Source organism: Malus sylvestris, chromosome 6, assembly GCF_916048215.2.
Source record: "Malus sylvestris chromosome 6, drMalSylv7.2, whole genome shotgun sequence".
In the NCBI taxonomy this organism is placed as follows: Eukaryota; Viridiplantae; Streptophyta; class Magnoliopsida; order Rosales; family Rosaceae; genus Malus; species Malus sylvestris.
Window position 1 is genome coordinate 18,613,863 of NC_062265.1, and position 71,389 is coordinate 18,685,251.

Consider the following 71,389-nt stretch of genomic DNA (forward strand, 5'->3'; position numbering starts at 1 on the left):
ACTTCCATCCCAGACCAGCGTACTAAGTCAAGTACGTTCTACGACACCATGTGTCTAAGCAGGTTCGAATGAGACATCCTGACTAGGAAATCCTCAAGAGTAATTTTATTCCAAAGTAGTTCCGATAAATGGAGATGTCTTCGCCAATCAGTTAAGTGTAGTCCGATTAGAAACGCTCAGGTCCGATGCATAGGGTATGGCAAGAGGATTCTAAAAGTGTTTCCTACCACATGTGAACGACCACATCCCTAATGAACTTTTGTCTAATATTCACTAGGGATGAACACGCAATTCAAACTAGGAAGGAAACTCCTTGGTGACATGTTACGACTATCAAAATCCTCATACCCGGAAGGCGGTAAGGTGAGCGAACATATAAGCAGCATTTTACTTGAACAGAGAGACATATCAAAGTTGAAGTATCAAAGGCCATTTCGAAAAAAAAGCCGTTTTTCAAAAGTTGGGTAAGCAAAAAAAGCCGTTTTTCAAAGTTGAGTTTTGCAACTTTGTGTTTTTGGCTTTTTTCACCCAAAACTATGAAAAAACGCTGAAGTTGAATGTTTACCAAACATAAAAAAGCTCCCAACTTTTTTTTATACCCACTTTTTCAGAATCACCTCAATACCAAACCAGGGCATACTCATACAAGTAACGTCAGTTGATGAATATCTTGGCTAGCAGAACGTAAAGATGACAATTTTTCTAACCGGGTTTGCGTCTTCATGGGGCTTGCCCCTAATTAATGGTAGCGGGGGTAGCAACAACAACGGTATCGGCGATGGTTACTTGGATTGATTAAGGTGTCTCTTTTTACAACGATAATGCTAAGGAGACTAAATTTATAAACAAAGTTTTGTAAACTTAATAATATGAAAGTTGGTGATTGGATTATGACTTAAGACGTTGATAAGCGTGCTCATTTATACTGGTGCATTATTTAGTTTGCAAATTTTATCTACAAATTTAGTCTCCCTAGCATTACCCCTTCTACAATGTTGATTGAGAAATGTTAAAGAGACTCAAAAGTGAACTCTTCATGGACTCTCTGACACCTCATGTTTTTTGCAAAATGTTTTACAATGTCAGTACAAAAATTATGCCAAAAACATGAGATGGTAAGGAGTCCATGAAGAGCCTCACCTTAAGAATTTCTCTAACATTTCTCTTCCTAGTAATTCATTCTTAGTCGGCCTTTATGCATGTAAACATGTTACAAGTACAAAAGATTTTATAATGTATATCTATTATCACGGTCATGTGTGCTTACCACGTAGACATATCTCCGGTTATACCTAAGAATCTCCCTGCAATTACCAATCCTAAGGCTCACACACCAGCCTAGGAACTAAATAGTTTTATTCTTGATAAGAGTAAACTTCTGCTAGATTTATGTATAGGGTTAAAACTGTCATTGCAATCGTTTTTACATACAAGAGTATAGGAAGGAAGAAAATGCAGCTTTACATTATAATTCAAATGTTAACAATACAGACCTCACACCAGTTCTATACCAGGCGTTCACCTAAGACAATTTTCAAGTGAAATAACAACTTGAACTGGGTGAACCTGTTTTAGCGACGTTAAACGAGAATACGATGAAGATCCTTGACTTCTTGTCATTCTGTTCCCGCCGCTCAATCACCAGGTTGCTTTTCCGTGTTCCAAATTACGCCCTACTTTCGTATTCTTATGCCAGGTATGTCTTTCAAACCCATCTTCAAGGCTGTCTTTCTAAAGAGAGTAGGAGGTTTTTAAAAACCAATTGACTCACAAAATTTGTTGGCTTGCTCAACAAGTGTGGTCTTATCCCTGCCAGTCTCCCTGATCGAGTTATAATACCCAAGCCAAGCATGAAATGCTGATTCTTTGATGCTAGTGTCAATCTTGGTCATCGAGTTGTCAATCTAAGAGAATAAGCAAGTTCCAAGCATTACAAATAATTCAAACAAGGTACTGAAAACCTACGAGCTACAAGCAGATACCAAGCTATCGATACCACAAATATGGGAATTGTTTGATAAATACCCGATCATCACTGGGATTAAGATACTGCTATTTCCAGAAAACTGAAACCGAACTAAGGATACAAATTGAACCAATAAATTATTTTAATTAATCGTTGGACCATGAAAAGAGAACACTGCTTTAAGAACTTCAATTTCAGAACCGTGAGCTCTTCTGAACTAAATAATGTGATTCAGGTGCAGCATGAACTAACATAAAGCAAAGAAAACAATTGAAGGAGGTGATGCAAGTACCTTAAACATAAACGATGACATTATACACAACGTAGGTACCATACTGTAAAAATTGGGCCCAAGGTTGCCATGTAAATCTAATAAATTAATTTGAACCCACCTGAGCGACCTCCTATGTTTTGTGGTTAGGACATATGAATGTTAGAAATATTAACAGTTCACATGTCAGTTCTATTATTAAGGTTCAACCTATAAGCAAAACATGAAGTAATATTTCTCTTGAGCTGCAAATATCTGAATGACCAAGGTCACATCAGGATAGGTCATTCCACATGCCGATACATCAGAGGTAACAAGAATCAGTCGTTTCAATACCCTGAATTCCTCAGAGACGACTTTGATAGAGTTGAGGCCTCATGCACAGAAAACAATAACCTGAAATGTTTAATGTTAGACCTCATGCACAGAAAATACAACCAAACATTTGAATCCAGAAAGCCATAACACCAAACCTTATAATCAGGTGACTCTGAGATATGTTCCATCAGAAGCTGGTGCACTATTTGGAAATGTAATTCATGTGGCGCAACAAAACATGATTGCTTAACCTGCATTCACAAGACAAGATAGGATCATGACATCATGACACCCGTTGTCAGATTTTATGATTCAGGTACTATCAGAACTATTTCAATCATCAATAATAGAGTAATTGAAATGGTACCAGTACTCTCCACGTTATAAGGCTGAACAGAGATGTAAAAGTTTTAGCATAATTCCCATCATGAAAACTAGCCAACTGGTGACTGTTATATACACCTTAGCATGAGTTTCAACAGAACCTAAACCCACTGTGTCAACGAAAATATGGTCCTTTTGCAAAACAAGCTGTGATACTCGGCGAACCTGCACATTTGTAATCAAGAAAAATCTGGCTTGTGGTGGTTTCACTCAGTAAAACATACCAAGTGTTTACAGTAACAAATAAAAAGCTACTTTAGGCTTCGGTGTTGAAGTATAAAGGATAGCCAAACCTCTTTTGGAAGTGTTGCAGTAAAGAGCAAGGACTGCCTTTGACGAGGCAAACACTCAACAATTTTCTCTATATCCTTTCGAAATCCTAGGTCTAGTAAGTGGCCCGCTTCATCGAGTGTACAAACCTGGCATGGATTTGATTCCAGACGTTTCTGGTCTTCTTTGAATCACGTGCCTCCAACTAGTGTTTGCATGCCTATGCCATCATGGTACCGCAACAAAACTTTTGTCTCTGCAGCTATCTGACTTGCGAGTTCTCTTGTGGGACAGAGGATAAGAACAAAAACCCTTGTCATTTTAACATACCCGGCAGAAGTGAGTGCCTTGACTGTCAATGGAGATATACCACACTCATCAAATCTGCCAAACGCCGATAACCAAACGAATTACCAATCAGAAGACAAACATTTAACTCATCAAAGACGAACTTTTCAGCATGTTAACACAAATGTTCCACATGCAACCAACCAAAGCACATTACTTGCATACCTCTTCTCGCTAAGAATTGACTCCTCCTTTTCGCTCTCCTCTCTTTCGATGTCAACGGCTTTTTTCTTATTGAGCTCGCTTCGGATCACCTCCACCTGCTGTTGGAAATCATTTTCGTCATCCAGTGAATTAAGGGGCACTCTCCTCTTAATGATCTTCATATCATACTTTCCCAATCAAGCACTACTCCCAAATCTCATCACATTTCTCCCAAATTTCGAATTCTATTTCGAAAACGGCTGTACGGACTCACCGTCCGAATCAAATTCGAGTCGTCGGAAGAACTATCATTTCTCCGAAATCGCCCTCGACTCTGCGACGAGTAGTTCCTGCTCCCAACATAATTGCCACCCCTGTTCGGGGCAGGAATTTCCGTAGGGGACGTTTCCTGGCCAACGAGCACACAGCTCCCTTGGAGGTTCGGCACCGGTTGAGGGCTGCTGTCTGGCTTTTGCTTTCCTGTCGGGCTTTGTCGGGCAAGTCTCGTCGGGCAAGAACTCTTCGGGCAAGTCTCTTCGGGCAAGGCTGAAAGAGAAGGACAGCGTTAACTTTGAGAGGTGCCTTTGTGGGGCCTTAGGTGTAGGCCTTAAGGCTCACAATCAAGGTTAACATTGTAGTGCTCAGGCGTGTCACTGCCATCTTTAGCATGGCAGATGTCGAATGGATGTCAAGTTTTAGTTGTGAATATGCATATGCCCGAGGAACCGTGTTAGATATAACAGGCGCCTTTGTGAGGCCTTAGGTGTAGGCCTTGAGGCTTCCTGTCAAACTAAATCAGCACTTGAGCATATTATATTCGGTCTTTATGGTTGTCGGGGTCTGATAACTATTATATTTCTGATTATCCGAGTCTGCGAGGTAGAGCGAACCCAAATAGGTGCCTCTGTGAGGCCTTAGGTGTAGGCCTTGAGGCATCCTATTAGAGTCCGTTCTTATACTCAAACCATTTAGACCGCAGAATAGAATGAATCCAGATAAGTGCCTTTGTGGGGCCTTAGGTGTAGGCCTTGAGGCTTCCTATCAGACTCCATTCCATACTTAAGCGTTCTATAATAATCATGATATAATAGAAATAAAACTAGGAGGTAGGTCGATTACTTGCGCCCCAAGTAACTTCGGACTTCTCGTTTATCAAGGATTGTCGTGGATGGGTTAAGTCCACATAAAGTTCCTTTTTATGCCTTGAGGCCAAGGACTTTTAAACTAATCAGATTTACATGCCTGCGGGCTTAGGACTTGGATCTGATTTAAACACTGAAGATACATTTAAATCGGATCCAAGTACTGAGAAAGCTTTGTCATCATGATTTTGCTAGAAACAACTTGCATATAACTAGAAATATACAACATATTGCTAGACTTTAAAGAAAGAGAAGACAACGACAGAACAAAGCAGGTCGGGCAAGATTAAACCTTATCAATTAAGGCCGATCGTCTTGCAGGTCCCTATCTTTGTAGTTCTGTCAAGGGTCTGAAAGCTTAAAGGGGGAGAGGGGAAGGGAGAATACAAAAGGTGAATCGATACTACAACAAGTTTGAACAAGGTAGCAAAGCTATTACAAAGGTTAGGAGAAAAGACTATCCCGCGGGGGATGAAGGCTTGGGCTAACTGCAGCTTTGTTTTAAAAGGCAAATCTGGCTTTTTGAGCAGAGTTTGTGCTTTTGTTTGTTTGATTGAGTGTCCTTGTCTTTGTCTTCTCTTCCTCTTTTTATAGACGACTTGGTTTGGCTCCTGTAGCAACAGCTTTGCCCGAATGCGGTCTGAGGGTGATGACTCATCAGTTTTATTACATGTAATGCCCCCATAAAGTACTTTATGGGCTGTGCAGTCTGATCAGTCTACACCACTTGGTCCTTGGGTATGTAGGCAAGTGGCCTTTGTGAATTGTATCAAGTCAGAAAAGACCCTTTCTTGCTTTCCCAAGTTTCGGCCGGGCTTTGATCTTCTATTCCTCCAGGCCTCCTTTTGGGCCGACTCCATCCTTGGGCCAAAAATCAAGTTTTGATCCAAACAATGCCCCCTTCAATTGATGTGAAGGTTGGAATCCCAAGCGTCGACATTGATTGAATACCCGCATGCATGCATATCCGTCCTTGGGAATTGGTGCTTCAGGTGCCCCTTGCTTTTCTCACGACCCTTGAACTGCCCTTTGAGCCCTATAAAATCTAGCTCGGGACTTCTCCTATCAAACTACCAAATTCCCTTTGGCTCTGGTCTTCAACTTCCATCCATTTTGAGCGTTTTTTGTCTTCTCTTAGCAACTGAGAAATGGGTTCCTCAGGTTTTGAGTGGAGTTTCCTAAAACTCCCCTTTCGTGAGAAAATGAGGTTTTATCCGATGACTGCTATTTCCAACACCCTTGGTCAGCCGCCCCTCTATCTCCAACACCCTTGGTCAGGCGGCTTCCTCTTGATGGTTTATCTTCCCGCAAGCTGCGGCGATAAGTTGGGCTTCACCATCACATATGGTGACAGCCCCGTCGGAGGATCCTCTACCAGGCCCATGTTGGTCGCACAACCCGATCACCCGATTGAGTTCCATCCATGAAGACATCGGGAAACCAGCTGAAGACACCACCATATTCAGAGAGAATCAAATGTAATACATAGGATTGGAACTCTGTAAATTTCATCAATTTGTCGACATGAAATAAATACTATTTTAGCAATTTCTGTCTTTCTGCCTTCTTTGAATGTTTGATGACCAAAAAACACTGCATATGAGATTCCCAAAGCTCGCTTCACTCTGCCCCCTCTTCAATGTAACAATCCCTAACATCCCATAATGTAGGACAATATTTCTTTAAGAATCTAACATTGATGGGATGTTTCTGCCCATTTCCTTCGAGGTCCGCTAAGTAGTATCCTCCTTTATTTAAGACTCGGCTCATAATGAAAGGACCTTCCCATGTCGGGCTCCACTTTCCAAAACCCCGAAGCTGAGCTCCCAGCGGGAGGACTGTTTTCCATACTAAATCTCCTTCTTTGAAAGACTTTACCTTCACCTTCTTGTTATAAGCTCGGGCAACAGCCATCTTTCCTTCTTGAATCTGGTTCAAGGCTTCAATTCGGGCTGCATCCAGGTCTTCAATACCTTGACACATGGCTTCGATATATTCTGCACTATGTAACCCAAATTGGTTTTGAATTCTTACGGAACTGACGTTGATCTCCATGGGGAGCACTGCATCTTGCCCGAACGTCAAGGCATAAGGAGTTGTGCATGTCCCCGCTCTTTTGGAAGTCCTGTATGCCCACAACGTGTTCCCCAACATCTCATGCCACTTTTCTGGACTATCTATCACCATTCTTTTAATAATGTTGACCAGGATCTTGTTACTAGCTTCAGCATGCCCATTTGACTGAGGGTAGTACAGACTGGATTGGATCATCTTTATCTTGTACTTGCTTGCAAACTCCTCGACTTCTTTTGAAATAAAAGATGGCCCACGGTCCGTCACTATAGTCTCGGGTACCCCATATCTGTGCAAGATCTTGGTCTCGATAAAATTCTTGACTACGGTGGAAGTTATGGATTTTACTGCTGATGCTTCCACCCACTTAGTGAAGTAATCTGTTGCTACAATTATAAAAGTATGCCCTTTACTGGAAGCTGGATAAATTTGCCCGATGAAGTCCATCGCCCATCCTCGGAACGGCCAAGGCTTGACCACTGGATTCAAAGGTACTGAAGGCACGTGTTGGAGAGGTCCATGCCTTTGACATTCTTCACAACCGCGAGCATAAGACTTGCAGTCTTTTTCCATGTCGGGCCAGAAATAACCGTACCTTCTGAGTAGCCATCTCATCTTTGTCCCTGCTTGATGTGCTCCACATATTCCCTCATGTACTTCAGCCATCACTCTCATGGATTCTTCCTAGCCTAAGCATTTTAACAGTAATCCATCTGGGGTTTTTCTTAGCAGGTTCTTCGCCCATAAGACATATTTGGTTGCTTACTGCCTATTCTTCTTACTTGTAGGTGAAGAGGGATCCTTCAAATGATGAATAATGGGTGCCCTCCAATCTTCCATCTTGGTTTCTAGAACCATTACATCCAAACTAAATCCCCTATCTAAAATGGAAGGAAGGTTTCTTGTTTGGATCTCAACTTCCACGCCATACTTTCTTTCCTGTATTGGCACTCCTGAGGCTAGTTGCGCCATTTCATTGGCTGCTAAGTTAGATCCCCTAGGAATATGATTGACCGATATCTCAGATTCCCAGAAACTCAACAATTGTGTTGCTGCCATATAGTACCCCGCCATAGTGATATGTCTACACTTGAACTCGCCATTTAGCTGGTTTATTACCAACTCTGAATCACCAAAGACTTCTACTTCTGCTGCCCCCAAATCCAACAGGATTTCTAGACCAATAATCAATGCCTCATACTCTGCCCGATTATTAGTATTTTCCTGGTAATCGAGCAGGAATGAGTAATAATGATAAACCCCCTGAGGATTTATAATCGCAATCCTAGCCCCTGCAGCCTTCTGAGTGTGGGATCCATCGAAATACAGCTTCCAAGGAGTAATCCAGAGGCCCGTTACTCTTCTTATCTCTTGCTGGATCCAATCTTCTTTGCCCGAAACATCACCTCTTGGTGGGATCCAAACGCTAGTAACCTCCAAACTTCCTGGGATATTGATTACCTCACTTTGAGGTTCCTGATGCTCGGTCAAAAAATCAGCAATTGCCTGGCCTTTGACTGCCCTTTGGGGTACATATTGAAAGCTGAATTCTGACAGTGCTAGAATCCACTTCTCAATCCTTCCTGCTAGCATAGGTTTTGACAACATGTACTTTATCACATTTGTTTTGGCAATGATGTGCACGTGACAAGGTAACATATAATGCCTTAGCTTGCTAGCAGTGAAATATAGAGCCAAACACAATCTCTCTACCGGAGAATATCTTGTTTCTACCTCGGTCAAAATTCTGCTGAGCTAGTATACGGCCTGCTCCTTTCCACCTTCATTATTTTGAGCTAGCAAACTCCCAATTGATTTTTTCGAAGCAGAAATATACAGCTTCAAGGGTTTTCCCCTTTGAGGTGGTACCAGCATTGGTGGAGAAGTTAGATAGGCCTTAATGCTGTCAAATGCCTACTGGTGGGTCGGTCCCCACTCGAAATTCTCTTTATCTTTCAATCTTAGCAGATGAGTTAGCGGCTGGATTTTGCCCGCTAAATTGGCAATGAATCTCCTCAAGAAGTTAATCTTGCCTAGTAGTCTTTGAAGCTGCACTTTGTTAGTGGGTGGAGGTGACTCCAATATTGCCCGAGCCTTGTTTTTGTCCACTTCCACACCTCTCTAATGCACCAAGAATCCCAAGAAGTTGCCCGCTCTTACTCCAAATGCGCACTTCTTTGGATTCATCTTCAATTTGTGGATCCGCATCATTGTCAATGCTTGCCTAAGATCTATTAGATGCTGCTCTTCTGTTTTAGATTTCACCACGATGTCGTCGATATATACCTCCATGTTCTGGCCAATTAGATCATGAAAAATAGCATTCATTGCCCTTTGATATGTTGCGCCAGCATTCTTGAGCCTGAATGGCATGACCAGATACTCATATGCCCCCACATGACCAGGACACCTAAAAGCTGTTTTATGAATATCATCTGGAGCCATCTTTATCTGATTATATCCGGCATTTCCATCCATAAAAGATAAAACTTTATGCTTTGCTACTGCATCTATGGATAAATCAGCCATGGGCATGGGGTACTCATCCTTTGGCGTAGCGCCATTAATATTTCTGTAATCGACACAACATTGTACTGCTTTTGTTACAGCTTTCAAAACGGGTACAATGTTGGCCAACCATTCCACATATTTGGCTGGTCTGATAAAGCCAGCTTTCACTAGCCTTTCAATCTCTTCTTTGACCTTCTCTTCTATCTCCTTTGACATCCTCCGTGGTGCTTGCTTGACCGGTTTATATCCTTCCTTGATGGGCATTCTATGTTCCACCAAGGTTGGATCTAACCCTGGCATCTCGGTATAATGCCAAGCAAAACAGTCTTTGAATTCTTGCAAAAGACAAATAATCCTGGCCCGATCTTCGGCTCCTAATAAACCACTGATCTGTATTGGTCTTGGATCCTCCTCTGTGCCTAGATCAATAACTTCCAAAGGATCCTGAACTTCGAGTGATGGCTTATTAGGTTCTGCACATAAAAATTCGACCAACTCTGGGCTCTCGGGCAAGTCGTCTGGCCCATCTAGATCATATATGCACTCGGCCATTTGAATGGCCCTATCCAGTTCTTCACTGCAAGATTCCTCTCTATTTCCATGCTGGCTGGTTGAAGCTTCTTCCTGCCATTCTTGCTCTTCCTGCTCCCTTTCTTGTCTTCTTCCCTTCCCATATACCAACAGTCTTTTAATCAGGGATCTGACTGCCATGACCTGATCTTTCTTCTTTTGTTCAGTCATTGATGGTGTAGGGAATTTGGTATGAGACAGGGTCTATCCCACTCCTCCTTAGTAAGGAGCATTCCTTGTTCCAAAAGCTTTTAGGCCGTCACCTTGGTAGGGCGGCCGTTCTTATCAGCTTTTGAACATTTTAAGATTCCTACGTTGGGATTGTAGAAACTTGCTTCCGCAACATTGGCCGAGGGGAGGAACGGCCGTGTTTCGGCCTCTATTATCTCCCAAAAGCCTGGTCCTTCAATACCCGCCTCATGATATACAGCCACTTGTTGATGAAGAGTGGAAGGTATGGCTAAACTTTGATGGATCCAATCTCTTCCGAGTAAAGCTCCGTAAGTGGAGGTGCAGTCCACCACAAAGAATGCCAGCATTATCTTTTTGGATCCTAAGTCCACCTCCAAAGGTAATATCCCATAAGTCCTAGTGATAGCACCTGAGAAGCTAGAGACCGTAAGGTCCGTGGGAATAAGATCTTCCGTACCTTTCCCCATCTTTCTCATCTGCTTGGCCGGTAACACGTTAACAGCTGCTCCTCCATCAATTAAAATTCTTTTGAAGGGTACACCTTCCAAGTGAGCTGAAACATATATAGGCTTCAGATGGTTGGCCAACGAAATACTCGGGCGGCTGAACACCATCTCGTCTGTGTAAATCCTCATAGGATCACCTTTGGATGCTTCTGAGGGCTCAGCCTTGCCCGAGTCTTCTTCTTCTTCTTCTGCTATCTCCACATTGACTTGTGCCATCATTGGCTCCGTTGTTAAGTAATCACCCTCCATAGTAGCAGGCTGATCAGGTCTGGCACCAAACGTGGCGGATAACACATACGCCATGTTGATGTGGAAATTACTGGGCTCGGGCAGATCCTCTTTATTGCTCCCAATCTGTTCCATAAATTCATCCAACCAGGTCATCGCATCAGCTGGAAGTAATGGTTCTGGTGCCCCCTCCCGTTGTGGTTGATCCATGCCCTCGTACAACGTTTGTTTTGGAACTTCTCCAAAGGGATCCAGCAATGGCAGAGAAAGTGGTCTTGCAACAGTTCCCATGTGAATAGGTTCTGGCTTCCATCCAGGAGTTGGTATCATGATCAGATCTTCTTGAGCTCTTCTCAAGATCCTATACTTCCCAGGATGTTGGACCTGCGGCACATGATCCCCTACCCCCTCTGCTTTGCTATTGGCCTTCTCTACCTCCTTCTTATTTCGCCAACGGAGCTGGCCATTACCTCCAGATGTTGCTCTTTCCAACTTTTGATTTTTTGAGGCTTCGGAGGTAGTGGGGGTCTTCAAAGAGTTCATGTAGGCCTTATGCTGCCTTTGAACCCTCCTGATCATAGAGGATCCCATTGGTTTGGTAGGCTGTCCGTTCTTCCCGACTACATACCATTTTCGCCTGAGGTGGGCAGGATTCCCTTTTCTGCCGGGATTAGCTATCCTATCAGTTCTCTTGTCTTCCCTCCCCATCTGGCCATTCTGAGGATGACCTGCACCTCTTTGGATTGTGGCCTCCATTTTTTCTGCCTCGTCAGAAGCTTCATGGTTTCGAAACACTTCTGACAAAGCCTTGGGTTGGGAATCACCTCCTAAGCGTTGAAAAACGCTTCGTGAGGTGTCCTTCCTTGTTGCCTGCTTATTTTTCTCGCGGGCTTCTCTTCTTGCATCTTCTTCCTTCCTCTTGACTAACTCGTGATCAATGAGGACTCCAGCCGAGGGAATCTCGAGCTCACACTCACACTGGCATTTACTGCACATAACCATCCCCTTGATTATGGCAGCCTTTGGATACTTGGGTAGTTTGTTTATTCTCTCTGTAGGTTTTTTGGCCAGTCTTTCTTCTTCTTCCCTTGTAATCTTCCCTTTTCCTTTCTCCGCCCATGTCATATTGATCATATTTATAGGGGCCTCTGAAAAGGGAAATGCAGGGCTGATTACGTCCATCCGGTCTGGCTGGCTGTTCCTACGTCTTTCTCCTTTAGGATGAACCACATCCATATCACTTCTAGAGCCCGTGGAGGCTTTCTCCAAGCGTTGCAGCATTTGAAATAACGTGGTCTGCAAGTCTTCTGGCATATCTGTTTTTCTATCTTCTGATTTAGTAGATCCCACCGGGCGTGCCAAAACTATGTTCGGGGCAGGAATTTCCATAGGGGACGTGTCCTGGCCAACGAGCACACAGCTCCCCTGGAGGTTCGGCGCCGGTTGAGGGCTGCTGTCAGGCTTCTGCTTTCCTGTCGGGCTTTGTCGGGCAAGTCTCGTCGGGCAAGAACTCTTCGGGCAAGTCTCTTCGGGCAAGGCTGAAAGAGAAGGACAGCGTTAACTTTGAGAGGTGCCTTTGTGGGGCCTTAGGTGTAGGCCTTAAGGCTCACAATCAAGGTTAACATTGAAGTGCTTAGGCGTGCCACTGCCATCTTTAGCATGGCAGATGTCGAATGGATGTCAAGTTTTAGTTGTGAATATGCATATGCCCGAGGAACCATGTTAGATATAACAGGCGCCTTTGTGAGGCCTTAGGTGTAGGCCTTGAGGCTTCCTGTCAAACTAAATCAGCACTTGAGCATATTATATTCGGTCTTTATGGTTGTCGGGGTCTGATAACTATTATATTTCTGATTATCCGAGTCTGCGAGGTAGAGCGAACCCAAATAGGTGCCTCTGTGGGGCCTTAGGTGTAGGCCTTGAGGCTTCCTATTAGAGTCTGTTCTTATACTCAAACCATTTAGACCGCAGAATAGAATGAATCCAGATAAGTGCCTTTGTGGGGCCTTAGGTGTAGGCCTTGAGGCTTCCTATCAGACTCCATTCCATACTTAAGCGTTCTATAATAATCATGATATAATAGAAATAAAACCAGGAGGTAGGTCGATTACTTGCGCCCCAAGTAACTTCGGACTTCTCGTTTATCAAGGATTGTCGTGGATGGGTTAAGTCCACATAAAGTTCGTTTTTATGCTTTGAGGCCAAGGACTTTTAAACTAATCAGATTTACATGTATGCGGGCTTAGGACTTGGATCTGATTTAAACACTGAAGATACATTTAAATCGGATCCAAGTACTGAGAAAGCTTTGTCATCATGATTTTGCTAGAAACAACTTGCATATAACTAGAAATATACAACATATTGCTAAACTTTAAAGAAAGAGAAGACAAAGACAGAACAAAGCAGGTCGGGCAAGATTAAACCTTATCAATTAAGGTCGATCGTCTTGCAGGTCCCTATCTTTGTAGTTCTGTCAAGGGTCTGAAAGCTTAAAGGGGGAGAGGGGAAGGGAGAATACAAAAGGTGAATCGATACTACAACAAGTTTGAACAAGGTAGCAGAGCTATTACAAAGGTTAGGAGAAAAGACTATCCCGCGGGGGATGAAGGCTTGGGCTGACTACAGCTTTGTTTTGAAAGGCAAATCTGGCTTTTTTAGCAGAGTTTGTGCTTTTGTTTGTTTGATTGAGTGTCCTTGTCTTTGTCTTCTCTTCCTCTTTTATAGACGACTTGGTTTGGCTCCTGTAGCAACAGCTTTGCCCGAATGCGGTCTGAGGGTGATGACTCATCAGTTTTATTACATGTAATGCCCCCATAAAGTACTTTATGGGCTGTGCAGTCTGATCAGTCTACACCACTTGGTCCTTGGGTAGGTAGGCAAGTGGCCTTTGTGAATTGTATCAAGTCAGAAAAGGCCCTTTCCTGCTTTCCCAAGTTTTGGCCGGGCTTTGATCTTCTATTCCTCCAGGCCTCCTTTTGGGCCGACTCCATCCTTGGGCCAAAAATCAAGTTTTGATCCAAACAACCCCAATTACTCAAATTTACACTGTCCCTCTTTCCCGCCAAATCACGACCTTTCGATATCAGCTTCCTCAGGTCCAGCGGCGGCGCCGCAATCGATCTCGTCGTTCCGTCCGGTTGAACCGACGGGAGCGGTTCAACAATCGGCCCGTCCTTTTCGTTCCACAAATCTTCTGCGCCTTCCTTCATGAACCGATCGACAAGTGCCTTCAGGTGCTGGTTCGGGTTCATCGGGTTGTGCCCGGTTCCAGTACTCGAAAACGGGTCGGGCTTGCTGTCCATAGGTCGGGTCAGAATGAGCCTGCAGAGAAGCTTGGAGAACTGTCTCGGACACTCCATAAGCATCGAGGCGGACATAGTTTGCGGTCCAGCAGGGTCGGATCCACCAATGGAAAGGGTTTTACTGGTTTAGGGTTTAAGGAAGACGTTTGGGATGCTCCTACTTTCCGGTGTTGTTGCCCAAACTGGCATCTGGGTCGTGCGCATGACCCGGTTTGATCGAATCTGAGCCTTTCGTTTTGATACCTGAAAATCAGCGGCTGTGATGAATATTTATAGAACAAGCAAATGAAGCTAAAAATATTTTCTTTAAAAACGTTTTTGGTTATTTTAAAAGTATATTCAAACGAATTCTAAAGTATTCGATCCAGCTCTATCGCTTTTAACCAACGGCGGAGCCAAGTACGAGGCTACCTTGGGCTATAGCCTAGGTAGCTCATGTGGAACAAACCAATTATTCCCTGTATTTCATTTATTTTTATATTCATCTCACTATTAGCCCATGTATGTTTTTTATTTATTTACTTCATTGACCAATACTATTTATTTCCTAACAAAATCTATTTTACACTTCATATACAATCCATTTATGGTTAATCGTGACAATAATTACTTACTCTAATAGCGCTTTTAATTCAGTTTTTGAATTATTTTATGCATGACTTTTATCTATTTAAAAAGTTTTACAGTGTGTTCATTTTTTTTCTGTTTAGAGTACTAGTAATTATTCCCTTAACTTATAGTTCTTAAATTGAAATTTTTTAGAGTACTATTCCTTTTTTTGTTTACGGGATGAAATTTTTAGAGTATTAGTAACTATTCCCTTACCTTATAGTTCTTAGATCGAAAATAATGCATCCGACCCCTTAACCCTAATTTCTTAACCACAAATTCTCCCCAGTTTCGCCAAATCCAATTTGTCTCTCTCATTTGAAAAATATTTTTAAAAAATAGTTTTGAACAAAAAAAAAGGAAAATAAATACATAAATAATGCTACCTTGTACTTGTCCAATCCCATGGAAAACCTACATGCTTGGGTCTTCATTAATTTCTTGAAATTTGAATGAATCTGGCCCTCTTTCGAGGATTTTGCATCTTACATATATATCTTCGTCAAACATCTTCGTGCAACTCATCCGCATCATGCAAACAAACAAAGAAAGAGGGAACGAAAATCGTGTTGAAGACCACTTACAAATGAAATTATAATGTCATGTCGATGTAAAACAATTATCAGCCCACTAATTACTGTTTTAAAAAATTAATAACAATGCATATCAAGTTTTTCTTTAAACACACGACTAAACTGAATTGACATGTCAATGACGAATAATAAATTACCAACTAGTTCGTTAGCTTGTAAATATGAAAGCAGAACGATATTTTTCTTCTAAAGTTGTAACAGATTCTGAGTTCAAATTTTTTTTGTCCTCCAAAATAATACATGTTCAACTCAAAAAGTAATTGAAAGTGTTTGAAATGTATATATTCATTATTAAGAATTAGATTAATTAGAACAGTAAAAGTGGAAATATCATATTATGTCATGGCATACGTGACCGGTACCGACTCATTGATTGGACCAACTTTGACAAATCAATAGCCGATTGACTATAAATACAGACCAAGAACACCGAGCAGTGAAGCACATACAATTGAAGTCCTTGTAAACCATCTGAAATTTATCATCCACATCCAAGTCGACGACAAAAATGGCAGAAATCAGTTTCGGGTCTAAGAGGTACATCAATCTTTCGTTTATTCGTTCTTGAGACAAGTGAATGAATGATTATTTTGGAGTGTTAACTGCTGAGAACAGTTCCGGATTAGTCATGATTTGAGTAATGTTATGTTAATTTTGGTTTTTTTTTCCATAGGATTGCGGTTGTTACTGGAGGCAACAAAGGGATTGGATTTGAGATTAGCAGGCAATTAGCAGCTAATGGAGTTGGGGTGGTGTTAACTGCAAGAGATGTGAGGAGGGGAACAGAAGCCGTTGAGAAATTGAAGGCTTCTTATGGCCTCTCTGATGTGGTATTTCATCAGCTTGATGTAACTGACCCATCTAGCATTGCCTCTCTGGCTGAATTTCTCAAAACTCAACTTGGAAAACTTGACATTTTGGTAATTTCTCTAGCTTATTTCTATGCATTTCTAAATGGCTTGTAGGCTTGTAGCTCAAGTAATTAAGAGTGGCGGACGTCCTGTTAAAAATATATATAATCTGTTGGTTATAGTATATAAATATTTTCTTCATATTGTAGGTAAATAATGCAGCAGTTATCGGATCCGTATTCCTCACAGATGACAAAGAGAAGTTAGCAATTGGGCCTGATGATGTAAGTTGTTGAAAACTCTAACAATGTCCGTCAACAATCTAGTACCCTCTCTCGTGTAGGATGAATCTACACACGGAAAGGCATACAAATTCAGACAACCATATACATAATAAATAATATGCAAACCAAGGACCTCGACCGTGAAAATAAGATGTTAGAAAATAGATCGAAATACGTAGATCAACTTTAGTGAACATTACTCTATAATACACATCATATTCACAAGAGCAAATGATCATGCAGCTTATAGGTCCCAAAGCAGGAAATAAGAATCAAGTCCTAAAACAAACCTATGAGACAGCAGGGGATTGCTTAAAAACAAACTACTATGGAATTAAGCAACTCACGGAAGCACTCATTCCACTCCTTCAACAATCCGACTCGGCAAGGATCGTCAATGTCTCCTCCCAATTGGGACAACTAAGGGTACACGTCCGAAACCCTTGTCTCAAATCTCCCATTCATATTGTTAGAATGACAACATAACATAAGATGCAAGATAACATCACATTATCGAATTAATTTTTCAATTTTTTTAGGTTATTCCAAACGAGAAAGCGAAGAAGGAGCTAGTAGATGGTGATAGCCTCACAGAAGAGAAAGTGGACAACCTTGTTGAGGGATTTTTGGAGGATGTGAAGCAGAATTTGGTTGAAGCCAAAAGCTGGCCAACCAATTTCTCTGCCTACACTGTATCCAAAGCCGCTCTGAATGCTTATACAAGAGTTTTGGCTAAGAAGTATTCCAACAAAATTGCTATCAACGCCGTGTGTCCGGGTTTTACTGACACGGACATAAACAATCACACTGGAGTCTTCACAACTGAAGAAGCTGCAAAAGGTCCTGTGAAGCTGGCTTTGCTGCCTGATAATGGAGTTTCTGGCCTTTTCTTCGAACAGACTGAATTGTCAACCTTCGAATGAAAATTTGAAATTGTGAAATAATTGGTCTATTTTTCGTCTCTTAATATATTTGTATGCACATGTGACATGTACTCCTAAGCACAATGTGTTCTTAATAAAAATATATGTCAAGTTTTAATGAAGTTTCAATTATAAATCTCTTGTTTTAGGTGACAACTCAACCAACATTTGCTACGTCTTCAGTCATTTGGGTGTTTTAGTTGAATTTCTTCTTTGCCACGTCTTCAGTTTCTTTGTGGATTTGGCTAAAATAATTACATGTATTTAATACATAGCCAACATGCAAGTAGAGGCCTTAAACAAGACTATCCTGCGATGCTTAAAGAATAGACTTGTAAAGAAAAGCAAGTGGACATATGAGTTGCCTGGATTTCTATAGGCACTATCGCACAACTGTTCGAAAAGCAACTAGGGAAACCCCATTCTCCATGGCCTATGGGACAAAAGCCATCATTCCCAGTCCAAGTTATCATCATGCCTAACTTTTATACTCAAGAACAAACCACATTGGAGAACGACGGAATCTTCAAGTCCGACCTTGACTTTGCCAAGAAACGCAAAGAATGCGATTGCCACCTATCAACAGCATATTCAGTTGTACTACAACAAAGGCATTAAACCTCAAAGCCTTCAAGTTGGAGATATGGTTCTAAGAGAAGTGGTCTTCAGAGAAGTCTTCAAGAACACAAAGTACCAAGAGAAGGCAAGCTCAGAACAAACTGGGACGGATTAGACATAGTCGTCGGAGTAGGAAGGAAATGAACCTACAATTTGCAGCATATGGATGGAACTCCGATTACCAAAAAGTGGAATATCCCCAAGCTTAGGCGTACTACTAGGAATTTGAACACCGTAGCCTGCGCCAAGACAAGTCCGTGAAGAACCGATCTCTTTAACGCCCCACCATATTTGTCATAGATGATCCTCAATGTAAAACTTACATAGTATCATCTTTCTAAATACTACACCAGTGATTTAATTCTCCTTCCCAGGATATGTAGGCAGTCATTTTCGTTATCCAGTGAATTAAGGGGCATTCTCCTCTTACTGATCTTCATATCATACTTTCCCAATCAAGCACTACTCCCAAATCTCATCACATTTCTCCCAAATTTCGAATTCTCATTCGAAAACGGCTGTACAAACTCACCGTCCGAATCAAAATCCGAGTCGTCGGAAGAACTATCATTTCTCCGAAATCACCATCGACTCTACGCCGAGTAGTTCCTACTCCCACCATAATTGCCACCCAAATTACTCAAATTTACACTGTCCCTCTTTCCCGCCAAATCACAACCTTTCGATATCACCTCCTCACGTCCAGCGGTGGCGGCGCCGCAATCGATCTCGTCGTTCCGTCCGGTCGAATCGACGGGGGCGGTTCAACAATCGGCCTGTCTTTTTCGTTCCACAAATCTTCTGCGCCTTCCTTCATGAACCGATCGGCAAGTGCCTTCAGGTGCATGTTCGGGTTCATCGGGTTATGCCCGGTTTCAGAACCCGAAAACAGCCCGAATTTGGGAGCGGAGGCGGGCCTCGTCTAACTGTTTCTCTTGGTCTAAAAGGCTTTTCCCTTCCTCTTTGGCTCGCTTTTCGTGCATGCGCTTCCATTTCCACTTGCTGACGGTGCCCGTGAAGGTCCGAGGCCCGCCGCCCATGGGTCGGGTCAGAATGAGCCTGAGAAAAGCTTGGAGAACTGTCTCGGACGCTCCATAAGCATCGAGGCGGACATAGTTTGCGGTCCAGCAAGGTCGGATCCATAATGGAAAATGGGGCTGTCACTGGTCTGTGACTCGGAGAGTCGGTGATCGAAGAGAGTGGGGGAAGGAAAGGATTTCACTGGTTTAGGGTTTAAGGAGGACGTTTGGGATGCGCCTACTTTCCGGTGTTGTTGGGCCCAAATTGACCCAAACTGGCATCTGGGTCATGCGCATGACCCGGTTTGATCGAATCTGAGCCTTTCATTTTGATACCTGAAATTTTTTTATAGAACAATCAGAATTGAAAGAATGAGTAGGGTATTTGACCCCAGCCCTATCTCTTTCAACATCTCTCCGCCGTTGATTTCGGGAGTGTGGCCCATCGTTCCTCATTGGCTACCATGTGTCTCATGCCAACGTCGGCACATACGATGTTGTGGGGGGATGACGGTGGGGTGACATCCGCATTTAATCCTTCAAGCTCCTTAACATCCATCCGGACTGGGTGGAAATCTCAAGTACGAGGCAAGAGAATAGAAATTATTTATTTATTTATTTATTTTGAATTAAAAAGGGTTTTCGTAACGTGGTTTAATAAGAAACTTACTTTTAACTATTTTGTTTCAAATGGTTTGACTTAAAATGACTTAGTTTTGGCCAAGTCTTTTGAAAAACAAAATAATCTTCATCTCCTTCGATAATAATTTGCAGAACATGCAGCTGCCGGTCCACCGCTACACTCTTTTCCTCCACTACATGCCTAAACTTGGGTGGTCCTCAGATGTTGTCACAACGACATATCAGAGCTTCTGGGTGACTTGAGTCCCTTAATGCAACCGCCATTAGACTTGGGTCATGCTTTGAAGTCTCCAAAACTGAAACTTACACAGTTAGCGGTGGCTATACGGTCATTAAAAGCTTTACAATTCATATATTGCTTAGTCTTAAACATAACTAAGAAGGTGAAACAAATGCAGTCCCATTGACTTGAACTTGACCACTTAAGTCTTGATTGTAAATATTCGTGACAAAGTGACTTTAAAACTCAATTTGCATTCTAAATTTTTTATAATTAGAAAGAATATGAGGAGTGTAAAATTAGATTTTTAAAGTGCTAATAATAATTTTCTTTCTCTTAACTTGTAGTTTTTGAACAAAATAATTTCATACGACCCCTCAACTCTGATTTCTTAACCACCCAAATTCTCCCTAGTTTCGCCAAATCCAATTTCTCTCCCTCTTTTGAAAAATGTTTAAAGAAAAAAACAAATTTGAACATAAAAAATGGAAAATAAATACATAAATAATGCCACTTTTCCAATCCCATGAAAAACCTACATGCTTGGGTCTTCACTAATCTATATATAAAGTCAATGGAAAGTGAATAGTGATTTTGGTGTTATCAAGCCTCAACAACAATATTTGAACAAAAATGCCCCCAAGACGAAAAACTTCAAAGGCATCCAAAATAATGCATCAAATAAGGCAGAGGCATTTTCATCATTTTAATAGTATTTTTTTATGTTTTTTTTAATTAGTGTCTCACAATAGGCTAGCAATAATGTGATTCAATTTCTATTTTTTAAACACGTTTAAAACATCTTAAGAGGCGTGTAATGCCGGTTATAAAAAAAAAGGTTTTTCGCAGATAATAATGTGATTAAATTAGTTGTCAAATGATTGTTTATTTTAGGGTAAATTACATAGTAACCCCTCAAGTTTGAGATCTATTACAACCCCATACAACATCTTTAAAACATTTCACTTTCAGATCTCATATACTATTTTATTTCAAAATAATATATTCGTTATATTTTTCATCCATTGATTCGTTAAGTACTGACGTGGCTGCCAAATATGTGCCACGTGGCAAAATTTTTATTTTTTTATTTTTTATTTTTAAAACCTGAATCTTCTTAAAAATAAAAAAAAATAAACTGAAAAACCCAGATTCATCTGCCCCCGCCTCCGACTCACCTCCCTTCCCAGATTTTGGCAGATTTTCTTCTCAACTTTCAGAGCTCATTCCGAGCTTGATTCTCAACCAAATTCAATGATTCAAAAGTCAATTTGAAGTTAGGAATGTAGGGGACAAGACCATACCAGTTTCAAGGGCCATACACCACCTGAGATGGTCGAAAAAATCCTTTCAAAGTGGCCCAACGGCCACGGTTCTAAACTTCCAAATTTTCTGGGGAATCTCCCTCAAGGCATATCTGCACCTAAACACTACCAAACATATATTCAGGGTTTTAAGCAGCAGCAGATCATTGCTAAGGTCTAATGGAAGGAAGAACAACACTTACCCAGATCGAAAAGCCCATAAATCTCGTCGGAGGGCTGTTATGTTTCCGTGTCTTTCTGTGCAGTGGATTGATGGTAAAATAGAGGAAGGACATAAGAGGGAGAGAGGATAGGACATGGTGGTGTGATTTCGAGGGTGGGGATGTGGTTTTGGTGGTGAAGGCAAGGGGGACGAATGAAAGGTGAATGAATTAGGGTGCATATGTGGTTTTGGTGGTGAAGGGAGGGGGACGGACGGACGGGGGATGGATAGAGGGAACACATGGAGGGGTGGGAGCCAATGGAGGTGAGGCAACCGCCGGCTCTGTGGGATCTGAGGAGGAGGGCGCCATTTTTATGGGTGTGAGTTCTTCTGGGCATTGGCTGTGGAGAAAGAAGGGAGGGAGGGTAGGTAGGGTGCAGGAGATGGAGGTGAGTCGTGGGGGGAGGGTGAAGATGGGTTCTAGGTTTTTTAGGTTTTTTTTTTTTAAAGAAGATTCAGGTTTTTTTTTTTTTTAAATTAATTTTTTTTTTTGCCACGTGGCACAAATGTGGCAGCCATGTCAGCACTTAATAGATCAATGGATGGAAAATGTAACAGATGTATTATTTTGAAATAAAATAGTACGTGAAGTATGAAAGTGAAATGTTTTAAAGATGTTGTATGAGATTGTAATAGACTTCAAACCTGAGGGGCTACTATGTAATTTACCTTTTTTTTTAACAAACGATATTATCTACACTAAGGGGGAGATGGGTGGACTTAGCCTCACAATGGGCTAGCAATAATGTGATTCACTCAATTGTTTATTAAATAGAAACCTATTTTGTCTATACTTAATGTAAATTCAATAGAAACCGATTTTATTATATAAATTCAGCTGCTTTAATTGGTTTATGGGGGTTTTCTTTATCATGATCTAAAATTATTCATTTACTTCAATTATTTAAAACATGTAAGTCGCGCGTAGCACACTATATTCAAAAAATGTCTTCACGCGCGTGCATGAAGGCTAGTCTATATATAAGGTCAATGGAAAAGGTGAATAGTGATTTTGGTGTCACCAAACTTCAACAAAAATATTTGGATGAAAATGCCCCCAAGACAAAAACTTCAAAGGCAGCCCAAAATAATGCATCAAATAAGGCAGAGGCATTTTTGTCATTTATGCAGTATTTTTTTAATAATTAAATTTTTTGTGGTTTTTTTTTATATTTAATTAGTACCTCACAATAGGATAATAATAATGTAATTCAATTTCTCTATTTTTAAACACGTTCAAAACATCTTAAGAGGCGTATAATGCCGGTTATAATAAAAGTCATTCACACTAAGGGAGAGGGGGTGGCTTAGCGTCACAATGGGCTAGCAATAATATGATTCAATTAGTTGTTTATTAAATATTATCTTCTCTCTTTTAAACACGTTCAAAACATCTTAAGAAGTGTGTAATGCCGGTTATAAAAAATATATTTCACACGTGTATAACAATGTGATTAAATTAGTTGACAAATGATTGTTTTGTTTTTTAAACAAATGATATTATCTATACTAAGGGGGAGGGGTGGGCTTAGCCTCACAATGAGCTAGCAATAATGTAATTCAATCAGTTGTTTATTAAATATTATATTATCTATTTTTAAACACATTCAAAACATCTTAAGAGCCGTGTAATACCGGTTATAAAAAAAAAGTATTTTGCACGCAGATAATAATGTAATTAAATTACATAAAATTAGTTGTAAAATGATTTGTTTTTTTTTAATAAACAATATTATCTACACTAAGGGGGATGAGTGGGCATAGCCTCATAATAGAATAACAATTATGTGATTCAATCAATTATTTATTAAATATCCCTTAGTGTGAAACATTACTCTATAATACACATCATATTCACAAGAGCTAATGATCATGCAGCTTATAGGTCCCAAAGCAGGAAATAAGAATCAAGTCTTAAAACAAACCTACGAGACAGCAGGGGATTGCTTAAAAAAAACTACTATGGAATTAAGCAACTCATGGAAGCACTCATTCCACTTTTTCAACAATCCAACTCGGCAAGGATCGTCAATGTCTCCTCCCAATTGGGACAACTAAGGGTACACGTCTGAAACCCTTGTCTCAAATCTCCCATTCACATTGTTAGACTGACAACATAATATAAGATGCAAGATAACATCACATTATCAAATTAATTTTTCAATTTTTTTAGGTTATTCCAAACGAGAAAGTGAAGAATGAGCTAGTAGATGGTGATAGCCTCACAGAAGAGAAAGTGGACAACCTTGTTGAGGGATTTTTGGAGGATGTGAAGCAGAATTTGGTTGAAGCCAAAAGCTGGCCAACCAATTTCTCTGCCTACACTGTATCCAAAGCCGCTCTGAATGCTTATACAAGAGTTTTGTCTAAGAAGTATTCCAACAAAATTGCTATCAACGCCGTGTGTCTGGGTTTTACTGACATGAATATGAACAATCACACTGGAGTTTTCACAGTTGAAGAAGCTGCAAAAGGTCCTGTGAAGTTGGCTTTGCTGCCTGTACTAGAGTTTTTGGCCTTTTCTTCAAATAGGCTGAACTGTCAACCTTCGAATGAAAATTTGAAATTGTGAAATAATTGGTCTATTTTTCGTCTCTTAATATATCTGTATGCACATGTGACATGTACTCCTAAGCACAATGTGTTCTCAATTAAAAAATATGTCAAGTTTTAATGAAGTTTCAATTCTAAATCTCTTGTTTTAGGTCACAACTCAACCAACTTTTGCTACGTCTTCAGTCATTTGGGTGTTTTAGTTGAATTTCTTGTTTGCTACGTCTTCAGTTTCTTTGTGGATTTGTCTAAAATAATTACATGTATTTAATACAATCAAATTCTGAACGTTGAAATGATGATTGTATTAAATACATGTAAGTATTGTAGCCAAATTCAAAAATTAAATAAGAGATATTTTTTAATGATCAATTCTTAAAATTGAAAATATTTTTTTTGATCAAAATGAAATTAACTTTTAACTTATTGATTAGGAATGCATATTCATGATTTTGCTACGTTGACACACAATTACATTATTTTTGTGTGTGGTTCGCTTATTTTTCTGTTGATATCATTTCTTAACAACATTTTGATATGTTTGGTTTAAAGATCTAATGATGATCTTATTTGTAAGGGCTTTTTAGCCAAAATAGTCTATGAGATTTGCATATCATATCACTTTGGTTCAGGAGATTTGGAATCAATAGAAGTGGTCCCTAAGATTGTCCATCATCAATCATTTTGGTCATTGCGTGCAAAATTATGTTAAGTAAGGATCAAAATTACAAATATACCCTCAATTTAATAAACAATGTTCCAAAATGATTTGACAAAAATCAAGGGTATTTTGGTCATAATATTCTTATTAATGGAGATTTTTCAAGGAATGACCAAAATGGTTGATGGTGGACAAACTCAAGGACCAATTCTTTTGATTTCAAATCTCATGGATCAAACTGAGGAGTTATGCAAATCTCAGGAACCATTTTAACTAAAAAGCCTATTTGTACTTAGTTTCTTGCTTTTTAAAGAAAGGGAATGCATATTCATTCATACAGCTCGTATTAATATCACAAGTTAAAAAACCAAGCATTAAATATCTTTTCAAATATTCTAAATGCCTAATGTTTTGAAAAACTGCATATCCGTTAAACTCTAGTTAATAAATTCATAAAATGTCTATGAGGCAAGAGTGGGATTCACTTTTGGGCATGCATGGTAAGGATTCTCTCTTGTAACCACTGTATAGTCTTAGTCGCATCCCCACTCTATTGAGTACTTGTCACGTGATTATGTCATACATGATCATCACGGACTCCTCAAAGGTCTGACCAACTTTGACAAATGATAAATCAGTAGCTTAATAATTAAACTATAAATAGTGTAAGAACAAAGAGATGAAGCACTATGGAGTAGTCTCTCTAATCATCATAATCATCTACATGGCAAGCATTTTCTTTTCCTCTAAATCTTCAACAAATGGAAACATCTATCAATTTTGAGTCTGTGGAATTTTTCAAGTTAACGGGCCAAGGGCCCACTCCAATAACACTGATACTGTCCCCACTTAACCACATGCACAATTCTTAGATGTGGGGTTTTATCACAAAAGGTCTCGGTGTTAGTTAGAGTGGGGTAATTCTATATAAACTGCTCTTTCTTCTTTCCTCTGTCCGATGTGGGACACGGGGGTTCCAACATAGTCCAAAAGGCACATCAATCTTTTGTTTTATCGATCTAGGGCTGGGCATGGGCCAGGTCGGGCTCAATTTTGGTGGAATCGAACCTACCCTTTTTAAAATGTAACGGGGCGGGTCGAGCTAGGTACAAGAATTTTAAGTTTGGGAACCGAACCCAACCCGACCTGTTTCAAACGGGCTGGTTCGGGACGGGTCCACGGGTCCAATTACCTTTTTTTTTCACCCTCTCTATGTGATTTCTCAGTCCTCAGTACATAAAAAAAAACCCACCTCTTGGATCTCATCACCCCTCCATACCTACAAATTTTCCATTTCCCATTCCCTTGCCGCTTCAGATCCCACCTCCTTATTTCGCCATTCCCAATTTACCCTTTGGCCACCTCTGCTTTTGTTTTGATACAGAGCTCCAAAACCGATTTCTCAATCAACTAAAACCGATTCCCTAATTTACTGTCTTTCCAGATGCAGCAAGAAATATACATAATCAAGGGCGTCAATTTCAAGAAGATAGTGTAAGGGTAAGAGTCTAAATTGTGAACCTAATACTAAGCATGTCCTAGAGGGAGACAAGCTAACAATGAGAAACAAAGGGCTTCATTTTCAAATCACAAACAATCTACCTATGAAGGATCAATTTCAAATGCATGAGTTTCTTTTTCTTCGGCCGCAATTGCTAGTTCTACTTCATTTAGCAAATCATTGGGACCAACTCTAATTTCACCAATTGTTTTGCTAATGGTAAAATCATCAACAGTTTTTGAAACCCACCTTTTGCATAAAAAACTCCATCAACAACTAATATAGGACAACAACTGCAGCAACAACAACCATACATGCACCAGCAGCTTCACCACTGATGGTGAATCAGTGAAGGTCTGGGGTGACAAAGGTAAATCGGTGATAGTTTGATCAGAATCAGTTGGCATGCCAGTGATGTCGGCGAGGAAAGATAGGAGTGGGAAAAGATGAGTTGAGTGGGAAAGGAGGCTAGGTCACTAGGAGAAACAAATCTCATCCGTTCATTCCATTTTAGTAATGGGCCAGCCTGGGCCCCGTGCTTTTACAGAATTGGATTCGCCCCGCCCCGTGAATACCACTGCCTCGCCCTGTCCTGCCCCATTTCTTCTTTAGAAAAATTGGACCCAATTTGTACCCTAAACCACGATTACCCGCCCCGACCCGCAGTTCCTAGACCCGTTTGCCCACCCTTATATCGATCTGCATCCTCTCCTAAAGCGCTACGGTCCAAGAAGGATCAGTAACGATGCTAAATTAGTGATCACAATTTAATTAACATTCTTTCTTAACAGGATTGTAGTTTTCACGGGAGGCAATAAAGGTTGTAACTGAATAAGTAGAGAGAATGCCTCACAAAAACAACAAACAGAGCAACATTAAAGATCACAATCAGTCTCTACTTAAGTTATGTTGTGCAATGATTTACAGATAGCGCACAAAATTGGTATAAGGAAATTGGCATCCGCCATCTTACCTCTACTCTGTGATACATAGCCAACATGCAAGTAGAGGCCTCACACAAGACTATCCTACAATGCTTAAAGAAGAGACTTGTAAAGAAAAGCAAGTGGATATATGAGTTGCCTGGATTTCTATAGGCACTATCGCACAACTGTTTGAAAAGCAACGGGGGAAACCCTATTCTTCATGGCCTATGAGACAGAAGCCATCATTCCCAGTCCAAGTTCTGACGATGCCTAACTTGTATACTAAAGAATAAACCACATTGGAGAATGCTGGAGTCTTCAAGTTTGACCTCAACCTTGTCGAGAAACACAAAGAATGCGCCCAAGTAGGGCTTGCCGCCTATCAACAGCATATTCATTTGTACTACAACAAAGGCGTTAAACCTCGAAGCCTTTAAGTTGGAGATCTGGTTCTAAGAGAAGTGGTCTTAAGAGAAGTTTTCAAGAACACAAAGTACCAAGAGAAGGCAAGCTCGGAACAAACTGGGAAGGATTAGACAAAGTCGTCGGAGTAGGAAGGAAATGAACCTACAATCTGCAGTACATGGATGGAACTTCGATTACCAAAAGGTGGAATATCCCCAAGCTTAGGCATACTACTATGAATTTCAACACCGTAGTCTGCGCGAAGATAAGTCCATAGAGAACTTATCTCTTTAACGCCCCACCATATTCGTCATAGATGATCCTCAATGTAAAACTTACATAGTATCATCTTTGTAAACAACTACACCAGTGATTTAATTCTCCTTCTTAGAGATATCTAGGCAGTCATTTTTGGATTCATTCACACCCTTGTGTCAAAACCGTATTCTATTCACTAATAAAGATTTTTTCAAAGTTATCTATCTCACATCTACTACATGTTTGTTCGTTCCTTTTTTTTTTTTTTTTTTTTGCAATGTAGGGTATACCTCAAAATCCCGAATAACACACAGCTTTGAAACTTTGCATAATTGCAAATCTAAAAATTCAAAGTGATAATGTCAGAGCAGTCTCCTCTAACACTAGTGTTCAGTTAGTAGCTTGGGAGACTCGAGTTGTATTAAGCGCAGTTACAAAGGGTTTATGCGACCTAAGGGGGGTGGGTTATACCATTCAAACCTAGGCTCTACACTTCAAGGGACTAATTGAAATGGCCATTCAAAAATCATCCAAAGGGTGACTCTGAACTTCGACTTTGCGTATGATTACTTCCATCCCAGACCAACGTACTAAGTCAAGTATGTTCTATGACACCATTTGTCTAAGTCGGTTCGAATAAGGCATCCAAACTAGGAAATCCTCAAGAGAAATTTTATTCCAAAGTAGTTCCGATAAATGGAGATGTCTTGGCCAATCAGTTAAGTGTAGTCCGATTGGAAACACTTAGGTTTGATGCATAGGGTCTGACGAAAGGATTCTAAAAGTGTTTCCTACCACATGCGAGCAACCACATCTCTAAGTTCATCTCTAATGAACTTTTGTCTAAGATTCACTAGAGATGAACACACAATTCGGACTAGGAAGGAAACTCTTTCTTGGTGACACGTTACGACTATCAAATCCTCAGACCTGGAATGCGGTAAGGTGAGCAAACAAATAAGCAGCATTTTACTTGAAGAGAGAGACATATCAAAGTTGAAGCATCAAAGGCCATTCCAGAAAAATTATCTCACTTCTCATCCTTAATCCGACTAATGCACTACGACAAGTGTGGAGTAAATGACTTCTCATGAGCTTAGTATTCGTTGTCAGAGCAAGGATGTATTATGATTATCACAGTGAGAATCTTTACAAAACATCAAGTTTGGGAGGTATTGTTTTTCCGAATTAATGTTACCTAGGGGGCTTCCAGCTCTGTCCCATGCCTACAGTATTGCTAGTGTTTCACTTTGTCACTCATTACTCGAAATTAGATTACTTCAGAAAGATTTGTCGAATTAAACTACTATTTCGTAATTAGGAAGCAAAGGATGAAAAGCTTCATGCACTTTATTCCAACATGATCAATTATTTGAATAAAGTTTAATTTCCTTGTAAACATGAAAATTTCTGTGAAAAACGAAACAAGAACACATGTACAAAATAACATTTGTATTAAATGAATGTTTAGGGTTACGATCTCTTATTACAAAATTTGATCCTCCGATTCAATTTCCTGGGTTGCAAAGTGTATGTGTAGGGTTGTTGATTCGGGGGTCGTAATGACTTGTTCTCGAACCAATGAACGTTGCAAGAGGTTTGGCTTGAGCGGTGGAAGAACCGGCATGTGTAGTGGTGCTTGATGGTTCTTCACAAGTGTGGCAAAGAATGTAGAGAGCTTTTCGAGTCTTCTGAGTGTGCAGAGTGTTTGGGAGTTTGAGCGTCTGAGTGTGAGGATGTGCGTGTGGACATGCTTCCTTCTTTTACCCCTCACTTAAGATTAGCTTAACTAGAATAATCAACTTCAAACCTTATGCTGAGAAAGCCAAACCAAGGCTTATAGGAGGGATTTGAAAACGATAAAGCAATTATCTCTTTCTTTCTCCACATCTTTTGCCTCGATTCGGATGATGCATTCCACTTTGTTGACTTTATGAATGAGTGCCTAGTATTTATAGCCAAAGAATTGGGCTTGGTTTGAAAGACCCAATCTCAATCCCATAATTTGGCAGGCTTAGAAGTGTGTGGGAAGCATACATCAAAGTTGATAGGATGAGCAAAAATGCACCCCAAAAACAATGCCACCTTCAATTTGTCAAATCCATAAAAGAACATACATGCTTGACTCTTAATTAATTTCTCGAATTCCAAATGAATCTAGCCCACTTTTGAGGATTTTGCATCTCACAAATATATCTATGTCAAACATCTACATGCAACTCATCCCGCATCACGCAAATTAACAAAGTAGAAAACGAGAATTGTATATTTATGAAAAACAATCAAATAAAATACTGCTGTCATGCTTATGAAAAACAATCATTGGACTAAAACATTTAACTTGTTAAGAAATTGACTGTAGAATTATCAAAGAGATAGAGGCCCACTTCAAACAACACATATTGTCTTTAACTTGATAATTACTACTTGTACAATTCGTCAAGTGTGATGTTTTAAAACAAAAAACTTCAGTATTAGTTGGAGTGATATTATAATATTTAAACTCTTTTTTTATCAGAGATACAATCGACTTGGGATATTACAACATTAACCAATATGCATATTAAGTTTTTCATTGTTGAACACATGACTAAATTGAATTGACATATAGATAACGAATAATAGATAACCCACTTTTGCTAGCATGTAAATATGAATCTATTTACACACAAAACGAGCTAACTTTTGATTAAGTGATACTTTTCTTTTAGAGTTGTAACGAATTCTAATTCAAATTTTTTTCTTCTCTTAAATAACACATAATCAATCAAAAAGTAATTGGAAATGTTTGAGATATAAATATTTACAATTAATTGAATAGTGGAAGTATTATATTACCAAAAATAATATGTAACAGGGGTAGGTATCGAGGGATTCAACAGACCTCGATCGTGAAAATAAGATGTTAGAATATAGACCGAAATACGTATATCAACATTAATGCAGATTACTCTAACAAGAGAAAATGATGATGCAGCTTAAAGCAGGAAACGAGAATCAAGTCGTAATACAAACCTACGAGACAGCAGAGGATTGCTTCAAAACAAACTACTATGGAATTAAGCAACTCACAGAAGCACTCGTTCCACTTCTTCGACAATCCGACTTGGCAAGGATCGTCAACCTCTCCTCCCAAGTGGGACAACTAAGCGTACACATCGAAACCCTTATCTTAAATGACCGACAACGTAACATAACGGGCAAGATAATGTCACATTACCAAACCAATTTTTCAAAGTTTTTAGGGTATTTCAAACGAGAAAGCGGGGAAGGTGCTCGGAGACTGTGATAGCCTCACAGAAGAGAAAGTGGACAACCTAGTTGAGGGATTTTTGGAGGATGTGAAGCAGAATTTGGTTGAAGCCAAAAGCTGGCCATCCAGTTTATCTGCCTACATTGTATCCAAAGCTGCTCTGAATGCTTATACAAGAGTTTTGGTAAACAAGTATTCCAACAAAACTCCTATCAACGCCGTGAGTCCTGGTTTACCGACACGGACTGAAGAAGCTGCAAAAGGTGGAGTTTCTGGCCTCTACTTTGAACAAACTGAACTGTCAACCTTCGAATAAAAATTTGAAATTGTGACATGTATTTCTAAGCACAATGTGTTGTCAATAAAAAGTTTGTTAAGTTTTAATGAAGTTTCAATTCTAGATCTCTTGTTTTAGGTCACAACTCAACCAACTTTTGCTACGTCTCCAGTCATTTGGGTGTTTTAGTTGAATTTCTTGTTTGCTACATCTTCAAGTCCCTTTTTGGATTTGGCTACAATATTTATATGTATTTAATACAACTACTATCTCACTGTTGAGATGGTAATTGTACATGTAAGTATTGTAGCCAAATACAAAATTTAAATAAGAGATATTTTCTTATGGTCAATTCTTTAAATTGAAAATACTTTTAGACCAAAAGAAATTAACTTGTAACTTAAGTGATTAGGAATGCATATTCATGCAAATATGACTACGGATGAATTTTCTTTGTTGAGGCATATTTAGAGTCATTTTTGTGTGTTGTTTGCTTATTTTCTGTTGATATAATTTCTTAGCAACAATTTGATATGTGTGGTTTAAAGATCTAACGATGATCTTATTCATGATTAGTTTCTTGTTTTTCAAAGAAAAAGAATGCATATTCATTCATACAACTTGTATTCATACTCATCTTCCCTAATATCACATGTGAAAAACACAAGGATCAAGTACCTTTTCAAACATTCTAAACAAATTATCTTATGTTTTAAAACAAATTTCATATTTGTCAAACCATGGTTAATAATTTCGTAAAATGTCAATGGGGCAATGGTGGACTTACTTTCCGGCTTAATTAGGAAAAACTCTCTTGCAACCAATGTATAGTCTTAGTATTATCACTGATCCATCCATTGAATACTAGTCACATGCTCAAACATTACCCCAATAATATGAGAGCATCTCTTCTTACTTAGATTCTAAGCACGTGCCACGTGTAAAAACTGACAAAGATCACAATAAAGAATAAACAGAAAAATGAAAACCACCATTTTCTTGAAATCCAAATGAATCCATATGACTGAATTGGATATGAAACATCGTTGAACAATAAATGCGATTGAAGGAGACAAACTTTTACATGAAAATAGTAGAATACTACATGTAAGTTTCTTTTTATTTGGCATTGTATTATTAATATAAACATCACAACGAAAGTAAATCCATATCATATAAGTTGCTCCTTGACCGAAGAGAATTGAAAATAGAATTCTCAAACATTTGATAGTGTCATGGCATACGTGACCATCTTGACAAATGATGAATCAGTAGCTTAGTAATTAAACTATAAATAGCCTAAGAACAAGAGATGAAGAAGCGATTGGAGTAGTCCCTCTAAATCATCATCACCACCATCCACATAGCGAACATTTTTTTTTCCTCCTCCAAATCTCCAACAAATGGGAGAAACAACCATCAGTTTTGAGTCCAAGAGGTACACCAATCTTTCGTTTAATCGATCCGCATCCTCTCCTAAAGAGCTACGTGACAACGAAGGATCAGTAACGATGCTTAATTAGTAATCATGGTTTAATTAATATTCTTTCTTAACAGGATTGCAGTTGTTACTGGAGGCAACAAAGGGATTGGATATGAGATAAGCAGGCAATTAGCTGCTCATGGAGTTGGGGTGGTGTTAACTGCAAGAGATGTGAAGGGAACAGGAAGCTGTTGAGAAATTGAAGGCTTCTTCTGGCCTCTGGTGTGGTATTTCATCAGCTTGATGTAACTTCCTCAACCAGCATTGCTTCTCCGGCTGAATTTCTCAAAACTCAAGTCGGAAAGCGTGACATATTGGTATTTCCCATCTCTAACTACGAATCTTGTTACGATGTTTTTCCTATGTTTGAGTCTGCCAAAAAAAGAAAGGGATGCAGCACGAGGACTTCCTAGGTCTCCTTATCACTTGGCTAAGCACTAAAAGAAATAAATACTTTCACAATATTGCAGCTATATAATGCAGGAACTCTTGGATCCATAGCGCCTGATGATGTATGTCAATAGAACTCGGTTGTTTTTTGTACATCATTTTGGAAGTTCGTATTCTTCTATCGGCCGTTTTGGATAATCACTTACTCTAGAAGCTTTAGCTATTAAAAAAAAAAAAAGGGTTAATCATGTCTACGAAGTTAACTACTAACAGCATTTCTCGCTACTAATAACAACGTTTCTCGTGTGCAACCCCATCATGCACGCGAAGAGGCAGACATATACATGACATTGGTTGACATAGTACATAGAAAGTATAATTAACTTTTTATTTCATTGACAAGAGAGAATAATGATGCAACTTCAACGTTCCAATGCCGGATCCGACAATGAAGTTGTGAAGCAAACCTATGAGACAGCAAGGGATTGCCTGAAAACAAACTATTATGGAGACTATTATGGAGTTAAGCAACTTACCGAAGCACTTATTCCACTGCTTCAAAAATCCAACTCGGCAATGATAGTCAATGTCTCCTCCTCAGTGGGAAAGCTAAGAGTACAGTACCGAAACCCAAATATGAAATCCATCAATACTATGCATTCCCAATTTATACAAACAAAATCTTATCTTATGTCATCAAACTGACAACATAACATCACATATACATACGTGGCAAGATAACATTACCTATATAACGACACATTCTGTTGATATAAAACTATTGTATAAGAATTTTTGTTCATTTCTAGTGTTTCAACTGCATGTCTGAGTTTAGGTTATTCCAAATGAGAAAGCAAAGAGGGTTCTAGGAGATACTAATGGCCTCATAGAAGAGGAAGTGGACAACCTAGTTGAAGAATTTATGGAGGATGTGAAGCAGAGTTTGGTTGAAGCCAAAGGCTGGCCTGCCAAGTTATCTGCCTACATCGTATCCAAAGCAGCTCTGAATGATTATACAAGAGTCTTGGCGAAGACGTATCCCAACATTGCTATTAATGCAGTCGATCCTAGTTTTACCAGAACTGACAAAAACAACAATACTGGGGTGCTTACAGTTAAAGAAGGCGCAAAAGGTCCTTTAAAGCTAGCTTTGTCGCCTGACAGTCGAGTTTCAAGCCTCTACTTCGAACAAACTGAATTGTCAACCTTTGATTGAAATTTGTGATCATGATATAATAACTGTAATATACGTAGGAAGATGTGTGTGTGTGTGTGTGTGGCAACAACGTGATAAAAAATAATGCTTCAGACTTTAATCTCAGATAAGTCAAGAAATGATATAATTTGTTTCCGTAGCATCACAAAGCATTTTTATACAATCTTTAGGCAGATAGCCTCTAGGTAGAAAGTACTTCCCCATTGTATGATGGAGCACTTTCTTTGTCTAAATTCTATAAAAGAATTCACTCACAGGTTGCTTGAATGGATTTTCAGGACTACATAGTTTCTTCGCCCCTAAGAGCGTTTCTGATAGCAGAGGTCCTCTTGTTAATTTTTGGAACGGACTCTTGCAGCATTTCGTCTTGCACAGCATCCCACGAAATATATCATAGACTGGTATTGCACAAAAAGGAATGTCATGACATCAAGCACTTGCAGGAGAAAATTGATAGTAAAAGATGGTAGAACCGTAGAACGCAAGTTATTGCAGTCTTCTCAACAGAGACTATATGAATATAGTAGATGTTTATTCTCTAATCTTTAGCCGTGCATCACATGCAAAATGTCTGCTCTTGATCGTTAAATTTTGGAAATGTTTGATAATGTTATCATAATATACATAGTTGAGCTTTTGTTATTAACTGAAGAAAATTCAATGGTTGTGATTAAATAAATAGAGAGAATGCCTCACCAAAACAACAAACAGAGCAACATTAAAGATCGCGACCAGTCTCCACTCAGTTTTCATGTATTGTGCAACTCCAGCCCTTGAAAATGATTGATGAATAGTGCTCAGAATTGAGTAAATTTATACACAAGAAGACACAAAACAAATTGAGATAAAGGTGTGATGATTACTTGCAGGAATCACAATTGTAACACTTGGTGTCCCGGGCATTTTTGTAAAGTTTGCAGTCCTTGTTCGAACTAACTGGATGGAAGCTCATGTCATAGTATGACGCATTAACAGCAGGATAACCGCATCTAGGAATAAAGTTGAATCCCAGCAATTGATAATATCAGTAAGATGGAGTTTCACTAGTCTGAAATATGCATATAAACTAATAAACTTCCATGAACTACACAAAACGGTCAACAAGAAATAAAGTGCAACTTCTTACATGGTGAGGATATAATTCCTAACCCCCCCCCCCAAAAAAAAAAAAAAAACACCAACTGAGATGATAAACATTCACTAACACAAATATGTAAAAGTATGAGACAACAACAACAACAACAACAAAGCCTTTTCCCACTAAGTGGGGTCGGCTATATGAATCCTAGAACGCCATTGCGCTCGGTTTTGTGTCATGTCCTCTGTTAGATCCAAGTACTCTAAGTCTTTTCTTAGAGTCTCTTCCAAAGTTTTCCTAGGTCTTCCTCTACCCCTTCGGCCCTGAACCTCTGTCCCGTAGTCACATCTTCGAACCGGAGCGTCAGTCGGCCTTCTTTGCACATGTCCAAATCACCGGAGCCGATTTTCTCTCATCTTTCCTACAATTTCGGCTACTCCTACTTTACCTCGGATATCCTCATTCTCAATCTTATCCTTTCTCGTGTGCCCACACATCCCACGAAGCATCCTCATCTCCGCTACACCCATTTTGTGACATTCTGTGCCATACAACATCGCTGGCCTTATTGCCGTCCTATAAAATTTTCCCTTGAGCTTCAGTGGCCTACGACGGTCACACAACACGCCGGATGCACTCTTACACTTCATCCATCCAGCTCGTATTCTATGGTTGAGATCTCCATCTAATTCTCCGTTCTCTTGCAAGATAGATCCTAGGTAGCGAAAACGGTCGCTTTTTGTGATCTTCGCTAGATTGCTCCGGTCATTAGTGTGGATAAGTATATAAATGGATAGAGATAGGAAAGCAAACACAAGATGTACGTGGTTCACCCAGATTGGCTACGTCCACGGAATAGAGGAGTTCTCATTAATTGTGAAGGGTTTACACAAGTACATAGGTTCAAGCTCTCCTTTAGTGAGTACAAGTGAATGATTTAGTACAAATGACATTAGGAAATATTATGGGAGAATGATCTCGTAATCACGAAACTTCTAAGTATCGGAGTGTGGTGTCGTCTTGACTTGCCTTATCTGTCTCATAGGTAGATGTGGCATCTTCTCTGGAAGTACTCTTCCTCCATCCAGGGGTGGTATCTTTAACTGGTGGAGATGCACAAGGTAATGTATCAATTTCACTTGAAGCTTACTTGTAGTTTCAGGCTTGGTCAAGCGCGATACAAACCATGTAGTAGGAGTCCCCCAAGTCGCCGAGCTAGGGGGTCTGCTGAAAGAGGTGACAGACAAGGTAAGCAATCAGAGCTCCGACTGATTGTTCACCTTCTCCCCATCTTGCAGCAGCATGAAGGATAAAGAGAAGAAAAATGAGAAGAGATGATATGAAATACTTTTGCTTTTGAAGAAGTAACTTTCCACAGGCTTATTCTTGAACTGAGCTGAAGGGTTTTCTGGTTTCCTCCAGAGTATAAGGCCGACTGAAGAATTTGAGGGTCAAAACAAGTCCATCAAATCTAGAGTACGTTCCACCCTGCTGATATGGGATACTTTTGCTTTTGACAGAGTAATGGATGTATCGGCACGTGTGCTGTTACGCTTGTCTCCACATGCTTCCTTGTATCCTTCGCACTTGCCCTATCTGTTCCTCAAGCAGATGCGGAATCTTTCATGGAAACATAAGATGTTGAAGATGAGTACTCGAGAGCAATGCCAGGTAAGTAATCAGGTAAGGGGTTCCAGGCAGTCAGTTCCTGGCTGGAAGCTTGATTCCAAGTGCTGACTGATTGCTCTCTTTCTCCTTGTCTTGCAGGTAAAAACAAGGCCAAAGGAAAAGATAGGGAAAAAGCATGATATGGGATACTCTTGCTTTTAACCCTGATGATATGAGATATTCTTGCTCTAGTATAGCTTGTTTGCAGAGGTATTATCGGGGGGAAAGAAAGCTGAATATTTCGAAAGGCTTCGTTGGGAGTGCCCTCTCAGATATGATGAAGGGTTGAGCATTTTTGCAGGTCTGCCTGTCCGTTGGGGATGGAGGTCAACATATATAGGAGTCTCCCTAACAACAAGTAGTAATGTTATTCCTTTACTCTGCTTGGTCATAGCACGGTAGTGGGAGCTGCCAGTTTCACATGTTTTAACTCTGTCAGAGCACTTTGAAAAAAGTGGTCTGTGGTATCTGGCTCTCGAGATTCGGAGAACGATGCCTCTTCGATTTTTGAGAAAGCAATCATGCTGGGGGTCTGGCTCTCGAGATTCGGAGAGAAGTGTCTCTTCGATTTTTGAGGAAGTAATCATGTTAGGAGTCTGGCTCTCGAGATTCGAAGGGCGGTGCCTCTTCGATTTTGGAGCAAGCAATCTTGTTGGGAGTGTTGTCTCGAATGTGAGTAAAGGTTGGGCATGTTTGCTAGTCTACCTTGCCACGAAGCACAAAGGTTGACACACAGGGACTTTCCAATTATCCAGCAATGGTACTGTTCCTTTACCCTCTCTTCGATTTTGAGAAAGTAGTCATGTTGGGAGTCTGGCTCTCGAGATTCGGAGGACGGTGCCTCTTCGATTTTGGAGCAAGCAATCTTGTTGGGAGTGTTTTCTCGAATGTGAGTAAAGGTTGGGCATGTTTGCTAGTCTACCTTGCCACGAAGCACAGAGGTTGACACACAGGGACTTTCCAATTATCCAGCAGTGGTACTGTTCCTTTATCCTTGTGGGTAATAATACGGTAGCTAGACCTTCAAAATTTATGTGTCTAAACTTTGTTAGTGCTGTTTCTTTGCTATTCTTTTACCTTTCTTGGTCAGACCGATGTAGTGGGAGCTGCAAGCTTCACGTACTCAACTTTGGCAGAGAACTTTGGCAAAGTTATTTGTGGTACCCATGAGCTATTGTTGCGTGTGGGAAGTGGGTGATTGAACAGGAAGATTCATGTGCTTTCTACTTCACCAGAAGTCTTCGACAGAATGCCCATAATTTCTGCAAAGCTGAGTGTGCGTGTGACAGGTGCTGACAAGGCTAGAAAAGTAGGTGCCTCTTCGATTTTTGAGATCGGCCCTCGTGGTCTCTGAGCAGCCCAGCTTTTGAGAAAGCGAGCGCCTCTTCGATTGATTCGGAGAACGATGCCTCATCGATTTTTGAGAAAGCAATCATGCTGGGGGTCTGGCTCTCGAAGATTCGGAGAGCAGTGTCTCTTCGATTTTTGAGAAAGTAATCATGTTGGGAGTCTGGCTCTCGAGATTCGGAGGGCGGTGCCTCTTCGATTTTGGAGCAAGCAATCTTGTTGGGAGTGTTTTCTCGAATGTGAGTAAAGGTTGGGCATGTTTGCTAGTCTACCTTGCCACGAAGCACAGAGGTTGACACACAGGGACTTTCCAATTATCCAGCAATGGTACTGTTCCTTTACCCTCTCTTCGATTTTTAAGAAAGTAGTCATGTTGGGAGTCTGGCTCTCGAGATTCGGAGGACGGTGCCTCTTCGATTTTGGAGCAAGCAATCTTATTGGGAGTGTTTTCTCGAATGTGAGTAAAGGTTGGGCATGTTTGCTAGTCTACCTTGCCACGAAGCACAGAGGTTGACACACAGGGACTTTCCAATTATCCAGCAGTGGTACTGTTCCTTTACCCTTGTGGGTAATAATATGGTAGCTAGACCTTCAAAATTTATGGGTCTAAACTTTGTTAGTGCTGTTTCTTTGCTATTCTTTTACCCTTCTTGGTCAGAGCGATGTAGTGGGAGCTGCAAGCTTCACGTGCTCAACTTTGGCAGAGAACTTTGGCAAAGTTATTTGTGGTACCCATGAGCTATTGTTGCGTGTGGGAAGTGGGTGATTGAACAGTAAGATTCATGTGTTTTCTACTTCCCCAGAAGTCTTCGACAGAATGCCCATAATTTCCGCAAAGCTGAGTGTGCGTGTGACAGGTGCTGACAAGGCTGGAAAAGTAGGTGCCTCTTCGATTTCTGAGATCGGTCCTCGTGGTCTCTGGGTAGCCCAGCTTTTGAGAAAGCGAGCGCCTCTTCGATTTCTGAGATCGACCTTCGTGGTCTTTGAGCAGCCCAACTTTTGAGAAAGCAAACGCCTCTTCGATTTCTGAGATCAACCCTCGTGATCTCTAAGCAGCCCAGCTTTTGAGAAAGCAAACGCCTCTTCGATTTCTGAGCAGGCGCCTCTTCGATTTCTGAAGCTCCGTCGAGTGCAGATTTTTATAGGGGCTGACATTAAGTTCCAAAGTACACTTGAATCTCCACCAGTAGAAGCTTCATTCTTGCACTTCTAAGATCTTGATTTGTCCGACCTCTTCTCTCTTCAACACCTTTGAAAATGTCTGGCCCCTCCGACCGTCGTTTTGACTTGAACCTTGTTGAAGAGGCAGCCCCGCCTTCTCCAGACAACATATGGCGCCCATCCTTCGTCTCCCCTACTGGTCCTCTTACCGTTGGGGATTCCGTGATGAAGAATGATATGACCGCTGCGGTGGTGGCCAGGAACCTTCTCACTCCCAAAGATAAAAGACTACTTTCCAAACGGTCTGATGAGTTAGCTGTTAAGGATTCGCTGGCTCTCAGTGTTCAGTGTGCAGGTTCTGTGTCTAATATGGCCCAACGCCTATTTGCTCGAACCCGCCAAGTTGAATCATTGGCGGCTGAAGTGATGAGTCTCAAACAGGAGATTAGAGGGCTCAAGCATGAGAATAAACAGTTGCACCGGCTCGCACATGACTATGCTACAAACATGAAGAGGAAGCTTGACCAGATGAAGGAAACTGATGGTCAGGTTTTACTTGATCATCAGAGATTTGTGGGTTTGTTCCAAAGGCATTTATTGCCTTCGTCTTCTGGGGCTGTACCGCGTAATGAAGCTCCAAATGATCAACCTCTGATGCCTCCTCCTTCTACGGTTCTGTCCAGTACTGAGGCTCCAAATGATCCCCCTCCGGTGCCTTCTCTTTCAAGGCTCTACCGACTGCTGAGACTTCTCCTAAGCAACCTTTGTGAAGGCTCCCTCTTGTGTGTTTATTTTGACTCATGTATATGTACATATTTGTAGCTTATCGGAGATATCAATAAATAAGCTTTCCTTCATTTCAACGTACTGTGTTAAAAACACCAAAGCCTTCTTCGCTAAGTTCTTTGAATTTTCTTTTGTTGAAGCTTGTATGTTGAAGCTTTCTGAGTGGAGCATGTAGGTTGGGGTAGTGTTCCCTTAATTTTCCGAGTGAGGAAAACTTCTCGGTTGGAGACTTGGAAAATCCAAGTCACTGAGTGGGATCGGCTATATGAATCTTAGAACGCCATTGTGCTCGATCCTGTGTCATGTCCTTCGTTAGATCCAAGTACTCTAAGTCTTTTCTTAGAGTCTCTTCCAAAGTTTTCATAGGTCTTCCTCTACCCCTTCGGCCCTGAACCTCTGTCCCATAGTCGCATCTTCTAATCGGAGCGTCAGTAGGCCTTCTTTGCACATGTCCAAACCACCGTAACCGATTTTCTCTCATCTTTCCTTCAATTTCGGCTACTCCTACTTTACCCCGGATATCCTCATTCCTAATCTTATCCTTTCTCGTGTGCCCACACATCCAACGAAGCATCCTCATCTCCGCTACACCCATTTTGTGTACGTGTTGATGTTTCACCGCCCAACATTCTGTGCCATACAGCATCGCCGGCCTTATTGCCGTCCTATAAAATTTTCCCTTGAGCTTCAGTGGCATACGGCGGTCACATAACACGCCGGATGCACTCTTCCACTTCATCCATCCAGCTTGTATTCTATGGTTGAGATCTCCATCTAATTCTCCGTTCTTTTGCAAGATAGATCCTAGGTAACGAAAACGGTCGCTCTTTGGTATTTCTTGATCTCCGATCCTCACCCCTAACTCGTTTTGGCCTCCATTTGCACTGAACTTGCACTCCATATATTCTGTCTTTGATCGGCTTAGGCGAAGACCTTTAGATTCCAACACTTCTCTCCAAAGGTTAAGCTTTGCATTTACCCCTTCCTGAGTTTCATCTATCAACACTATATCGTCTGCGAAAAGCATACACCAAGGAATATCATCTTGAATATGTCCTGTTAACTCATCCATTACCAACGCAAAAAGGTAAGGACTTAAGGATGAGCCTTGATGTAATCCTACAGTTATGGGAAAACTTTCGGTTTGTCCTTCATGAGTTCTTACGGCAGTCTTTGCTCCTTCATACATATCCTTTATAGCTTGGATATATGCTACTCGTACTCCTTTCTTCTCTAAAATCCTCCAAAGAATGTCTCGTGGGACCCTATCATACGCTTTTTCCAAATCTATAAAGACCATGTGTAAATCTTTTTTCCCATCTCTCTATCTTTCCATCAATCTTCGTAAGAGATAGATTGCCTCCATGGTTGAGCGCCCTGGCATGAACCCGAATTGGTTGTCCGAAACCCGTGTCTCTTGCCTCAATCTATGCTCAATGACTCTCTCCCAGAGCTTCATTGTATGACTCATTAGCTTAATACCCCTATAGTTCATGCAATTTTGTACGTCGCCCTTATTCTTGTAGATAGGCACCAAAGTGCTCGTTCGCCACTCATTTGGCATCTTCTTCGTTTTCAAAATCCTATTGAAAAGGTCACTGAGCCATGTTATACCTGTCTCTCCCAAAAGTTTCCACACTTCGATTGGTATATCGTCTGGGCCTATTGCTTTTTTATGCTTCATCTTCTTCAAAGCTACAACCACTTCTTCCTTCCGGATTCGACGATAAAAAGAGTAGTTTCTACACTCTTCTGAGTTACTCAACTCCCCTAAAGAAGCACTCATTTCATGTCCTTCATTGAAAAGATTATGAAAATAACCTCTCCATCTGTCTTTAACCGCGTTCTCTGTAGCAAGAACCTTTCCATCCTCATCCTTGATGCACCTCACTTGGTTTAGGTCCCTTGTCTTCTTTTCCCTTGCTCTAGATAGTTTATAGATATCCAACTCTCCTTCTTTGGTATCTAGTCGTTTATACATATCGTCGTAAGCCGCTAACTTAGCTTCTCTGACAGCTTTCTTCGCCTCTTGCTTCACTTTTCTATACCTTTCACCATTTTCATCGGTCCTCTCCTTGTATAAGGCTTTACAACATTCCTTCTTAGCCTTCACCTTTGTTTGTACCTCCTCATTCCACCACCAAGATTCCTTTTGGTGTGGGGCAAAGCCCTTGGACTCTCCTAATACCTCTTTTGCTACTTTTCGGATACAACTAGCCATGGAATCCCACATTTGGCTAGCTTCCCCCTCTCTATCCCACACACATTGGGTGATTACCTTCTCTTTGAAAATGGCTTGTTTTTCTTCTTTTAGATTCCACCATCTAGTCCTTGGGCACTTCCAAGTCTTGTTCTTTTGTCTTACTCTTTTGATATGTACATCCATCACCAATAAGCGATGTTGATTAGCCACGCTCTCTCCTGGTATAACTTTGCAATCCTTACAAGTTATACGATCCCCTTTCCTCATTAGAAGAAAATCTATTTGTGTTTTTGACGACCCACTCTTGTAGGTGATCACATGTTCTTCTCTCTTCTTAAAGAAGGTGTTGGCTAAGAAGAGATCATATGCCATTGCAAAATCCAAGATGGCTTCCCCATCCTCGTTTCTCTCCCCAAAACCATGGCCACCATGAAAACCTCCATAGTTGCCTGTCTCCCTGCCCACGTGTCCATTTAAATCTCCTCCTATAAATAACTTCTCCGTCTGAGCAATTCCTTGCACCAAGTCTCCAAGGTCTTCCCAAAATTTCTCCTTCGAACTCGTATCCAACCCTACTTGAGGTGCGTACGCACTAATCACATTGATAAGTTCTTGTCCTATTACAATCTTGATTGCCATGATTCTATCTCCTACCCTCTTGACATCTACAACATCTTGTACCAAGGTCTTGTCCACGATGATGCCAACACCGTTTCTCGTTCTATTTGTGCCCGAATACCAAAGTTTAAACCCTGAGTTTTCTAGATCCTTTGCCTTACTACCAACCCACTTAGTTTCTTGTAGGCACATAATATTTATCCTTCTCCTCACCATAACTTCCACTACTTCCATAGATTTCCCGTTAAGGTTCCTATATTCCACGTTCCTAAACGCATTTTGCTCTCTTGAACTCTACCCTTCTGTCCTAGCTTCTTCACCCTCCCCCGTCTAATAGGATCAAAGTACTTCTTTTGTGTGTCCCGGGTAAAGTTGATAGGAGCATATGCTCCCAAACAACTTTGAGTGGAGTCATTCGAAAAGAAGTTTCTATGGCCCCCTTGCTCATTTAACACTGCATCCGGGTGCCGATGGAGATACAGCGACCCTTGCTCACTTATCACTGTGCTCGGGCCACACAGCGCGCCACTTACGGGTGACGCCCTAGCTTTAGCGCGATTTTGTTCTGGATTCATTTTCATAAGGATTCGACGTGATCATGGAGTGCCGGCTGTCGACTACCTGACGCCCTCCCCCTCCTCCTTTATCCGGGCTTGGGACCGGCCATGTAAGACATAGGCGGAGTTATGTAAAAGTATGAGACGATAATATAAAATAATTAAGTATATGAAATAGACAATTGATGTGCATGGTACATACTAGATAACATGTGAAACATGCACTTTTTAAAATATAAAAGTATATAATACAAAAATAACCATTCTGATTTTCCAATGCTGGAAACGAGAAAGACAGTCAGCAGGATGAGGCGCGGAAACTTACCAAACAACAAAAGACACAGAAATGAAAACAAGAAGTATGGCACCTACTCAGATGGTGGTCGACAACAACCAGCCTCCACAGGGGTTAGCTTTGCCAATTTGTATTGCTTCAGAGTCTGAATCCAACAAGCGAAGTGAAAGAAATTAAGTCAATCGGAAAAGAGAGAAGGTAAAGGAAATCACAACTATATTATGCAGACAAATAAGCAATTTAAACAAGTTTGACAAGTGCACCTTATACTTTTTTGGTAGGTCATTGCAGTCATTAGATTTCACAAGACAACTCTTTAAGTGCTTCCAGTTTTGCGTATTGTTCAACTAAAACACGAAAGTGAGTAACTGATATAAAAAAACGCATAACAAAGCGGACACTCCATATCATCATTAAACTGCAAAAGAAAAATGGAACTCACTTGTTTTAGAAACCATGGACTGTAATCATGGAGTTGATACTCCTTGTACCTGTCCCCAGACGAGAAAAAAGAGGATGAAAAAACGTTTTGTATTTTATTCCTACAGTGGTTAGAAGTGCATTCTTTTGACGAAATAAAAATTGAAACTTGTGCCTCTCTAGATGATTTGAAGCTACTAAACTTTTACAGCCGCTATTTTCTGTATCCTAATCATTTCAAAGTTCTGCTCAGACAATATTTCAGGAGTAGATACCACAAATCAAGATCATACCCTCCCATAAAGCAAGTCGAGCGACCACAAAATAATTTGCATACCTCAAGCCAACCACGCTATGACCAGAGCCATTATTTGTGACAATGAACCTGCAAGTAAAGGCAGAAAATTATGCAACGTCTAACTCGTACACACCAAATAAAACTGGGCCCTCGTACAAATATTATGAAACTGGTACAATGAAAATTAAACCGTTAAGGAGCAAATATTGAATTGGGTTGAACTGCAGTAATTCAAAAAAATCACATGTATGGTTATCGACTATCGAGAAAACATTTAAATACTTATAGAAGATCACAATCAACATTATCTTCACAGACACAATCGAGAACAGAAGCATATGGACAAAAATGCAATCGAGCCGATGAAGTACTTTCAAGAACAAAAAATATATGCAAAAGCATGCCCACTTCATTGTGACTACCACAAGTCTACAATTTTCTTAAACTCCCGATCAAAATGTCAAACTGCATAAAAGTACTGACTTGTTCTCTTATATTTTCAAATACTTATCCAGTCAACTGGCGTAGGAAAAAAAAATCAGATAATAGATTAATGGGATATGAAGTACAAACTGAGATAGGGAGAGTGTTGAGCTTCAGATGATGTTTACTTACGCTAATACCGTGAACACCAGGATTCCCACCAATATGAAGCACAACAGAATCAGATACTGCACATGAAAAGTCAAGGAACAAACAAGAACGAACGACAGCAAAACAATCTCAATCAAAAATCAACCAAAATTCATTTACTAAGGATACAATCCACAAGAGTATGGAGCTATTTTTCATTGCACCCAAGAAGCCGATTATTGATCTAACAGCCAAAGCACACAAGTATAAGTAGATTTCTCGAGATCAATACAAAGTTACAGAGTGGAATCGAAGAATGCATACAAACTCGGGTGGTAAAGAAAGCAAAGCGTACATTAAAAAGATGACTGCACCAATGCCTATAACGGGGAGCGTGAGGGATCTCCGACAGCCATCGTGATGAGTACTCATCCACACCCCGAAAACTACGACAACAATTGCTAAGAGCTGCATACCAAACATAGTAAGACATCATCAAATTTATGTACACAACATATAAACTAGAGCTGCTCATTGGTTAGCTAACCAGCTACACAAGTTTCAACAGATTCTCTCCAACAATTTGAATGACAACGTAAGAGCAAAGACTGAAAATTTTGCAAACAAAACATCAATCTGGTAAGAAACAAGCAAATATAGGATGACAAATCCAAAAACCAAATCACAGTATCAAACTCAAACCCATAAACAGAACCAAACCCATCCTTAAAACGAACAAATACCCAGAAACGGGGCAAACAAAAAGGACAAAAAAGAAGCAATCTTTTCGTTTTTTTTTTTTTTCAGACAGATTTTTACAGAAAGATGAAAACTTTGAAAGATTACCATGGTGAGAAAGTTGACCCATCTGATGACAAATGTGCTTGTTCCCATTCCCATTTCTTCCTTCTTTTTTCTTTCTAAATCCCCCCTCTCTTTTTTTTGGTACCAAAATCTAAATTCCTCTCACTACTTGAACTTTTATCAAAATCTAATCTTTCTGAACTTGCAGAAAATAAGAAGCAAGAGGAGAGAAATGTCAGAGATTTCTTCTCAGGCTCCGAAGCTGCATTCATTACAAATTGGCCACTTGCTTCTGCGGCTCTGAGAGCTGATAAAGTGGCACTTGAAATTTGAAGCAGAAGGGGGCCCAAAGGGGATAACGCTGAGTTCAGAAGGATATTTTGGTCAATGGAGAACCGCCTGCACATGGTTCATGATCCATGGGATTTACCAGCGGACACACGACACCGAGATAACCGAAACAACAACAAAGGCAACCGGTAATTCGGGGTCATAAATTGACTCGAAATTGATGTTTAACTTGCAGTCAAAGGTGAAAGTATAACGTTGACTACTGCCGATGTAGTTCGGTTCGCTGTGGGCGACATGGCGTCGGTGCGAATCTCTGTCACACAACTTAGATTCTTCAGACATTTGTTACCAGACACGACAACAAGTTTCTTTTATTTCGGTAATTTGTTGAAAATACAAAATGGATTTGAACCAAGTATTTTCGACAAATTATTTTATTTCATTAAAATATTTTTTATGTTATGAAAGGAGGTGTGAATGCCTTGAGTATAGGCAACCAGATATGACGGTAGCTTTACAATGTTGTCGAGAAAGAGTCTTGGTAAGATTGGTAGGTTGAAAAACATGGTCGACCAAATAAGATCAAGGAAGAATGAAAACTTTTATATAAAGAGATATTTGCATCATTGAATAAAAATAACACAAAAAGAGAGAAAAGCATACGAAATAAAAGAAAGAAAGAGAGAAAGAAAGAAGAGATATGCACGAGAAAATACCAATGAGTTAAGCTAGAGAGAAGAGATAATACTGAGAGTTATTTTGTACTCCTATTATTTCAGATAATAAAAAAAAGTACTACTGCTGCCCCGAAGATATAGGCACATTTGTCAAACCTTATAAATATTGCGTCTTATTTACTTTATATTCCACTGCATACTTATCCTCAATTTCACAATACGTTATTAGCACGAGAAACTTTCGTATCAGTGGAAAGCACAACACCATAAATCCGGTGAAGCAATACTTACCTTTCACCTATGTCGGCTAGAATCTCACAGATAAGAAAATCTTTTTACTTTATCTTCATACTTTTGTACCACTAATTTTCTTAAAGCAAATGTACATCTGACTATATAACTATTATTATTATTGACAGAAAATCTGACAGTCATGTAAATAGTCTCTAAACTCTAACTTCCTGACCTTGGATTGAAATACTTCCTTATTGAAAGTTGTTTGTCTGCCCATTACCTATAACATATTCAAATTTCAGGAAATCCAACGATGCGATTGTTGTAGATGTTAAACACCAACCTAGTTTCCAATTCCATAGAAAACTGGACAACCATCTTATAAGTGCCAAAACCTCATTTGTAGTTTAGATCAAAACGGGTTCTTTCACGAAAGTTGTTCGTTATCCTCTTATTCATATCATACTAAAATTTGGGTTAGATCCAACAGTTTGGTCTTCCTATAATTCTCAAACACTACCGTTGACACATGACCATGATTAGAAAGAAAAAGGGAAGTATAGTGAGTTAATATTTACATTTTTCTTATCATTATTAATCTTGTTATTAATGTGTTTGGCGTGGTATAATTACCAATCATATGTTAATATATATGTGAATGGCGCGGCATCAGCGCCCTTCTTATAATAACAATTATTATCTTTAAGTTTTGATATTTATGTGGATGGTGCTGATTAAAGCCTTTGTCACAATCATTAGTTATTTAAAGCAATTTGTTTATAGTGGTTGGAATTATCACCCTATGCTTTAATTTATTTATTGTGCTACATTTTGTTATGATAAGTATATATAGGACCAGAAGTTCCTTGATCAAATTAGAATCTGAAGTTTCTTGATCCTCATCATATCAAAAGATTGAACTTGAAGTTCCTTAATCATTAGCATATATAAAGATTGGATCTGAAGTTACCAAAAGTTCCTTGATTGATGTAAATGGTGACTATAAATTTCTTAACAGTAATGTTATTCTTACCATATTTTCATACCATATTTGTATATCATCTTATGTGGACAACCACATCATTTAAATTAGTCAGAATTTAATTTAAATTAAAAACCATTTAATAAACCACAACAACAACAAAGCCTTTTCCCACTAAGTGGGGTCGGCTATATGAATCCTAGAACGCCATTGCGTTCGGTTTTGTGTCATGTCCTCCGTTAGATCCAAGTACTCAAGCCTTTTCTTAGGGTCTCTTCCAAAGTTTTCCTAGGTCTTCCTTTACCCCTTCGGCCCTGAACCTCTGTCCCTATTGGAAATGTGCTCTAAAGCCAATCATATGATGATACTTTACGGACATTTCACATGTTAAACTAATCTAGTTTACATATAAAGGGCAAAGATTATTGTTTGAGCCGTCTCATATAAATGTTATATGCTTAAACGATAAAGTCCAAGGAATATGTGATTGGGAGAATGCAATCTAATGAAGTTAGATTAATGAGACCATTCTTTCGTAGACACATCCTAAATGTTCCTGATCATAGGATTGCCAATTGGGCATTGACAGTCCGTTAAGATCAGTACGTACTGTGTCTTCTCTCAGGGAGAGTGACTAGTCTCGAGTCATTGGTGTGTGTGACATCAAGACAAGTACGTAGGTGCTCAATAGCGAATGAGTTCACTGAACGTGATCAACGAAGAGTTCTTATATTCCATGTCACATGAGAACTCATGGTTGGGATAATGCAAAGTAGTCCTTTGACCTGAGGCATCACAGTTGTCTTGTGGTTAAGTCCTTAATCTTTGATTATGTCTAATTCACCCCCTCGGGGTGTCACGGCATCGTTGGGGTTAAGCCACTTAGTCATGGAGACAAGTGAATGCGCAACAAGGGATCTCTAACCTTCAAACAGTTGAGGGAGAATACTCTATGATATGATTTGGAATCTCTGGCCAGAGTATGAATGAGATTGTGGAATGTGTTCCAAATCACATTCAAGGAAATCATATAAGCAAACGATTCACATTGGATAGTAGACATGAACAAATAAACTATCATACCAAACAATGTGGTCAAGAGTATTAGATTAGAGAAAGACCGTATTGCATTTGTAATCCCGAACTGAATAGGTTCTCTATCCTCTTCTGATTAGCTTGGGTAACCATGACATGCTGCTAGGCGTCAACCATGGTTTGTGGAAGCCCTATACGTGTATAACCACTAAAGGGAGAATTGAAAATTGTTTCAATTCACAATCGATGTAAAATGGTTTTAATCGCCCACTGCCTCGCTAAAAGGAACCTAATGGATCGCACACCATAAAAGGTGGAGATTGAAGATTAAACGGAAATGAGTAAGAATGATTAAATGGTTTAATCATTTATTTATGGCAAGGATTAATTAATATGTTAATTAATCAAACGAATAAGTTCGTTAAAGACTTCGGGATAGTTTTGGACCTTAAGGCCCAATGGGCTTCGAACGTCAAGCCCATTAACTTAAGTTGTATGACAATTTAATGAATGAAGATTCATTAAAGCCCAAAAGCCCAAAATCCCCTAAATGGCCGGCCATAGTGTGATGAATTAGGGTTTTGGTTATTTAGGTCACTTAAAGAAGTGACTATATAAATGACTTTATAACTAAATATTCATTAATGTAGTTAAGGGTTTATTTTGGGGGAAAATTGGTGAGAATTGTCTCTCCATTTTCTCTCTAAAGAGGCCAACACCTTGGAGGGTACATCTAGCAATCCTACTACTCCAAGGTCACTCATTTTTCTTCTACAATCTAACCTTGGTGAAGAGACTTAGAGGTTCTCAATTTTGGGAACTTAGAGAACCTATTCTTCCATCCAAATCCATGGATCTAAGAAGCAAGGAATGAAGGCCCCTATCTCTTTGGGTGATTAGCCTTTGCTTATGCAAAGAGGAATCTACAAAGGTATTAATTTCAACTCACTTTGTTTTGAGTTGATTATTGGTTCACCAATCTACTAGGCTTTGAATTTCATGGGTAATGTTTTGTTTTTGAATGCATACAAGCATGATTCCGCCTTTAATTTGTTAATTGCATGCTATAGATGTTATTCAAATGAACATGTTTTTCAAAATAAATCCTTCAGTCCCGTAGTCACATTTTCGAACCGGAGCGTCAGTAGGCCTTCTTTGCACATGTCCAAACCACCGGAACCGATTTTCTCTCATATTTCCTTCAATTTTGGCTACTCCTACTTTACCTCGGATATCCTCATTCCCAATCTTATCCTTTATCGTGTGCCCATACATCCCACGAAGCATCCTCATCTCCGCTACACCCATTTTGTGTACGTGTTGATGCTTCACCGCCCAACATTCTGTGCCATACAACATCGCTGGCCTTATTGCCGTCCTATAAAATTTTCCCTTGAGCTTCAGTGGCCTACGACGGTCACACAACACGCCGGATGCACTCTTACACTTCATCCATCCAGCTTGTATTCTATGGTTGAGATCTCCATCTAATTCTCCGTTCTCTTGCAAGATAGATCCTATGTAGCGAAAACGGTCACTTTTTGTGATCTTCGCTAGATTGCTCCGGTCATTAGTGTGGATAAGTATATAAATGGATAGAGATAGGAAAGCAAACACAAGATGTACGTGGTTCACCCAGATTGGCTACGTCCACGGAATAGAGGAGTTCTCATTAATTGTGAAGGGTTTACACAAGTACATAGGTTCAAGCTCTCCTTTAGTGAGTACAAGTGAATGATTTAGTACAAATCACATTAGGAAATATTGTGGGAGAATGATCTCGTAACCACGAAACTTCTAAGTACCGGAGTATGGTATCGTCTTGACTTGCCTTATCTGTCTCATAGGTAGATGTGGCATCTTCTCTGGAAGTACTCTTCCTCCATCCAGGGGTGGTATCTGTAACTGGTGGAGATGCACAAGGTAATGTATCAATTTCACTTGAAGCTTACTTGTAGTTTCAGGCTTGGTCAAGCGCGATACAAACCATGTAGTAGGAGTCCCCCAAGTCGCCGGGCTAGAGGGTCTGCTGAAAGAGGTGACAGACAGGGTAAGCAATCAGAGCTCCGGCTGATTGTTCACATTCTCCCTATCTTGCAGGCAGCATGAAGGATAAAGAGAAGAAAAATGAGAAGAGATGATATGGGATACTTTTGCTTTTGAAGAAGTAACTTTCCACAGGCTTATTCTTGAACCGGGTTGGAGGGTTTTCTGGTTTCCTCCAGAGTATAAGGCCGACTGAAGAATTTGAGGGTCAAAACAAGTCCATCAAATCTAGAGTACGTTCGACCCTGCTGATATGGGATACTTTTGCTTTTGACAGAGTAGTGGATGTATCGGCACGTGTGCTGTTACGCTTGTCTCCACATGCTTCCTTGTATCCTTCTCACTTGCCCTATCTGTTCCTCAGGCAGATGCTGTATCTTCCCTGGAAGCATAAGATGTTGAAGATGAGTACTCGAGAGCAATGCCAGGTAAGTAATCAGGTAAAGGGTTCCAGACAGTCAGTTCCTGGCTGGAAGCTTGATTCCAAGTGCTGACTGATTGCTCTCTTTCTCCTTGTCTTGCAGGTAAGAACAAGGCCAAAGGAAAAGACAGGGAAAAAGCATGATATGGGATACTCTTGCTTTTAACCCTGATGATATGAGATATTCTTGCTCTAGTATAGCTTGTTTACAGAGGTATTATCGGGGGGAAAGAAAGCTGAATATTTCGAAAGGCTTCGTTGGGAGTGCCCTCTCAGATAAGAGAAAGGGTTGAGCATTTTTTTAGGTCTGCCTGTCCGTTAGGGATGGAGGTTTACATATATAGGAGTCTCCCTAACATCAAGTAATAATGCTATTCCTTTACCCTGCTTGGTCATAGCACGGTAGTGGGAGCTGCCAGCTTCACATGTTTTAACTCTGTCAGAGCACTTTGAAAAAGTGGTCTGTGGTATCTGGAAAGCTGATGTTGCGTGTGAAGATTACAGACAAGCTTTATCCAAGGAGATCCAGCTCTTGAAGTTGGGAAAGTGGTGCCTCTTCGGTTTTCGAACAAGTAATCCTGTCGAGGATCTGGCTCTCGAGATTCGGAGAACGATGCCTCTTCGATTTTTGAGAAAGCAATCCTGCTGGGGGTCTGGCTCTCGAGATTCGGAGAGCGGTGTCTCTTCGCTTTTTGAGAAAGTAATCATGTTGGGAGTCTGGCTCTCGAGATTCGGAGGGCGGTGCCTCTTCGATTTTGGAGCAAGCAATCTTATTGGGAGTGTTTTCTTGAATGTGAGTAAAGGTTGGGCATGTTTGCTAGTCTACCTTGCCACGAAGCACAGAGGTTGACACACCGGGACTTTCCAATTATCCAGCAGTGGTACTGTTCCTTTACCCTTGTGGGTAATAATATGGTAGCTAGACCTTCAAAATTTATGTGTCTAAACTTTGTTAGTGTTGTTTCTTTGCAATTCTTTTACCCTTCTTGGTCAGAGCGATGTAGCGGGAGCTGCAAGCTTCACGTGTCTCAACTTTGTCAGAGAACTTTGGCAAAGTTATCTGTGGTACCCATGAGTTACTGTTGCGTGTGGGATGTGGGTGATTGAACAATACGATTCATGTGCTTTCTACTTCGCCAGAAATCTTCGACAGAATGCCCATAATTTCCGCAAAGCTGAATGTGCGTGTGACAGGTGCTGACAAAGCTGGAAAAGTAGGTGCCTCTTCGATTTCTGAGATCGGCCCTCGTGGTCTCTTAGCAGCCCAGCTTTTGAGAAAGCAAGCCTCTTCGATTTCTAAGATCGGCCTTCGTGGTCTTTGAGCAGCCCAGCTTTTGAGAAAGCAAACGCCTCTTCGATTTCTGAGATCGACCCTCGTGGTCTCTGAGCAGCCCAGCTTTTGAGAAAGCAAACGCCTCTTCGATTTCTGAAGTTTCGTCGAGTGCAGATTTTTATAGGGGCTAACATTAAGTTCCAAAGCACACTTGAATATCCACCAGTAGAAGCTCCATTCTTGCACTTCTAAGATCTTGATTTGTCCGACCTCTTCTCTCTTCAACACCTTTGAAAATGTCTGGCCCCTCCGACCGTCGTTTTGACTTGAACCATGTTGAAGAGGCAGCCCCGCCTTCTCCAGACAACATATGGCGCCCAGCCTTCGTCTCCCCTACTGGTCCTCTTACCGTTGGGGATTCCGTGATGAAGAATGATATGACCGCTGCGGTATTGGCCAGGAACCTTCTCACTCCCAAAGATAACAGACTACTTTCCAAACGGTCTGATGAGTTGGCTGTTAAGGATTCTCTGGCTCTCAGTGTTCAGTGTGCAGGTTCTGTGTCTAATATGGCCCAACGCCTATTTGCTCGAACCCGCCAAGTTGAATCATTGGCGGCTGAAGTGATGAGTCTCAAACAGGAGATTAGAGGGCTCAAGCATGAGAATAAACAGTTGCACCGGCTCGCACATGACTATGCTACAAACATGAAGAGGAAGCTTGACCAGATAAAGGAATCTGATGGTCAGGTTTTACTTGATCATCAGAGATTTGTGGGTTTGTTCCAAAGGCATTTATTGCCTTCATCTTCTGGGGCTGTACCACGTAATGAAGCTCCAAATGATCAACCTCTGATGCCTCCTCCTTCTAGGGTTTTGTCCAGTACTGAGGCTCCGAATGATCCCCCTCCGGTGCCTTCTCTTTCTGGGGCTCTACCGATTGCTGAGACTTCTCCTAAGCAACCTTTGTGAAGGCTCCCTCTTGTTTGTTTTTTTTTTACTCAAGTATATGTACATATTTGTAACTTATCAGGGATATCAATAAATAAGTTTTCCTTCATTTCAACGTATTGTGTTAAATACACCAAAGCCTTCTTCGCTAAGTTCTTTGAATTTTCTTTTGTTAAAGCTTGTATGTTGAAGCTTTGTGAGTGGAGCATGTAGGTTGAGGTAGTGTTCCCTTAATTTCCCGAGTGAGGAAAACTTCTCGGTTGGAGACTTGAAAAATCCAAGTCACTAAGTGGGATCGGCTATATGAATCTTAGAACGCCATTGTGTTCTGTCCTGTGTCATGTCCTCCGTTAGATCTAAGTACTCTAAGTCTTTTCTTAGGGTCTCTTCCAAAGTTTTCCTAGGTCTTCCTCTACCTCTTCGGCCCTGAACCTCTGTCCTATAGTCGCATCTTCTAATCGGAGCGTTAGTAGGCCTTCTTTGCACATGTCCAAACCACCGTAACCGATTTTGTCTCATCTTTCCTTCAATTTCGGCTACTCCTACTTTACCCCGGATATCCTCATTCCTAATCTTATCCTTTCTCGTGTGCCCACACATCCAACGAAGCATCCTCATCTCCGCTACACCCATTTTGTGTACGTGTTGATGCTTCACCGCCCAATATTCTGTGCCATACAGCATCGCCGGCCTTATTGCCGTCCTATAAAATTTTCCCTTGAGCTTCAGTGGCATACGGCGGTCACACAACACGCCGGATGCACTCTTCCACTTCATCCATCCAGCTTGTATTCTATGGTTGAGATCTCCATCTAATTCTCCGTTCTTTTGCAAGATAGATCCTAGGTAACGAAAACGGTCGCTCTTTGGTATTTCTTGATCTCCGATCCTCACCCCTAACTCGTTTTGGCCTCCATTTGCACTGAACTTGCACTCCATATATTCTGTCTTTGATCGGCTTAGGCGAAGACCTTTAGATTCCAACACTTCTCTCCAAAGGTTAAGCTTTGCATTTACCCCTTCCTGAGTTTCATCTATCAACACTATATCGTCTGCGAAAAGCATACACCAAGGAATATCATCTTGAATATGTCATGTTAACTCATCCATTACCAACGCAAAAAGGTAAGGACTTAAGGATGAGCCTTGATGTAATCCTACAGTTATGGGAAAGCTTTCGGTTTGTCCTTCATGAGTTCTTACGGCAGTCTTTGCTCCTTCATACATATCCTGTATAGCTTGGATATATGCTACTCGTACTCCTTTCTTCTCTAAAATCCTCCAAAGAATGTCTCTTGGGACCCTATCATACGCTTTTTCCAAATCTATAAAGACCATGTGTAAATCCTTTTTCCCATCTCTATATCTTTCCATCAATCTTCGTAAGAGATAGATTGCCTCCATGGTTGAGCGCCCTGGCATGAACCCGAATTGGTTGTCCGAAACCCGTGTCTCTTGCCTCAATCTATGCTCAATGACTCTCTCCCAAAGCTTCATTGTATGACTCATTAGCTTAATACCCCTATAGTTCATGCAATTTTGTACATCGCCCTTATTCTTGTAGATAGGCACCAAAGTGCTCATTCGCCACTCATTTGGCATCTTCTTCGTTTTCAAAATCCTATTGAAAAGGTCAGTGAGCCATGTTATACCTGTCTCTCCCAAAACTTTCCACACTTCGATTGGTATATCGTCTGGGCCTACTGCTTTTCTATGCTTCATCTTCTTCAAAGCTACAACCACTTCTTCCTTCCGGATTCTACGATAAAAAGAGTAGTTTCTACACTCTTCTGAGTTACTCAACTCCCCTAAAGAAGCACTCCTTTCATGTCCTTCATTGAAAAGATTATGAAAATAACCTTTCCATCTGTCTTTAACCGCGTTCTCTGTAGCAAGAACCTTTCCATCCTCATCCTTGATGCACCTCACTTGGTTTAGGTCCCTTGTCTTCTTTTCCCTTGCTCTAGCTAGTTTATAGATATCCAACTCTCCTTCTTTGGTATCTAGTCGCTTATACATATCGTCATAAGCCGCTAACTTAGCTTCTCTCACAGCTTTATTCGCCTCTTGCTTCGCTTTTCTATACCTTTCACCATTTTCATTGGTCCTATCCTTGTATAAGGCTTTACAACATTCCTTCTTAGCCTTCACCTTTGTTTGTACCTCCTCATTCCACCACCAAGATTCCTTTTGGTGTGGGGCAAAGCCCTTGGACTCTCCTAATACCTCTTTTGCTACTTTTCGGATACAACTAGCCATGGAATCCCACATTTGGTTAGCTTCCCCCTCTCTATCCCACACACACTGGGTGATTACTTTCTCTTTGAAAATGGCTTGTTTTTCTTCTTTTAGATTCCACCATCTAGTCCTTGGGCACTTCCAAATCTTGTTCTTTTTTCTCATTCTTTTGATATGTACATCCATCACCAACAAGCGATGTTGATTAGCCACGCTCTCTCCTGGTATAACTTTGCAATCCTTACAAGTTATATGATCCCCTTTCCTCATTAGAAAAAAATCTATTTGTGTTTTTGACGATCCACTCTTGTAGGTGATCACATGTTCTTCTCTCTTCTTAAAGAAAGTGTTGGCTAAGAAGAGATGATATGCCATTGCAAAATCCAAGATAGCTTCCCCATCCTCGTTTCTCTCCCCAAAACCATGGCCACCATGAAAACCTCCATAGTTGCCTGTCTCCCTGCCCACGTGTCCATTTAAATCTCCTCCTATAAATAACTTCTCCGTCTGAGCAATTCCTTGCACCAAGTCTCCAAGGTCTTCCCAAAATTTCTCCTTCGAACTCGTATCCAACCCTACTTGAGGTGCGTACGCACTAATCACATTGATAAGTTCTTGTCCTATTACAATCTTGATTGCTATGATTCTATCTCCTACCCTCTTGACATCTACAACATCTTGTGTCAAGGTCTTGTCCACGATGATGCCAACACCGTTTCTCGTTCTATTTGTGCCCGAATACCATAATTTAAACCCTGAGTTTTCTAGATCCTTTGCCTTACGACCAACCCACTTAGTTTCTTGTAGGCACATAATATTTATCCTTCTCCTCACCATAACTTCTACTACTTCCATAGATTTTCCCGTCAAGGTTCCTATATTCTACGTTCCTAAACGCATTTTGCTCTCTTGAACTCTACCCTTCTGTCCTAGCTTCTTCACCCTTCCCCGTCTAATAGGATCAAAGTACTTCTTTTGTGTGTCCCGTGTAAAGTTGATAGGAGCATATGCTCCCAAACAACTTTGAGTGGAGTTGTTCGAAAAGAAGTTTCTATAGCCCCCTTGCTCATTTAACACTGCATCCGGGTGCCGATGGAGATACAGCGACCCTTGCTCACTTATCACTGTGCTCGGGCCACACAGCACGCCACTTACGGGTGACGCCCTAGCTTTAGCGCGATTTCGTTCTGGATTCATTTTCATAAGGATTCGACGTGATCATGATAAACCAATAATTTAAAAAAAAATGTTGGAATTAAATGATGATTGTGAAATTAAATGTTGTTTCTATCCCTTTCTCGCACAAATCTAAATCCAGTTTCTGTAGGAATAGTTTTGTATCGGATCGATCCAAACAGGGCATAGAAATGGACAATGCTGACGTCGAAGCCGGTGCAGAAAACGAGTTTCGTGGCCAGAGGGGTCGTAAGTATCACCTCGTCGTCAACAACGATCGCGTGGTGCTCGAGATGTCGCCCATGGATCCTTCCTCCTCTTCCCCGACTTCTCTCCCCATCCACTAAACTTCACTTAAGTATGTACGTTGTCTTTATCTGAGACTTAGATAATTGAATGGTGGTTAAAGAATGAATTTTGTTGCATTTAATGGGTTTATTGTGGAAAATGAGTTAAACCCACAAGTTCATTTGATGCTGTAAGCTTTGTGTATGATGGAGTATTGTCGAAAATTGGTAAAAACTCTGGCTTTGATGGGTTTTCTAGGTTTTCTTCGATTTCATAATATGGGTGTTCTTCGAAATTTGATGAGTTCGATGAAACCGGTTGTTTCTTGAAGATCCGGACCTCGAAACAGAAAGAATAGTATAGCTCCATTACTTCGTCTGCTTGAGGCAACTGAAAAAAAATGGTGTGAAAGTGGAAGAATAAACGGGAGAAGAAGCAGGATTGAACGAGGAAGGAAGGAGAAGGCTCATCGTATGCCACAATCACCATTTAATTTCAGTTCGTTTTTTAATTATTGGTTTATTAAATGATTTCTAATTTAAATTAAATTCTAATTAATTCAAATGATGTGGTTATCCACATCAGATGCCACATAAGGTGATGTATAAATATGGTATAAAAACATGGTAAGAATAGCATTACTAATTTCTTAATCCATGTACATATTAAGTATGAGCATGAATTCCAAAAATATGAACATAAAAGTTTTAATGATGTCGACATCGAGAATGAATTTTGAGTACATATGAATTATGTTTTGACTGGAAGTTCAAAATGTAAATAACGTTAAGAACTTGAAGTTCTAACATTTTCTGTAGACATGTGTTATATATAGTATGAATTAAGTATCGTAAGTTCCGTCATACCTGAATTTCTTCCTTTTTGGGAATAAGAAAATGGTGAACTTAGCAAAACTTGATTTTGTTACTATCGACATCTTATACAAGAGATACTTTCATGAATTCATAATGCCCAAGAATTCACAGGGAAGCATGTGATATTAGAAAACATATTTGCTTAAAAACTCATTGAATCATATTCATGGAACCAAAAGTTTCCATCGTTTATTCATTGATTCATATTAATGAAACTAGAAGTTTCCATAGTTTCCTATATCTAACAAATTGAACCAGAAGTTTCAGACATGTATAAAACCCAAAAAGAGGGAACTTTTCTATACATACACATGAATTACAACAACAACAACAACAACAAAAGGAAAAATGGGAGCTTTCACAAAAGTTGATCATGTGAAACCTCAGTACTTGACAGAACTCTAGAAGGAAAATGCACAGAAGGTTGATCATTTGAAGCCTCAGTACTTGGTAGAACTCCAAATAGTGGAGGCAATAAATGCCTTCAGAATAAAGCCACGAACCTCTTATGGTCATTTTGAATTTGACTTTCAAATTCCTGCAGCTAGTCGAGGTTTTTTTTCATGTTGGTCGAGTAATTATTTGCAAGTATGTGCAACTCTCTATTCTTATGTTTGAGTCCTCTAATCTCTTGTCTAAGACTTGCCACCTCCGCCACTAATGATTCAACTTGGCCAGTTCAAGCAAGTAGACATTGGCCCATGTTGGATACCAAACTCGCACACTAAATACTGAAAGCCAAAGAGTCTTGAAAAGCCAATTCATCAAACCTTGTTGAAAGTATTATTTTGTCTTTTGGGAGTGAGAAGGTTTTTAGCTACTACTACAACATTTATATCATTTTTCATCGTAGAGTCCCCAACCATAAGAGGACCATTAGAGGATAAGAAAGATGGGTGCCAGATATTGTCCTAAAAAGGCACGTCTGCATCTTCCACAACATTCAAATCAAAACAATGATCAGATGGGCAAGCTATTTCCAAAAAAGATGAAAGAAAAGGAAACCAGATAAAGTGAAATCTCATAAATACAACATAAGTAATTTTCATAGGCGGGCCACTTTCTGAGTGTGCATTTTGGATACAATTGATGTCTTAATAAAAGAAGAGGGAACATGGCCACTTGTACAAAAATTGAAGAGACACCGCTTTCCGAATTTTAAAAGTTGGATTTTCCTGAATAAAGTTAATTGGCACTTCTTAGACGCAACCTCAGCTTTCTGGGTATCAAGGACAACTCTGCCAAAATATATCTGATAAAGTTGAAGCATGTGAATTTTATTGTTCCAACTACGCTACTATTGTTGACAAGTGTGAATGAGAAAGTCTTAACAACACCACTACCTGCTATTAGGAAATCCCTCTATATGTTGACATTCGTCCTCCATGGCAAGGCAGAGCTTCAAAAGTGTCTAACTCTTATTTCTTGCCGAGAATGCATCTTTAATCTAGTCTCTCAAAATACTCAGCTTCCCTCATCTCTGAGAATACTTCTTCAACGAAGTCCCTCAAAATGCTAAACTCACTTTCTCAGCAAGAAAATATTTTAGCCAAGATGTTTTACAATAACATCAAATCCTTCTACTTTTTTCTTCAAGAGCAAAAGTATCTCATATCATGTTTTTTTCCCTATCTTTTCTTTTGCCCTTGCTTTTGTCTACAAACAAGGACAAAGAAAGCAATTAGTTGGAACTTGAAATCAAACTTCTGATCTGAAACTGATTTCTTAGAACCTTTCCTTGATTGCTTACCTTGCATTGCTCTCGAGTAGTCATCAGAAGATAATGCTTTGAATGATATGTTTATTCTTCTCAGGAAGAGGTATAATATACAATCCTAAGCCTAATCAAATAAGGAAGAATAATTATAGGAGATTACAAAGAGATTTCTCCAGATTACACTGGATCCATCATAAACTAGGAAATTCTAAATTATAGGAAACTATACAAGTCAACACTCCCCCTCAAGTTGGTGCATATATGTTACACATGCCCAACTTGTCCAGAAACTTAGAAAACTTTTCACTAGAAACTGCTTTGGTGAGAATGTCAACTATTTGATCTTTCGTTCTAATTGGAGGCACTTCAATTTTTTTACCTTATAGTTTTTCTTTAATAAAGAACATGTCAACCTCTACATATTTAGTTCTATCATGTTATACCGGATTATGAGTAATATCGCAAGTAGCCTTATTATCATAAAACAACTTCATCGGTTGACTATGTTTGACACCCAAATCTTGTAGTAGTAGTTTAAGCCATAAAATCTCACAAATACAAAGGACCATACTTCTGTATTCTGCATCTACACTCAATCTTGTTACTACTCCCTACTTCTTGCTTCTTCAAGTAACTAGATTTCCACCAATAAAGGTGAAGTAACCTGATGTTGAGCGTCTATCATTACTCGAACCGGCCCAGTCATCATCTGTATAACCTTCAATACTAAAATGACCATTCTTCTTAAAAAAAAATCCCTTTCCCTGAACTTCCTTTCAAATAACTCAATATCCTCATAACTGCATTCATGTGTTGTTTTCCTGGATCATGGATGTATTGACTATCAACACTCAAGGCATGAGCAAGGTCTGGTCTAGTATGTGCCAAATACATTCATCTTCCCACTAACTGTTGATACCTCCCTTTATCTACCGGTACTTAGTTTAAATCAATGCTCAACTTCATTCCTTCTGCCAACGGAGTAGTCACAGGTTTGCATGTTGACATGCCTGTTTCTTTTAATAGGTTAAGAATATACTTTCTCTGTGACAGGAAGATTCCTGACTTGCTCTTTGATACCTCAATCCCAAGAAAATATTTCAAATACCTAAGATCCTTCATCTCGAATTTTGTACTTAAATATTTCTATAAGGTTGCACGCTCATCCAGATCATTGCCGGTAACTACCATGTCATCCACATATACAATGAGTGTTGTAAGCTTTTCGTTCCAACGTTTCAAGATCAACTTGTGAGCACAATTGCTTTGCTTATATCCAAATGCTCTCATAGACTTGGTAAATCTACCGAACCACGTTTTTGGAGACTGCTTCAACCCATACAATGATTTTTTAAGCCTGCACACATTTTGTCTATGCATATCTGGAACGTTACTCCCTAGTGGGAGTTCCATGTAAATCTCTTCTGCCAAATCTCCATGCAAGAAGGCATTATTCACATCGAACTGCTGTAATGGCCAATTAAGATTTGCAGCCAAGGACAACAAAACATGGACTGTATTGATCTTAGCCACAGGGGCAAATGTATCTGTATAGTCGATTCCATATTTTTTAGTGTATCCTTTTGCTACTAGTGTATCCTTTTGCTACTAGTCTTGCCTTGAAGCAATCCACCACCTCATCAGCTTTGTACTTCACCGTATAGACCCATTTGCATCCCACAGGTTTCTTGCCGGCTAGCAAGTCTGTGATCTCCAAGGTAGCATTCTTCTTCAAAGACTTCAACTCTTCATTCATTGCTGCTTGCCAACGTGGATCAGCTAAAGCCTCATGCACACTGTTAGGAATAGATACAGTAGATAATTAATGCACAAATGACTTATTTGATTCTGACAGGGGACTGGTAGACACATAATTACTTAACGGGTATAACATATTAGACTCAGGGTTGGGCTTACTCATCGGATACCTAGTTTTGCATTTAGGGTCGGCTTCATAAGTAAGTTTAGGAATACCTCGATTGACGCGATCAGGGAGACGACGTGGTGGTGGTGCATTTGAGATCGAAGACGATTGATTATGGTTATTGGGACTCAAGATCGACTGTGAGATAGTTGGAGATATAGGATTGTCTGGTTGTGAGGAAACTAGTAGTGAGCCATCAGGCAATGAGTTATCTAGTGATGTCGACTCGTCCCTTTCAAGGTTTTCAACATTGTTTCCATGTGAATGATCACCACTTGTCTCCAAGACATTACCACTTAGTTCCATTCATTCACATCATTATTTTCGTGTGAATGATCACCATTTGTCTCCAAGACATCACCACTTAAAATCCAAATCATTCACATTATCTATATTTGGAATAGTATAATCAAGAGTTTGAACTTCTATCTGATTCTCCCCCTGAAATGAAGACTCGAGATTGGCAAAATACATATCATTCTCATGAAACGCAACATCCACAATGACAAACAATTTTTTCGTCAGAGGGTGATAACAACGATACCCCTTTTGATTTGAGGCATACCCCATATACACACACCGTAAGGCTCGAGGCTTAAGCTTACTTCTCTGTTGTTTATGAAGATGAACGAATGCCACACAGCTAAACACGTGAGGTGGAAGATTAGGAACTATAGGAGCATCAACATATAAAGAAAGAGTTTGGAGCAGTGTCTGAAAGTCAACTGATCAGGATGAAACACGATTTATGAGATATCCAATTGAGGTGAGAACTTTTCCCCAAAAAGATAACGAGAGACGCGCCTCAATCAAAGAAGCACGAACAACCTCTAGAAGTTGATGATTCTTGCGTTTTGCAACACCATTTTGTTGTGGAGTATATGGACATGTAATCTGATGAACAATACCATGATGATCAAGAAAGGCACAAAGTTCAGAGTTTACATATTCGTCGACATTGTCACACCTGAGAACCTGTATTTGTGACTTATATTGTACTTGTACCATTTTGTAAAACTGTTGAAACAAAGAAGTAACTTCACTTTTGGACTTCATCAAACAAACCCAAGTTATACGTGTGTAGTCATCAATAAAAGTAACAAACCAATAAGCACCACTAAGTGTAGCAGTTTTAGATGGTCCCCAAACATCAGAATGAATGATCATAAACCGGATTGAACTTTTCTTCAAACTAGGCGGAAACGAAGTGCGATGACTTTTAGCCATTTCACAAACACCACATTTAAAGTTAGAAATATCATGCTTACCAAACAGGCTAAGAAACAACCTCCACAGATAGTTGAACGAAGCATGTCCTAGTTGACGATGCCACAACCAAATCTCCAAAGCTTTATTCCTATCCCCTGGATTTCCTTCCACTGCAAGAGCTTGAGTCAACATTCTGGAACTGTTTGATGTCAGCTCCAAGTAGTAGAGATTCCCTTTCCTAATACCATAACCAATCGTCTTAAGAGTCTGAATGTCCTTAAAAACACAAAAAAAGGCCAAAAAATTGCAAGACAATGCAGGTTGACAATTATTTGAGCAACAAATAATAAATTATAGTCAAGAGAAGGAACAACAAGCACAGTATCAAGACTAAGGGTATTCGAAAGGGAGACGATTCCTTCCCCGATAACAGGGGTAGGATTACCGTTGGCAACACTCACGAAAATTTTGGTGGATGGTTTTAGGGTTTCTACCTGTCTAGAATAACAAGTCATATGTTCAGTATCACCAGAATCAATTATTCACATATTATTCATAATAGAGGCAGAAACCTTTAAAGCCTTACCATTGTTACCTGTATTAGTAGAGGCAGACACTTCCGTAACTATATTTTCAGAATCTACCTTCGCATAAGCAAACGAGGTACGCATGGTCGTATTTTCATGTCTGAGTTGATCGGATCGATTTGGAGGCGTACAAGTCCAGACTGCCATTCCTAAGCAACTTTAATCAATACGTCACTTGGTGATCGGTAAAGCCCAAATTTCCAAGCAAACCAAGCCCAAGAAGCTTCAATTTGCATGGGCCAACAAGAAGGATAGCCCAACAACAATTAAAAATAATAATAATCTAAAAACCACAATTTTTCCTTGCCATGTGGACCTTAAACAAGCAGCCAAAAAATAATTTCTTTTCATTTTTTCCTCATTTTTCCTTTTCTTTTCTTATTTTCTTTTTCTTATTTCTTTTTTTTTTCTTTTCTTTTCTCCTTCCTTTCAACCTTTCTTTCGGGGGCAGTGTTCTCTAGAGAAAACAAGTCCGAGTGCAGGTCTGGGATCTCAATTCTGGGATTCTAGACGCGATAGGATAGCAGCGGTGGTGAAGTGCGGATCAAAACGACGGCGATGATGCGGGTACAGGGAGTGCAGCAGATTCGAATAGAGGTGTGCAAATGACAGGTATGAGGATGACGTTGGACAGAATGGTGGTAGACTGATGGCTGGTGGTTTTAGATCAGAGAATAGTTGCAGCGGCAACGTATAGTTTTGTGGGTTGCAGGTCAAGCTAATTACGATCTGGGCAGTCGAATATGTCCCCATGATGCAGTAGCGGGCAAGGGTCGATGAAGTGAACTCGAGGTCAGCAACGACGGAGTTGCTCACTGGTCGGACAGGCGCGATACATAACTGGTTGAGTGACTGGTGGTTCTCGGGTCAACAACGATGGCGTCGTTGGTTGGTCGGACGGCGTTACACAACTGGCTGTGGCTTGTGGGTTTATGGGTTATGGGTTGTGGTTGTGGTTCTGCTCACAGCGCACTGTATGTTTTTTTTTTCCTAACCTAGGCTCTGGTGCCAAGAAGAGAATGCTTTGAATTATATGTTTATTCTTCTTAGGAATAGGTATAATATACAATCCTAAGCCTAATCAAATAGGGAAGAATAATTACAGAAGATTGCAAAGAGATTTCTCCCATATTACACGGGATCCATCCTAAACTACAAAATCCTAAATTATAGGAAACTATATAAGTCAACATCATCTTCAACTGTTGTTGGCGCGGGATTTCAAGTCACCAACACTGCAAAACAGTTGATACATTGTTGGCTCTTCACACTGAAGCTGCCAAGCATGGACGAGTCACCAAGAAGTGATGTTTTGAAGGACCATTCAAAGGTAAAGGTTGCACACCAATTTTGCTATGCAAGAGGCTGAAGCTGAAAGATCAACAAGGAACCCATAAAAGTTCAAAGGGAGAAAATGAGTGGCTGACTAAGTGAATGGAAGATCAAAATTCAATGATGGAAATCCTACTCACAATCCCAACAAACTCTACCTGAAGTCTACAATAGCTAAGGACAAGAACAATTTCAACTATTACTAATAAACTACCAAATGCATTAACAAGTTACAAAGATGCCGCATGGCACTACTAAACTGTTGCATGCCTAAAGCATAACAGTCGCCACATGAATTCATGTCCCAGAAGGATAGTCTATGGACATGGCAATTTTAATGTACATCATGCTTGAAGCATGATAAACATATAGATTCCAATGATTCAACTCCCCATAAGTGAAGATTAAAAATCCAAGCTCTATAACATTGTAGAGGAGGTTATGATCCAAATTCTCAAAACAATTCATCTAATAAGAGATGACTGTCCTAGAAGAGACAATGTAAAGCCCCTGAAGAGGCAAGGATATCCAAAGTAATGAAATACTCATAAAATATGTGTGCGCATGTACATGAGAATTGTGTTTCACGAATTGATGATAACTGATTTTAATTTTAATTTTACAGTAACTATTATATTTATCAATGAGTTGTGTTAATATCTAGCCACGTTCTTTTGTTCATCGACAAAAAAAAATTATTGGCCAAAATGGAAAGAGGCAATTTCGTTACAATTTAGTAAGAACATGAAAAAAAAAAAACATGTAGTACAAATCATGAAATGATGTTGAACCCAGAATGTTACATATGGAAATTTGTAATACAACAAACTACACTCACATGGTATGACACAAGATTCCTAGTTGAAACCTAAAATTGTAATACACACTTAGAAACATGATTTCTCATTGTGAAACTTGTTCATTTCAATGGAGAATTATACATTTTATACGAAGGCTTATAAAATGCCTGAAGCATATTTCCATAAGTAAATCCCTCAAGTATACATAGAAGCAAATTGCTCTGTATAATTTCCAAAGGAGAATGTGTCATGCAGTGTAGAAAATCCTCAAAGGATTCAAATTGCTTGAAGAAAGCCTTGGAAGGGTAAAATACAAATTATGTACTCTATACCAGTGGATGGTATAAATTGCCTTGGTGAGAACTATCATTATGATATTGTTATAACATACTAAATCTCTTGCAAGAGTTGATATTAGAATGGAACTCCTGAAGAGTCTAGGAAAAATAGAAAGTGTTGAAAGAAATATTGTCTCGAGCTGCAGATTAAACAATAAACTGACACGATTCTTATCCATCTAAATGTTTATGGTACTAAAAAATCATATGGATTGAAGAACATAAGTTGGACACTCAAATTATTAATCAATTTTCAAACATTAAAGAAAAAGCATTCATCCTCATGAGGAAAATGATGAATTGATATTTGATCCAGAAGTGCCATATCTCAGTGAAGTATGTGTTTTAGGCCTCGTTTGGCACGCGAGATAACACATTAGATAGGATTAATGAAACGGAAGTAGTTGTTTGGTGCACTCTCGTGCTAAATAAGCACCTGCTTAATTAACGGGTCTATCAAATTTTATATCGGATTATTAAAACACCCCAAAAGCTCGGGATAATTAGTTGGGCCGCATTCTCTCCACCTTCACGAAGTCGCCACTCCTCTACAATTAGTTCTAAGCAATTTCCCGTCTGGTTCGCCGCTTATTATTTCATCGCGTCTCAATCGTCCACATCGAAGTGTGATGATGTTAACAAAGATGTAGTTCAAATCAAGTAGCCCGATCTTCATTATCAACAATAACCACCTCAGCAACTCAATCATCTCGTAGACAACGACATTGGATCCAGCTCCGACGACTCCTGTTAACTCGAACTAGTACCACAAATTGATTTCTTTTCTTCATCAATTTGCATCTTCAATTTAATTAGTAGTATTGTTTTGGTGGTGAATCGATGTGGGTTTTGGGAGATTGAAGAAATTAGGAAGGGGGTTCGTATGGGAGGGAAAATGAAGAAAGGAAGGCACGCTGGGAGATAAACCTCAACCTGTGTTTTTTTTTAAATTTTTTTATTTTATGATGATTAATTCCCTTTTTCTATTTTTTTATGGTTTTCTCTCTTTTTATTCATTTTCACAACAATTATTTTGTGAATGGTCAGACGTATGAACTAGTGCACAGATTAATCCGATAGAACACCAAACATTCGACTAATTTAGTCAATACTATCCGATGACTATTTATCCCATCTGACTGAAATAGTTAGTACTGTTCGAGCTGTCAAACGAGGCCTTACTGTATTTAGCTAATACACTGAATCAAATGTTACATTTTCTATGAAGCACAATACCAACATATGGGCATTATAATGAAGTAAAGTTTATCTGTTGATATCTCTATGAAATTATAGATATGTGCTTGTTCTATTTCAAAGAGATGACTAATAGCCATGGTCTTATTGGGTAAGAACAATCTGAATATCTCTCTAGCCTGCATATAAATCGCTCATAGAAATGATTTGTATTTATATATGGAAATAGATTAATCCTACAATGCTCAACGAAGAAAACATTTGTTGCTACATCTTCATATCTCTCATAAATACATATCTCCAAAGTTTTTCAGTGAACATGAGCTTCAGAAGGCCAAAGTTATTGAAGGCAGACAAATTCATTCCAACAACAACTTGGCAGACTTCTTCACCAAATCTCTACCAAAGTTCACATTCCAGAAGTTGGTGCATAATATCGGATTACATTAACTTTGTAATTAGTTAGATTGAAGAATTCGAAATCAAGGGGAGCATCTAAAACATATCAAAGTTTTAACGATGCAACCGATATTGATATGGGCATCCAAGGGAGAGTGTTGTAGATGGAGGTGTGAATGGTAATAGTAATAGGCAACCAAATATGACTGTAGCTTTACAATGTTGTCAGAGAAAAAGTCTAGTTAAGATTATTAGGTTGAAAAACATAATCAACCAAATAAGACCAAGGAAGAATGGAAATCTCTACATAAAGAGGTATTTGCATCATTGAAGAAAAACAACACAAAAATAGAGAAAAACATAAAAGAAAGAAAGAAGAAAGAAAGACAGAAAAAGAGAGAAGAGATTTGCAGAAAAAAATACCAGTGAGCCAGGCTAGAGAGAATAGAGAAGTGAGACAATAGTGAGAGTTATTTTGCACTCCTATTATTTCAAATAATGAAAGAAAGTATTATTGCTGCCTCGACGACGTTGGCACACTTGCAGAACCTTGTAAATATTGTGTTTTATTTACTTTAAATTCTATTGCATACATATTCTTAATTTCACAACATTTTACAATTTTCGTAAAAGTTGTTTATTAGCACTTTAAATAAAGGGAATTTTAACGAAAAGCACCCGGTACTGTTCACTTTAACGAAAAACCACATTTTTACACTAAAAAGTCAATCATGATACTATTTACTTTACCTTTTATTTTGTCCTTATCATTAAAACTCAAAGTTTTCAAGCCCTTTTCATTAGTTTTCCTTTAAATAAATCATCATGCACACTTCCATATGTGTAAGTAGTCGTTCATTGTATTTATTGAAAAAGCATGTTTGAATAGAAAACGTCAATAACGGCAGCGTTTCTCAATTGAGTACATTGTCCGGCCACAAAAAGCATACAAATGCATATAGAAAAAAGATTTTCACACTCGTTTTCTCGTTTGCACATAATTTATTTTGTCCCTTGATTGTCTTTTTGTTTATTCAATCTATAAGCGAAAAATAAATGCGGGTGTGCACATATAGGAAATAGGTATACTGAAAGGATAATTTTAGGGACACTAAATTAGTGTACCAAATTTGGATTTGGATCCCAAATGATAATTTTAGAAAAGGAGCTTTCTGCATTCATAAACTAATAACTCTAAATTATAGCTTGGAGGATTTACAGATCCCCATCTCTACAAAATGAAGAAACAATTTCAATCCTCCCCGCCATGGAAACAATTTCCTTTTCTACCTTTACAAAATTCCAAATGATGCTTATCAAGAACGAAACCGCACTCGCAGCGTTTATAACCCGGATAAGAACAGAACTAGCCTACTCTGCTTGTACATGTTAGAATCACAGATTTCATCTCTTCTTTGTCCAGTGAAGTTTGAACTATTACCTGCAAAAAAAGAGTAACGCAATTGATAATTGATTCTTTGCTCTAAGGTCACTAAGGAGCTTGCTTTTTAAGAAGCACTTCTAATGCCTTAAAAGCAAGATAATTTGATTGAGATAAGCATTGTTTTTCTCTTTTTCTTTTTGAAGAATAAAAAAGGAAAATAGTAACTGAAGCCTTGAAGGAAAAACTGCTGTGGTTTCCACAACTCACCTCTTGTACTTTATTTTCCGATCGAGCAAGTAACTTGTACTGATTCTCAAACATGGATGCCATATAAACCTGCATTGAAAAGATAGATCCAAAGCAGATATTTGAGTTCGGCAAGATAAGTAAACTATTTTGAAGAAGTGTACACAGATATTTGAGTTCTAGCAAAAACATGACGCTAAGAAGACCAGGTCAAAGAAGAGACATTTTCCAGCATACTAATACAATACATAAAGCATTAGAAAGGGATAGACTCTCAACCGAATCAGATTCCTTTAACAATTAATGTATTGGTTACAACGCATTGTTAAGTATTTGTGCAGTCTGTTGAACAAACTCATCAACCATGCAGCATCGTCATGTTACCTTGCAGCCTTTCAAATGAGAAACCAGGTCCGTTTTTATTCTGTAAAATTATAAAATCCCTAAATACGTTCCCACATACAAATTTAGATTACTAGACACAGCAACAAATTCATAACCAATAGTCATAAATCTAAAAGTTTGGTGATTAACCTTGATCAAGCAAATTACATGACAGTGCAATTTAAAGTACATAATCGTACCCTGCTTTCTACCAACCTTAACTTTGATCAAGAAATGTTAGGTGTTCGTACCTGAAATGTTGGAGCTAACCCTGGGCTCAAGAAATAGCGACCTTTTGAGACAGACTGGATTAGTTCGGTTTGTTGCAGCTCTTTGATAAGACATTCGACATCAGCCCACTGTCGAAACTATTGAATCAGATAACGTGTTGATAAGCAATAGAAACATCATATATAGAGTCCGTTCATGAAGTTACCAGATAGTTTACATATGTATAATAGTATCATTGAGGTTACATCTTCTATTTTTTCCATCAAAGAGATAAACATATGACAAATGAAATTAGATTCATGCATGATCACATATAGATTAAGTACAATAGCATATTAAATTATCCCCATAAATCACATTCTATACCAAAAAGGAAAAAATATAAACATGCTACTTTCTTGTTCATGTCGTGGCATGATTCTAAACAAAATCTGTTCTTGCTGATTTAAATCCTTGCAACAACAAAATTCCCAAATGTCTTCCACTCTAAACAAAATCTGTTAACTGCTTTATGGTTTATGCATTTATTTTCTATTTTTGTTTTTTAGTTTTGGAAAAAGCATTTGATTTCTCTTATTCTTAACTAAAGCTGGCGTTAGCATATAAACATTACAAGTATGCGCTATGCTGTCCACAACTATGATGATGTAACTAGACTAATATATCCCACTCAACATGTGAACAAAAATAAATAAACCTCAGTATCTGCTTGTGCTGCTTCTAATCTCCCATCTAAACTATCACGATCACCAACCACAGACTCCAAGGTTTCCATCAATGGATCTGGCTGCAAAAAACACGAATGAATCTTTCTTAGTAATTGAATATCTCATCAATCAAAATTAGAAATGTTTGCGTACAAAATCCATAAGATATACATTACCATAATCTCTTTTAATGATAAGAAGAT

The 71,389-nt window shown here is 39.6% G+C and overlaps 5 protein-coding genes and 3 pseudogenes across 9 annotated transcripts in view; 5 read left to right on the forward strand and 3 right to left on the reverse strand.

The window, feature by feature from the left end:
- Nucleotides 1-1,454: 1,454 nt before the first annotated feature.
- On the reverse strand, nucleotides 1,455-19,568 carry LOC126625490 (probable DEAD-box ATP-dependent RNA helicase 48; annotated as a pseudogene).
- LOC126627455 (salutaridine reductase-like) lies at nucleotides 15,814-17,624 on the forward strand. The gene is made up of 5 exons (XM_050297017.1): nucleotides 15,814-15,967; nucleotides 16,104-16,350; nucleotides 16,491-16,565; nucleotides 16,809-16,991; nucleotides 17,105-17,624. Exons 1-5 carry the CDS (start codon nucleotides 15,939-15,941, stop codon nucleotides 17,486-17,488), a joined length of 918 nt encoding a protein of 305 aa, XP_050152974.1. The 5' UTR covers nucleotides 15,814-15,938; the 3' UTR covers nucleotides 17,489-17,624.
- A 3,812-nt stretch (nucleotides 19,569-23,380) lies between the features above and the next one.
- LOC126627463 (salutaridine reductase-like) lies at nucleotides 23,381-24,199 on the forward strand (annotated as a pseudogene).
- A 6,584-nt stretch (nucleotides 24,200-30,783) lies between these two features.
- LOC126625491 (salutaridine reductase-like) lies at nucleotides 30,784-31,387 on the forward strand. The gene is made up of 2 exons (XM_050294573.1): nucleotides 30,784-30,969; nucleotides 31,064-31,387. Exons 1-2 carry the CDS (start codon nucleotides 30,784-30,786, stop codon nucleotides 31,385-31,387), a joined length of 510 nt encoding a protein of 169 aa, XP_050150530.1.
- Nucleotides 31,388-32,397: 1,010 nt separating this feature from the next.
- LOC126625492 ((+)-neomenthol dehydrogenase-like) lies at nucleotides 32,398-34,836 on the forward strand (annotated as a pseudogene).
- Nucleotides 34,533-46,605, reverse strand: LOC126627459 (tetraspanin-10). The gene is made up of 11 exons (XM_050297020.1): nucleotides 46,288-46,605; nucleotides 45,797-45,909; nucleotides 45,631-45,685; nucleotides 45,484-45,539; nucleotides 44,908-44,955; nucleotides 44,593-44,641; nucleotides 44,414-44,497; nucleotides 44,228-44,295; nucleotides 35,301-35,426; nucleotides 35,134-35,209; nucleotides 34,533-34,835 (listed from the first exon to the last, which is right to left on the reverse strand). The coding sequence occupies exons 1-11, from the start codon at nucleotides 46,339-46,341 to the stop codon at nucleotides 34,770-34,772; spliced, it is 795 nt and encodes a 264-aa protein (XP_050152977.1). The 5' UTR covers nucleotides 46,342-46,605; the 3' UTR covers nucleotides 34,533-34,769.
- LOC126627460 (uncharacterized) lies at nucleotides 38,368-54,177 on the forward strand. Of its 4 annotated transcripts, none has more exons than XM_050297024.1 (2): nucleotides 38,368-38,496; nucleotides 53,150-54,177. In XM_050297024.1, exon 2 carries the CDS (start codon nucleotides 53,501-53,503, stop codon nucleotides 54,173-54,175), a length of 675 nt encoding a protein of 224 aa, XP_050152981.1. In that variant the 5' UTR covers nucleotides 38,368-38,496; nucleotides 53,150-53,500; the 3' UTR covers nucleotides 54,176-54,177. The 4 variants fall into 4 exon arrangements, with proteins under 4 accessions (XP_050152981.1, XP_050152978.1, XP_050152979.1 ...); XM_050297021.1 differs by having other exon boundaries at nucleotides 38,382-39,411; XM_050297022.1 differs by having other exon boundaries at nucleotides 38,382-39,387; nucleotides 53,126-54,177.
- Nucleotides 54,178-69,385: 15,208 nt separating this feature from the next.
- LOC126627453 (uncharacterized) overlaps nucleotides 69,386-71,389 on the reverse strand; it is a 6,064-nt gene continuing 4,060 nt past the window's right edge. The window contains exons 10-14 of one of the 2 annotated variants that reach the window (XM_050297013.1): nucleotides 71,363-71,389; nucleotides 71,177-71,266; nucleotides 70,500-70,616; nucleotides 69,886-69,954; nucleotides 69,386-69,675 (exon numbers count right to left, since the gene is read on the reverse strand). The exon at nucleotides 71,363-71,389 is cut by the window's right edge and continues 45 nt beyond it. In XM_050297013.1, the coding sequence (XP_050152970.1) occupies nucleotides 69,601-69,675; nucleotides 69,886-69,954; nucleotides 70,500-70,616; nucleotides 71,177-71,266; nucleotides 71,363-71,389 (378 nt within the window). In that variant the 3' untranslated portion in view covers nucleotides 69,386-69,600. The remainder of the gene's footprint in view (nucleotides 69,676-69,885; nucleotides 69,955-70,499; nucleotides 70,617-71,176; nucleotides 71,267-71,362) is intronic. The other variant, XM_050297014.1, reaches the window with a different exon arrangement.

Coding starts and splice junctions, on each gene's coding strand:
- LOC126627455 (XM_050297017.1), top strand. CDS start 15,939: ATGGCAGAAATCAGTTTCGGGTCTAAGAG. Junction 15,968..16,103: donor ATCAGTTTCGGGTCTAAGAG/GTACATCAATCT, acceptor TTTTTTCCATAG/GATTGCGGTTGTTACTGGAG. Junction 16,992..17,104: donor CCCAATTGGGACAACTAAGG/GTACACGTCCGA, acceptor CAATTTTTTTAG/GTTATTCCAAACGAGAAAGC.
- LOC126625491 (XM_050294573.1), top strand. CDS start 30,784: ATGATGATGCAGCTTAAAGCAGGAAACGAGAATCAAGTCGTAATACAA. Junction 30,970..31,063: donor CCCAAGTGGGACAACTAAGC/GTACACATCGAA, acceptor CAAAGTTTTTAG/GGTATTTCAAACGAGAAAGC.
- LOC126627459 (XM_050297020.1), bottom strand. CDS start 46,341: ATGGGAATGGGAACAAGCACATTTGTCATCAGATGGGTCAACTTTCTC. Junction 44,296..44,413: donor ACCTACCAAAAAAGTATAAG/GTGCACTTGTCA, acceptor TGTTGGATTCAG/ACTCTGAAGCAATACAAATT. Junction 34,836..35,133: donor TTGCTCTGTTTGTTGTTTTG/GTGAGGCATTCT, acceptor GTGCAATACCAG/TCTATGATATATTTCGTGGG.
- LOC126627460 (XM_050297024.1), top strand. CDS start 53,501: ATGTCTGGCCCCTCCGACCGTCGTTTTGACTTGAACCATGTTGAAGAG.